The sequence below is a fragment of the Anser anser genome, assembly GCF_964211835.1.
Source record: "Anser anser genome assembly, chromosome: 7".
Taxonomy (NCBI): domain Eukaryota; kingdom Metazoa; phylum Chordata; class Aves; order Anseriformes; family Anatidae; genus Anser; species Anser anser.
Window position 1 is genome coordinate 34,838,124 of NC_139727.1, and position 72,089 is coordinate 34,910,212.

Here is a 72,089-nt window from a genome sequence, read left to right on the forward strand (position 1 = left end):
TGAGACAGAAATGAAATAAAAAAAAAAAAGATACAAAATAAAAAAAATTGTCAGAAGCACATTAAAAAAAAAAAAAAGCTGTTCTGTTTAATGTTCTTGCCATGAGAAAATCTGCTGGTGGAGTTAATGAGAGATTATCTTGGGCAGAGGGCAGGGGGAGGGGGAAATGTTACGGGAAATGCTTATCTTTTCCAAATCTTTCTTGAGGGCAGTGTTAAAAAAAGGTTGATGTGATTGAAGCATAATGTCGTTACTTGCCAGGGGAAATGCAGGATGTTAAGAGGGTGATTAACCTGCCTTCACGGTGTGAGCATGTTGGCCCTAAATTTCTCTCATATTAACTTTTTAATCTTCTGAAGTTCTCCTGTGCAAACGCACAGGTAAACTCAAAAGGTCAGTTCTGCAGTCAGAGTGCGAGACGGGAGCCGAGAGCTGCAGCTACAGCCAGAGCTCCTCTGGATGCTTTGCGAATCTGAGGAGGGTCAGCTCCAAGGGTTTAGTTTAGATCCGTGCTTAGCTAAAGGTAATTGAGGGCAAATTATGACCCCTTCAATCAGAGTAATACAGAGCAATACTGCTTTTGTCAGTGTTTCTAGGGCTTGCACAGAATTTCTTAATGTTACTAGTAGAATTTGATCTGAACCATTGATTTCTCTGTGCACTTATAAACCAAGCTCTGTGTGTATATGATTTTTATACTACAGGACAGATCCACTGTCTAGCAGCTATTTTTCATCAGCCTCCCCCAGCCTGGCAACTAACACTTTTCTGTGATTTACAAAAAAATGTTCTCACTGTCAGCTCTCGGGAGTTCCTATTCTGGCTGCCTGGTATGCAGCAGAGCATGACCAGGTGCTGTGCCTTCACCCCATTAAGGGAAGACCTCTCCCAGGAGATTCGGGGAGAGTCCAGCAGCAGGGGCAGGAGCAAGGCTTCCCAGAACATACAAAGCTCCAGCAGGAAGCCCCAGAGGCAAATATAAGCGTGCCAGCTCATGTCTCCTAACACTGTAAGAACAGGCTGTTCCAGAGCAGGCATCATGACAGCCCAAACCTTGTTGACACCTTGGTGCCTGTTGGAACACCGATGAACAGCATCATTACTCTTAAATTCGTTAATAAGCTCGCTCAGTCTCAGGTGACTCTCCAGAGATGCAAGTTTCTTCACTTGCAGGAAAACTGCGTTCGTACCTTCTCCCAGTGCTGGTAGAAAAGAGTCTTGTGTTAAAATTATATATCAAATTACAGCTCTAAAAATGTTAGAAAGATAAATTTATAAAGTCAAGTGCTCCAGAGCTGAGAAATAACAGTGTTAAAGTTTCCTGATTGCTCACATATAATTTTTCCTACAGGTTGTACCGTGCTCATGTTGAGAGCTGAAATTATACCTCTTGCTTTCTCCCCATCCCCTCCCAATTACCTCGAGGAGTCAAGCTTTAAAGACTCTCATTTTTTAGAGACTTGTCTAGGCCCTCAACTGTCTTGCAGTGACACATTTTATACTTATCAAATAATTATCTTAGAGCAGCCGAGTAGATGAACTGGCCTTGCTACATCAGCAGCTACCACAGCAGCACAGCAGCCACGCACGCTAGGCTTCCCAACCGATGAGTGACGCAGAGATGTTGCAATGAAAAGGAAAGGTGTGTGACACATAACCAAAGCCTGTACAACACTCTTGAGGCAGGTGAGTGAGATCCTGGGGCACTTCACGACCTATTTTCCAGCAAATCCCAACGCCACTGTAAATCTGATGGCAAGAGCCTCAGCTGCACGCCTCAGTCTGACTTCTCCTTGGTTGCTCTGCCTAACAGATCAGCATCTTCCCTCCCATCTAGAGTACAGAAGATAAAAGTCTTTCTGACATCTTACTCACTTTGTCATTGTGACTTTTCCAGCTTCTGTCAGTCTGTGTCTGTGTAATCTTCCCAGGACAGTTATCGGGAGTATGTGTGTGCTTGAACCTGAAAATTTGACTGGCCAGGGAAAAAGCATCTTTTTGGAAAGCAGAGGGTCTGGACCCTGACAGAATCTTGCAGAAGAGGACAGAAAACCTGAATTTCCTACAGCCTGGCCAGCTCTTTAATCACTAATATGCTCTTCGTCCTGCTCACTTCTTTCTCTGCCATCAAAAATAAATAAATAAATAAATAAAAGGTATCATTTCCATCTTTAAAAAGAACTCCATAAGTATCTTAATTACAGAAAAGAGTCTAGCTCAGTGTAGGCTACACGTTATTTTGTCCCAGTCAATCAAAATGACAGATTAAATACCTCAACACCATTCTTAGACTCACTTGCATCAATGAATAATCTGCAGTCTGTTGCAAAAAGCTTTTCCACATACACCACTAGGAAAATCTATAACCTTATGCAAAGTGTGTGGTGCCAATCAAATATTTTTAAAGTAAATCTAGAGAAACAGAAGTGGTGTAATTTACATGCTACAGTGAGCATATATGTTACTTGATTATCAAAACTTTTATTCCATTTGCTGTAACAAAGTTTCCAAAATTGGCGTGCACTCATGGGACCACCTTTTACAAGACTCATTCAGAGACATATCAACAGTTAGAGCCGATTAGGTACAGGAGAACATTGTAGAACATTCACAGTTCATATAACCTAGTATAACAACTGCCAAACTCTATAATACCTTGCTTTCAGAAGAACAATTCGCCCCTTTATACATCAAACAGCAATTTTCTTAACTGCGGCAATTTCGTATGTGATGATAAATTCTTGTGGAAATTAGCCCAATAGTTTCTCCAGAAAAGTAATGCTAAGAAACTCCCTAAGCTTATTGGTGCATCTTATTCAAAATTCATGTATGATTTAAATACTTAAATATACTTATATTTCTTTGAAAAATTGGATGCCTATGCTCCTGATGCTTGCACAGGTCTTCTTCTGCCTGGATTAGTCTCACTGCAGCTTGCACGATTTACCATGACTACTTATAATCAGTGGTTGAAAAATTGACAGGCAAGGTATTTTTCCCAAGAAAAGTACTTTGTAGGGCTTAAGGAATATATATATTGGTAATCGAATTTAGAAAGTGAATGCACATACATGTAAAGAAGGATCATTGTTAGCTGATGTGTAACAGATCTAGTCCATATTAATCTATACTGACTTGATGAAAATCCATGACTTCACTGAATTTTGGATTGAATCCTAACAATTGCAGATCTCAGCCAAATATAACATACTCTTACAATGGTGATTTTCAGATTGGCCCACTTAGGATAATATGCTTCATAAAAACCTAGGCTGTAAAACTCGTGAGTTCTTTCTAGCTTAAATCGCTCCAAGGAACTCGATTAATTGCAATTTGAACCCTGGTTTATATAAGCCTTTATGATATTTTGAAGTATCATAATAAATCCTCAATTTTTTAATTATTGTACATTAAGCACCCTAAGTCTCCCTTAGAAAAAAATGTAAGTCCAGCAAAACCAAATAATAAAGTCTATTTCAAAAGGAGATTTGTTCTTTCCTTTTTGTTTTGCTTTTCTTGTGTGAAAATATTGTGCCTTTTTGAACCATGAGTTTTACTTCAGTCCAGTGACTTGGGATTTCAAACATAAGTTACAAGTTATAGCCTAAGCCTGTATCAGTTTACTTTATGGGAGTCCAGAGTGGTTAAACAATGATAAATTCATGATAATATGTAAGGATTAAAAATATTTTCAGTTTAATGACCATCGATACTGTGGCCAAATTCTGCTCTTTTAAACCAAGATAAAATACTTTTAACTTATTTTCATTCAATATTATGAAAACCAAGATTTTGCTTATATGGAAATCAGAGCACAGTTCATGCCCTTCTCAAGCTTTGTTTATATCTTTTCCCCATCCAGCTTTTGTTGTGCTCAGTCTTCTGGTTTCAGTTTGAGCAACTGTTGGATTGGATTATTAACAATTTAGAAAGTTTGGAACCATTGGATTAGATGTTTTAAATTTAATATTTCTTGTTTTGTTTTTCATTTGTTCACTATGAATTGGTGTGACTAAGAGAAATAATTTTAAAATGTTAACATTTTCTTTAAATCAAAAATGACTGCATTTCAATAAATTTGCAATAATCTTTGTTAGTTCTAATCTTACCATAATCCGTTCAATTATTTAAAATCTAGAAATATCCAAGCCAGTGCAATTTATTTATTTATTTATTTTTAAAATTTTGAATAGTCAAGTGCTTAGTTAGAAGTCCTGGCAAAACATCTGTATTAGCTTGTCTTAAACAAGGTTTTGACAACACTAGCATCTTCTATTATATAAGAATATTTCATCTGCATCAGTTTATTCCACTGGTTCTGATTAGTAATTTGCTCATCCACAGCTGAAAAAAAAAAATCGAACAGGAACTGAAGAATGAAAAGGGGATTATTCTCTTTTTCCTATCTGTACATAACAATACAGTGTAAGAGGAAGAGATCTATCATCTCTGAAATTATGAAGGATAAGGATGAATGTAAGCAAATTGATTCAATTTTTAAATTAAATACAATATTCTCTTTGTTTAATAATTGAATTTAGATGAATTTATATTGTTTTCTTATATATATAGCCTACTTAGGGTAATTTATTTCAGTTGCATCAACAAGATTAATTCCTAGATTTTTTATCCGTTGGAATTATAGTTTCTACACAAATGATGATACAATCATTATTTAACATATAAAAAATGCAAATAGAAACATATATATGCAAAAAATTATACAAGTGCTTCAATAATATACACTAGATATGGTGTGCCCTACATATTAGCAAACTTCAGACAAATTATAGAACCCTTAAAGGCTTTCTGCCTGATAGTTATTATTTAGATTTTTTTTTTTTTTTTTTTTTTTACTATTTTGATTTAAATCAATTTGACCTCGTTCACAGGAACATTTTATTTCCCTGTGGCTTGTAATTCATGGTAGATATTTGTTGACCTTTAGGTAAAAATGATGAATTTCATAGAATTATCCTTTAAAAAATAATAATAATAAAAAACAACAAGAGTATTGGCTGAGCTTGGGCAAGCTTTTCCGTATTGCTGCCACAATAAAAACATTTGTGTGTAAAAGGTTTACCATTGGATCTCTTCCCTGCTTTATTGCATACCAGAATGTCATTGTCCAACTTGGTTCCTGAACTTTCTCCTTTACTCAGTGTTCACACTGATGTTATCTTTTTTCTGTTAACCCAAATGCCTTTACCCTCTATGACGTTTTGATAAATATACATTTAATGGTAACCTCACATAATTTTAAATTTCTTGAGGAGTATTTTATGTTATTCTAGATTACTGTCATTTTTATCTCTTTAATATCAGTAGATACCTTAATAGACTGAATAGTCCATGTTTTATTCTCCATCTAAATCTGTTTATAGGCCCTCTGTGATTTTTAATTTTTCTTCTTCATTATCAATGAGCACTTTATTTGATGATGAGAACTATTATTGATGTACCTAACTGTAGTTAGGTACAGTTTTATCCTTTTTACAAGCTGGCACTTTCTAACATGATCCTTGGAGAATATATAATCATAAAAAAATATAATATTAAAAAAAAAAAAGCTTATGGTTGTTCTTATTGCTTGAGTAGTAATTTTGTTGCAAACATATCTTGAATATTTTTGGTTTTATCAGAGTAAAAATGTAAATTTTAATATTACCTATCATACAGTTCATATTAGTTTGAATAAAGGGTTTCTCCTGGATTCCTAGAAGTCATATTCTCTTTTAATGTACGCATAGAGGCAATACTTATCTGCACACATCTCTGAGTAGTTTTGCAATGTCAATTTGAATTCATTATTATCAACTCATTTAGCCAACTAGAAGATGACCTAATCCCATGTCTATCACTCACAAATGTAGTCATGTTAGAATTAGTAAAACAGCATACAAGAATAAAAGATTGTAAATTCTTTTGTTTTGTTTTGGTTTTACATCTTAAAAGACACTACCCAGTTCAATTCTGCATTTTGAGATACAAAAACATGAAGGTTGGTTATATTCTTATGAGGAAGCTATTTAATTGACACACATTTCCTGGTAAGGGGATAAGACCAACTACAGGGGTTGACCCAATCTGAGGTCCCTTCCAACATGAATTATTCCATGATTCTAGGATAAAAATGTCCCTGTAGCACTTGGTGAAAAGAGATGTCCAAGATATATTAAAAATTATTTGACTAGGAATCTCTTTCCTGTTAGCATTTTGGTCAAGAAGAAACATTTCAGCCTTCTTGGCTGGACTTGGTATTGGCCATATTACACAGACTATTTCTTCTAGTATTGACATGATAAAGATGGATATTTAAATTAAACTTTTTCTCCTCTCTCAGGCTGTGCCACTATCTTTTTAGCAATAATTTTCTTTAGGTAAACACAGGAATATCTGAAAACATAAGTATGTTAAGAGCAACCAGTACAGCTTGGAGGCAAACATTACAATGCCTCACCAGATGGTCTCCTGACCCAGTGCGGACACTGACCACTGAGCAAGTAAGAGAGGCAAATGCTTTCAATATGGGAGATCCTGGAGGTGAAGGAGAAGCTACTGATGGGAGAAAGAGCTTGAAACAAGATTTCACCTGCCAGCCACAGGAAGGAGAACAGGTGCCTTGGGGGCTAAACAACATCAGAAGATAAGAGCTGGTCCTGGAGAGTGACAGAACTTAGGGTTTAGAATTCAGTTCCCAGCAGTGATTCAATATTTACAAATACTTTTATTTGCAGAAGATAATACAAGGCTGTTTGGCCCAGTAGAATTATTAAAGAACTAATTTGACAGTGAAGTCCCACGTAGTCTGCTAATTACACAAAGAGATGGCACAAGAACTTCATAACATGTGCATCAGCGCTGCCCAGTAGGAAGCATCCCTCTTTCAAAGACATTTCAACAATTATGGTAGTAAATTTGTCTGCTTTGAAACTCAATTTCTGGCTGCTTGAAAGAAAAACGCATTGCAAAAGCAACATGTGTTCTTTTCCTCATACAAGAAAATATTTATGATAATTTAACATTTGTTCAAATGGTGAAAACCCCTTTTAATTGCATAAATTTTCTGAAAAGCTTCCTAGCTACAATAGGTTTATGAGTCATTTATTAGAAAAGGTTGAAGTTTTTAAGAGAATCCAGCTGTAACTTGCCCTGAGCATTGTACAAATGCTTTAGTAACTGCTGATGACTTTTTTCATGTTTGCGTGATTGAAAAAAATACCCAGTAGTTTTGTTTATTAATGCAGAAACTTGCTTAAACATATTCAGAACTGTTTCTGGTTTTATTGAACATAATCTCTTTGTTTCTCTTATTAAGAATGCTTTAATATAAACAATCAAAATTATGAAACTGTATGCCTTGTTCACATGGAAGTTGAGAACATATAAAGGCAGGAACTCAACCACTCTGGCCTTTCTGGGAACTACTGTTTGGCACCACTGCATGCTTTCTAGTACTTTCCAATTACCTGAAGTAACAGATAAAGAAAAAAATAAGGATAAGGGAAAGTTAAATTCTTGGAAAAAAACACTTATTTTTTGCAACTTTGATGGCATTTGGTTTAAACACTAAGAATATAAAACCAGTAAAATCTGGTCCGCTTGAGATGGTCACTTCCTGTCTGTCAACTGGAATTTATTTCTAGATTCAGAGGTGTTGCCTAAATGTTCTACCTGTGAAATCAGTATAATATCACAAGGTGCCAAATCCCTCCAAAGTCTCATGCTAAGTCTGCTGCCTTCACCGAAGTGATGCCCTTACTACATGTTCGTGGAAGAAAAGTTTTCCTTTTGAGCTACTGATCTAAAAATGAGCACTTCTGCAAGCACTGCATTTTCCTTTGTCATGATTAAAGGAGAAAAAAAGAAAAAAACCTCATGAAATTCCTCTGATATTTCTACCTATGCAACCTCACAGATCCTAACCGAGAAAATGAGGCTGTAACTCAACACATGATTTTGCATAATTGGACCCATCTTAAATTACAGTCTTCTAGTATTACTAGCCCTGCAGTCTGACCTTGGTTTTAATTTTTAAAAGTTTACTTTGCTAAAATGTCTCTTTCTCAACTTCAGTGATATATTCAAAACAATGACTGAGTAAGCTAATAACTACAAAGTGGGCAAACAACAGAGCACTCATCAAACTTTTTTTTGTACTCTGATACCATTTTAAACACAAGGGATATTAGGAATGTGATTTAAATGTGCTTTGACATGGGAGATGATACTGGGGAAGATAAATGTTTTAAATCAAACTCTATTTAAGATAAGCATGGCATACAAAGTAGCTACTTGACTCTTGAATTTAAAAGCACAGTTATTCAGATACATACTTAAATATACACAAATATATCTGGAAAATATGTTCAATGAGCAATGGTATTAGTAAAGAAATGCAATGTGCTTGGGCAGTATGTTATTTACTATTGTTCTGCAACTAATTTCTACAGCTTTCCAAAGTGCACATTCTATACCAATTTGAAGCCGAATTGAAAATAGGGGTGCACCAGCATGTGAGAGCATTTCAACAGCTGATGAAATGGTTTATTCAGAACTGATGTGTAAATCAACATCTTCAGCTGGTTACCTGTGTGTCAGAGGAAGGACAGGTCTCAGAAAGAAACAGACTGATGCTGCTGCCATCTCTCAAAGATCCTGGGTTACAAACACATTTATTATGATTATGATTATTATTATTATTTTATGTAAGTTTACCATTAGACAACCCAAAATACTTCCTATGGACCAGGATTTATATTCATCTCTAAATTTTCCTGTGTTTCAATAAAGCTAATCGCTACTTTGAAAACAGGTGTAGTAAGAGTCTGCTTCCCTGGATCCAAGATCGTCATTAAAACCAATGCAAAGTGGGAATAACTGTTAATATTGGAATTTAGTGGCCTTCTGAGCTCATATTGACCTGGCATAATCCCAAAGTCTGACATTAATGTCAAAGTTTGAAGGAAAAAAAAAGAAAGGTTTATTGAGAATTCCACAACTTTCTACTTAGTAAGGGCCTATAGACAAAACAAAAACCCACTTCACAAGTGGTATGGTTGTGGTTTGGTCATGGTTGTTGGCAGGTATGCTGCCATCTTTCTTCACAGGCAGCAATAGACAGTGAAAACTCCAGGGCCACAACTAAAATAAACAGATTTTATACCTGAGGAAAGCAGTGGGTGTCAGTTTTCCAATGGTCTAAATAATTAATATCCAGCAGTTGAGAGACACAAGTTAATATAGAATCATAGAATCATAGAATATCCTGAGTTGGAAGGGACCCTTAAGGATCATCAAGTCCAACTCTTGATATATATATATCTTGATATATATATAATATACTGTGGTTTCAAAATGTACCATAGAAAAAGGATAACAATAATCCAAATGTCATGCTGAGATCAGCCATTGTACAGACTGTAAGATCTCCAAACAGCTTGCTCAAAGCTTTTCAGATTGGCTCAGCTGTCCAAGCACCACTCCTAGATCTACCCTGAGAAAAAGGCGATGCTCTTATGCCTAAGTCTCTTAAAGTGCATAGACTTCTAAAATACGTTAAAAGTATCACTTTGCATTTGGGGTTGCACTGAGTCTTTCAGCTGGCCGCTGATGTGCTAACAACTCTTCCCAAACCAGACTGATAGCTAACCTGTACGGGGATGAAATCAGGGAAGGGTGTTTCCCAGGACGTCAAGACCACATATCACAACAGGTGCTCCTGACCAATGATTACCATTTCACTAAAAACATTTTGGTTGTAGAAAGAGCTCTACTATCCTAACGTGTCTCCTCCTCACACCCTGTTCCTGTGTCGGTCTTTGAACAGAGCAATGACTCCATTGGATTTTTGTCAGATTAAAATCCACAATTTGTCTTCTGAAGCTTCTGAATAAAGCAATGAGAGATTTAATATTTATGTATCTGCTAATTGTCCTTTGGTTAAACAGAGAGATATATAAATAAAAACAGGGACTTGCGATTCAAGTAATGTATTTTGGGAGAAGATTTGTGTACTTTTTCCAGGTAATAGAAAAATCTCAGAAATCTGTTACTATTTGTGTTCACAGCATCTAGCACACTCTTGAAGTGTAATGCTCAGTGTTGCTAGCCAGTTATTGCCTCCTGTAAACAGTCGTTTATTGCATCTCATGCCTACCACGGGAAAACTCAGGAAGCTCATTCCTCACGTTCTATATTCTGAGTGAGATGCTGTTCCTGTCTAAGGCTACCTTATATATTAGCATATCATCAATCTTCTTTAATACAGTGGCTATCTAAAAACTGTCTTACTTCCTCTCCTAAAATTAGCATTTCACTTTTTTACCTAAATGCATAACTCCCAGTTGCTATAATCCATCATTGTTGAAAGGTTTTTTTCCTACGTCTTTGTTTCTGAGCACCTTATAATCCTGGGACCTTGAAAGATACTGTATTTGTGAGAGGGGCTTGGGTTAGGTTTTTCACAGAAGTCTTTTCTCCAAAGCTAGCTTTTTTATTAACACATATATTCGACTGCAAAGTACAGCCAGATACTCAGTTACATCAGTTGTAGTTTGTAACACTGCATGCTTCTCAGATGGATACATGGAAAGGAAAAAGATGGTCTCTTTATTCAGATGAACAGGTTAATACTACTGAATTTAAGCTGAATGTTCACATATTTTTAACCTTTTCATCTCCCAACCTGGTGAATTTTCAGACAAGTTAATGTCCCACGTGACATTATCAAGAGCTACTTTATATGTTGAAGTGTCTTAGCTAAAGAGCATTAAACTATTTGTGTGTACTAAGCCTAAACAGGACCTGCCTATCCCATCCTGATGGATATGCATTTGGAAACCCATCTGCTTATTTGCTTCCCTTCACTTAAGACAAGGTAGTTGCAAATCTTCACCTGTATTCAAGAAATTTGTTCCCACCTTGGCTATTCACTATCTTTTGTTCTATTTAGACCGTGGTTTTCAGTCATCCTTCCAAGGCTCAAGATAATTTTCAAATGAGCCCTTTATAAATTTGCTTTGATCCCAGTTTTGGCAGGCAGCTCCTGTCACATATTTTGATTGTTACTTTACATAGAGGTCCCCATACAACCCAGCCAAAGAGCGAAGAAGAGGAACGGCCTCCAAATATGGCGAGAGCGGAGCTCCTTTCTGGAGCGGTTTAGCACATCAGCACGCATAAGAATGAAGAGAACTGGAACAAGTTTTAAATAATGCTCTAAATAGAATGTGGTGAAACGTTCAGAACTTAAAACTACTACAGAAAATTGTGAAACAGATAGGATAACTAAGTCCCCATTAGTAAATATAATCATGTGCAACTCTAGCAAATAAAGGATGCTTCAACTCTCTGAAATTATGCCCAATGAAACAAAGGTTAAGCATAAGTCTTTAACATAATATTTGGTTTATAAAGAGCTAGAAAAAATTATACCATCAAACATGAAGGAAGAGGGTTTGGTTTTTTTTTAATTATTTTTTTTTCTCCCAAGCTATTATACTGGACACTTATAATTGCTTGCCAGAAAAAACAGTTTTCAGTATCCACCAACTGAATCTTAATTCAGATCACATCATTCTTTTGCTTTTAATTAGGATTATTTTATTTCTCCCCACTGCTGTTGGCTGCTCCTTTCATTTAGTCTCTCAACTTAAAATTCATGCTACTTCTCTGTATTCTGTGTGTGGATTATGATGAGGCCAATTACAAGAAGGTCTCAAACTGCAGTAACATTAATCAAGTGAACTTGATTAATACATGCATTAATACATGTATTGTAGCCAACAATAACTATTTCACATTGTTAAAGGCCAGATTATTTATACAAGTCTTTAAATAGGAAAATATAAGGAATGTCTTATTCTGGAAATACATAAGCATGGCATTCACATACTTCATGCTCACACAAAAGTCAAGACCACATCTCTCATTGTGTTAATATATTTTTTTCCATAATAGCAATACCTAGCACCTGTTGTAATGCGACTCCTATTCTCTTGTCTTCCATTTTATAAACAAAGGAAAGCAAATTTGATGCTAGCCTCTTTGATAAAGGAGTGCTTTGGGCTATATGCCCAAAAGTAGTTGCACTGCAGTTTAACCCAAAGGTTTGTACAATTTATTTATTTATTTAATTTAGGAAAATCTCAGTTCTCCCAGAGCTCATTATTAACTTCTACAGTACACAAAAGAGTATATCAGATACTTTGGCTACGTAAATTTTGGAAAGTAATAATTTGTGATCTCACAATGTTACTTTACAAATTAAATATCTAACTGTGGTAGCTTTCGAATCCTAAAATATGGGAGCTGATATCTATAAAGGAATCAAAACTATAAACTGCATAAACACTTTGAATTGCTTTTTGTTATACAATTGTAATGATTTAGTTTAGAAGAGCATGTAAAAATTCCTTAAAAATAGTGCATTGAAGAATGTTTATTGAAATGAAATTCTATGCACAAGGCAAGTCTTTTTTTGTTGTTGTTGTTAAAGTGACATTTTGCATCTTGTGATTGTGTTCCTTAAAAATAAGTACTAAGTAATCTACAATTAGCAAAATATAAGCATGTTTAAGCTATGAATTGTAAGTTAATGAAATAAGCTACTTTAATGAGAAAAACTTATTACTAGGAAATAGAAATACTTACAGCTTGAGAGTCAGCAGCTGTTTTTAAAGGACGCCATTAAGCTGCTGTTATTTGGACAAAGCTCTAGCCTCGAAGAGGCAGATTTTCTTAACGCATTGTACAAGTCCTTGGCAAATTGCAAAATCAATTCATTAAATTTAAATGGAGACTCTTGGTGTTTTCTGTAAAGATGTCCCAGGGAGTCAGTTTTCAAGGAATCCCTAATGTAAGCAGCAAGTTGTCAGAGAAGGGGACATTCATCACCTAAGAAGGCCCCAAATTAATCATTTAAAGAGGCGCTATGACACATTTTGGCGTTGTACTTGTCAAACTCCACGAGGCCCTGAGCCAGTCACCCACTTCAAGCACCAGTAGAGGCATTCTGGCCAGCCATGCGCTGCAGGCCCCAAATTTCATCAGACATTTATTTATACTTATATAAGCATTGTACAATGTCTTAAAATGCCATACGGTTTTCAATGTACTACGTGTGGTAGCCTTCCATCACATTATTCACTATGTAGAACAGACAAGAGAGTAACAGCTTCCTTTAACAGCTAGTCTCACTCCTCTCTCTCATAAAATGGCACTAGTACAAAATAATCAAACATTTCATTTATTAATGTGGAATGAGAGATTTGATTTTCATCATGCCTTGTAACTTTACTAACACGCTTGGTGTTATACAAAAGGACAACATTTCACAAGTGAGCTGCAGCCGGAGTTTGCACAACACCCCCTTAACAACAGATTAAACAACTTAAATACGAAAATGAAATCCTGATTTTTACCCTGTATGGTTCCATAAAGAACTGACTCCAAATAACTTTAGGATATATGTAACTGAAGAGAGACAAATTGTCCATAATAGTCCTTCTAGTTTACATCTAAGTATTTTGATAGATTTTTAACTGCTAAACTATTTTTAAAGTGTCCTCGAAAAACCTGTATCAGGGAGTTGAAATATTAAATAGTGAAAACTCAAAGACCAACTTCATGCTGGGGAAACTGAAAGCTTCCTAAGGAAGTTGGGCTTTTACCTTCTCAACAGAATTACAGTTGGTATTGACTAACAAACATCATGCCTCTGAGGCAAGGAAATTACACGGGCTCTATTTTCAAATGGGCACAGGAGCTGAGAATGAAGTTACCATCTGTGAATCACAGATGAAACTGGTTTTTAATATGCAGCATGGTGCTTTCAAAAAGCCCCCACCCTCTTCCTCTTCTGCCCTCATTCCTAGTCTGCTCACCCACTAGGAAAGCTGCAGTCAGTGAGACATGGGGTTAAACAGGTGATGCAGATCTGCAGAACAAACTATGTGTAAGTACACATACGTCTCAAAATTTGGCCATGATTTCCTACAACCATGACATTTCATGGATAACTGAAAAAGAAAACCCCTTTAGAAGCCTCCTATCAAGTCCCCAAAGCGGTTCAGTGTAGGACCTGGTCATGCAGCTAGTTAACTGCAAGGAAAGGAAGCACATCCAAATGAATTTCAAGCCTCTTCATGTGACTGAATGAACTACTCATAAAATTCTTCTCCTCTGAGCCAGGACTACCCTTTTTATCTCCTTAGAAGCCAAGGAACTACAAATGTGCAGGGATAGACTTTGCTGTCTTGCTGCCTCTAGGAAGAAGAAAAGAAGACATACAGAAGCATCTTTTGCTGAGAACAGCGTGTTGAAATGCTCTCAGGAGCACTGAAAAAGTATCTGTGGGGCAAGGAGACGTCAATTTTCTGCCAGTCTGGCTGGGTTCTACTCAGTCAAGCAGAATAACAAAATCTGCAGTTTGTCCTCATGCTAAATGCAACTCTGAACTGCAGGGCCAAAGACCTAGCAATGCTCACACAACCAGAGAATCAGAGGAACGGTGCATTTGAAAGAACTGCAGCTGTCATATAAAAAAGACATACATTTTAGCACATTAACAACGTGCCCCTTCCCCCCCCAGTTGGAAGATTTGGACACTACTGAAGGGATCTCCTACAACAGCTACCCTGCATTTACCTTGCATGTAAGAACTGTCCTTAAGGAACTAGCCCTCCCTGTGACTTGTGAGTTTAAAATCTTGGTCCTAACAAACACGTATTTAAGTAGGGCTTAGAAGTTACATGCTTTGCATAACACAGATTAATATCACAATTCAAGGAATACCGTGGTAGTGCATCATGGTGCTTTATTAGTGTTAGACATGCATTATTTTTTTTTTTAATGGACAGAAATTAAAATATTAAGATAACATTTAAATCAAATTAAAGGAGCGGAAGTTGCATTAATGAAACAAAAATAAAGTTTTTCATGCATTCTAAGTTTATAGTTCTCACATGTGCATATAGTTGTGATTCTGTACCATTATTAAATTTAGACAAAGTACCATTGATTGCACAAGACAAAGATCAACCTTCAAGTTATAAGTAATGCTCATATCTTTTATCAACTTCCTGTATAACCTGGATCTTCAGCTTTTTATAGCACATTGTAATAATACAAGACATCTGGAAGCTTCTAAGATGAATAGGAATGGCTCTATCACTTGTAATATACAGTGGCTTCTTCGATGTATAAATTGTGAAAGATAAAGCAAATGCCCACTATGCTTTAGAAGACCATGACTTTTTCAACAGAAACAAATCTTAAAATCCTTCATAAACAGATTAAAGTGCTACCTATTGCATATCATATACTTCCAGTGCCTGTATCTAGATTTAGAAGTTATAAATCCCTGAAAATAGGGTTTCATTCTCAAAGTGCTGACAGACCCTTAAATCTAGCATCATGAATACAGCAGCACTATAATCCTTCACCACAGACTTCAAAGAGAGGAAGTTAGTCAACATGCTTTAAATATCGCCATTTGAAAATCATACAGCTAACGCCTCTATTGTATCTACAACAGTAATGGATACGTAAACAGCAAAAAAGCAGGAGCTTACTTTACATAATTGATACAATAATTTTTCTTTAAAGCTGGAAGTGTAAATAAACCTCCAGTGCAGCAGTAAACATATTAAGACAACAGTTCTGTTTGTTTTAAGATGCTTCTAAGAAAGGGCATCCTGTACAGAAAGAACTGCACACTAGTACCTAAGGAGCATGAGTTTCATTAGGTCCCCACATCATGAAACCTTTCTAAATGCAAGGCAACATTTTCACAGCTGGAAAATTACAAATAGTTCTTGATACACAGCCAACAGCAATAAATGTAGTTATGTATAATCTAAGGAGAATGCTACATTCATTAGTAGGTGGAAAACCAAGCTAAACATAAAATACAGCAGCAAGAGGTAACATACATAAATACTAAACATCCTTCTTGAAGAGCAGAAAGTTTTGTTACTTGCAAAATTAAAATATGGCCTTTGTATTTGTTCTTTAAGTAAAGTACATCGCTATGAGCAGAGCTGTTTTGAAGGAGAATTTCCAAGTACATTGTGTGCATGGATGAACTTTTATGCTAATTTTTGGCAGATCGAAATAATGTAGAGATATCCAAAATTTTCATCCCTACAAGTGTAAAGGGCAAGAAAAACTAATTGTAAGTGGCGAATTATTAAATGATCAGCAAGAAAATTTACAATTTTATCATACAGGAGAAAATTTTTTTTTCTTCAACATATACATTACTCAGTATGAAGTATTTTCATTTGAAAGCTGCATTGTTCATCAAACACAGGTGGGGTGAAGATGCTTTTCAAAAATAATCTCAAAACATAGAAAAATATTAAAATTTGCTTTCTAAACAGAAAATTACATGTGTGCAATCCTTCCGGAATTGCTCCAAAGTAGCTTATATCTTTAGTCATAAAAACTCCATAAAATATTTTCAGAGTTGTAAATGTCCCATTCTGCCTCTTTTGGTATCTTTACCTTTTCCTAAATTGCATTTGTCGTTCTCCTCTCTTTCTTGACTAACAAAAGGTGCTTTTATTCACTTATAGATCAGATAAAGGCCTGATAGCACATTCAAAGCCTCACTAGATTTCTTCACTAATGCACAAAAATTGATCTTTTCGCTACCTTTAATCTGCTTATCATTCCTGGTATGCAAATATGTCAAATGATGTGCTTTTAGTCAATTATGCAGTTTGATATTCTACATTTACATTCTAAAAGAAGTGATTTCAGAGGTGCTAAATATAGTAGAGTTTCATTTTAATAATTATAAGTTGGCTTGCAAGTGAAAAGTCATTGGAGCATATTCTCTGGTTAGTTTACTTGTTAAACCCCATCAATGTGTATGGTTTAATCATCACGGATAGTACAGATCGTCTCATAGCGTACCAGTTAGTTTTAATATGTCTTGAATTCAGAACAACTGCACAACAATTCCCCATTTACAATATGAGAGAACCACTTGCCTCAGCCAAACATTCAAAAATGTTCAAGAACTTTTATGGAAATACTGAGTAACTGAAATACATCTTGGTGTAATTAGGAAATTAAAATCTAATTGAGTGCAAAATCTAACTTCCAACAGTAAACGTACCATAACTTAGTACATAACCTTTGGCACTTCGAATATATTACAACAAATCTATAGTCATTTAGACCTTGAGTGGGTCAAAAGAACATTCATATGGTTTACGAGGTACAGAACTTGATAAATCCTTCAGTTGTCAAACGAGAAATTACTTGAAGTTGGCCTCTTTCTTTGTCCCAAATGTCTAAATGCACTACAACTGGTAGGGCTTGACTGGAATTGCTGAGGCTCCATGCAAGCAAAATGACCTACCCTAGTGGATCCCAACGTAGGGCTGAGAATACTCAAACTGCATTAATGTTAGCACTGGGGGATAGGAGGCAGTTCCTAAAAATGGAAGAAAATGAAAAGAACAAAGACGAAAAAAAAAGGAAAAAAAAAAAAGGAAAAAAAAAGGAAAAAAAAAAGGAAAAAAAAGGGAAGAAAATGAAATCTGGGAACAATTGTACCACAGAATTTTTTGTCTAAGAAGAATAATTCTGTGCTGTCATAGAAAACTAACATTGTCAAAAGCATTAAGAGAGAGAGCAGAACTTTTTCAGCTTTTCCAGATGACAGTTAATCTAGATATTACCAATCTTTGCAGATTTAAAAATGAAAATATAGATCTTTTATATCTGAAAAAAAAACAAAAAACAGCTATTACTTGATGATACAAGAAAACAGATCAGGTGTAGAAAGAGGAATAAAAGACAGTCATTCCTTCCAAATCCGAATCTAAAATGTTCCCTGTATTTTTTTAATACCTTGTTCCTGTTTCACAGCAAGAGACTGAGATGCTTATAAAGGAAATTAAAATTAAAATCTACTTATGTTAATATTGTGAGGATTCTTCTCCTACAGTATTTTCCCATTATAAGTTCATCACGATATTTTGCCAATTTATTGAATAACAGATATCCTTTTCATATGTCATCTTACAAACAATTATTAAATGATCAGGAAGACTTTCATTACATTCTTCTTTCATTTGCCTCAATGAAAACTGACTTTTAAAAGTACTTACAAGTAATACAGATCTTTTTTTTCTTCTTTTTTTCCAAATGATAACCCTTTCTTAGTACTCTAGACGTGTTTCAGCAACACAGCCTAATTCTAAAGGCATATACTTTGTTGCCTTAAGTTTAAAAACCCGAAGAGACATATATCATGTAAAACTCAACCTTAAATTGAGTTGGTTATATACTTGCAGAATTATCATGTCTATTTAAGTCAGTCTGTTCATTTCTCCTATATTTTTACTGCAGTAGACTGACTGAACAAAGTATTCTTATCTTATTCCATACTTTTCTCCCATCCTATTTCTGACTCTATTAACACTGCTCAAAGTACTTTAACATATAAAAAGGCATGCAATAACTTCATACAAAAAGATCCTCAAAATAATCCTGTCATGAGCTCACTACCAAAGTTCAATCATTATACACAAAATTCAGCATTTAAGTGTAAAATAACTGATTCCAGCATGTGCCATTAGTGAAATGGCATGATATTTTTTACATTGTCATACAAAAAGCACACTGTATACAGTACAGCATTTACTCTGCAAAGATTGTGCATCACTGTTTTCTTCTAGCATGTGTAGAACGAACTGCATTCCATTGCAACAAGTCACATTTCGATTTAGTAAAGCATACTACACTGGCTTGAAAACAGTGGTTTTGATGGCATGCTGTAATATCAGAATTGATATATTTGCATAAAACCAATAATCGGTCGAGAAAACATTCAAAACAGCACAGGCTATTCCAGCTGAAACTGCCACACAGTGAACACTAAGCCATCATATAAAACTGCATGGACATATTTCATGTGCATTATTTACTCTACTGTAAGTATGGTGTAGCTAAAGGTATTTTCAAGAAAAAAAAATGTATGTAGCTAATCCAACAAAACATTACTTTTGGCAGACCCTGCTAGTGTTTGGAATTTAAAAAAACAATAAAATAAAACAAACAAAAACATGCCATAGTTCTGTCTCCCAGTTTCTGGAATATCTTAGGACAAAAGGAATGAAAAGAAGTCAAAATGTTGAAGTGTTATTTCCTTCCACTAACGTATTCAGCAGAAAGTACCATCAAGGGTCACTATCTTAGCTTTTGGAAAATTTGCCAGCTTTTCGAGAAGGTTCATATGGCACTCTGAGAATGCTAGGTGTTTCTTCCATTACTCGTACAAGAAGATTATCAATGTAATCCTCCAGTTCACGAATATGGGTGTCCTTCTTCTTAAGTTGCTCTTTATGTTTTACCAGCTCCTGCAAAACCTCTTCATAGGTAAGGTTACGGTATCCTGCAGTGGCATCAAAAGGATTTACATCCTACAGAAAAGTTAAAAACAAAACAAAATAAAAACAAACAAAAACAGATTTTATTAAACAGCTCATTGATCTGAACAAATTGTTGCGTTTTCATGTATTTCCCACATACATGTCCTAACAGAAGCCACTTTTCTTCTACAATATACCTCCATTTGCTCTAGAGCTTTTCCCTCCAATAACCGCACTGGAGCAAACAGCTGGAGACATGTTGCTCAGTTTGAAATGTTTCCCCCCACTATCATGTCAGCAAAAAATGTTGTTCTCAGAAAGACGTATCCATGGCTTGTGAACATCTGAGCAGTAACGCCAAGAAAGGTTAGCAGGTCCATTTTGGAAACCAACTACATGGTAACATTAATAATAATAGAAAAAGAGAAAGAGCCCTGAGAATTCAAGCCCAACCATAATGTTCTTGAGTTCTTGCCTTTTGAGAATATTATAGCAAAACATTTACTTAGCTTTAAATGACATCAGCCCTCATCTGTCTTTCATATTCTATTTTTAGTCATCAGTGGCTTGCCAGACCTTGGCCTCTGAATCATACATTACAACTTCCAATTCTAAATCTCAGGTGAAGTTAAAAGGCTGCATCTCATTTGCACCAGAGCACTTAAGGCAGAAATGTGTACTGCTAAAAGATCTGTCTTGCTTCCTTCAAAGCAGGAGGGGCACAGAATTAAACAGCAAAGGAAACAGAGGTGTTTCAGTAATGACGTCTGCTGACTCAGTAAATACAGGTACTAGCAGAGATGGACAAATTAGTCCCTGCAACAAAGGGCAACACGCGATCCAAAACACTGCACACTCGAGTGTCTTGTTCTGTGTTAAGAAGAAATCGCTGTGACCTTAAGGAACCAGATTAGGAAACATTTGTAAATGGATAAATGAGAAAGAGATTCTGAGAGTCAGTTCATAAAGGTATTAGAACGATGAGATGTGAAAAACAGTAAGTTTTCTCTGATTCAGAAACTGAAAAAAATCAAAGATAGGGAACCTCTAAGTACAATCATCTAACCTCTCAAATCCTGAACTACCAGGGCAGCAGATGAACACAAGATAGCTTTTGTTTACAGTAGAAACTCCTCATTAAAAATGATAAAGCATGCACAGCTAGGTAGCACAGCACATAATCAAGTGTTCAGACACAAGTGTTCTGCTTCGTTCCTTTTCTTCCCATACAGCTCCATATTTACACATTGGCATATGTCAAATCATTAAAACATGCAGGTGGTCAAAGTTTCCAAATAAACCTAATTAGAAGTGATGGTGTACTGCAAATAGGTTGAAGTACGACAGATCAATCAGCCTCTCTACATCAATTATATTCTAATAGCAGCTCCTGAAATTACGTGCTTTTAAAGATTTCTCACTACATTTGAGATATTTAATGTCACGTTTATGTACTTGTATTTAGTATCTTAAACTTACGTTATCAAGTTGCAGCGTTTTACAGGATCAATAATTCCCAGGTTATAAAAATGTCTACCTTGATGAAATTTATATATTGGTTAGTAACTGTTTCCAACAAGTATAGAAGAGAAAATAGCTTCACTTTGTGGTTGTTAGATTTTTAACACATTTTCTTCCACAAGAAGGAAGCTAAATCTTATCTTTACAGAATTATTTTTTTAAAAAACATTGAAAAATACATTAAGACTTCGATGTCTAAAATATAGGGTTTGCTTCATTTTCTGATTTGGCAAAGGAACTGGAATAAAGATGCAATTATGTTTTTAATTATTATATAAAGTTTACTGGAAAACTGTGTGTAATACATATGCTTTAAAGATGTGTTGCCATACACATGCTCTACACAGATCTTTTGAGTGAATAACTTATCACGTTAAATATACAAGAAAATTCTAAAATGCCTTTAGTACTTAGAAATAAATATTGTTAAAACTAGGAAGATTTTAGATGTTCAGTTTGAACAATTTAGTAACACAAATATATAAGGAGCAACTATATCCTTACAAAAACAGCTACTAGAAATTTAATTCAAAATATTAGTCTTCTAATAAAGTACTTTTAAAAAAGATTTTAAATAACAGGCTATGCAAAGAAGGATTGCCTCAGCTACAAATTCCTACTGGGGCGCAAACGGACATCCAGAGGAGATGGAGGAAGTGGAGTCAGATAAAACAAAGGCCTGGCAATCTCTGATCATCTCTTTATTGTTTTAATGAGGAATTCTGCTCTGGGAATATCATCTAAGCTACTTTCACATCTTTTGTCCTACTTACTTCATCTTCCTTTCAGTTCTTAATTAGGCCTTAAAGAGCTCACACTGCCCTTTCAACTGGCTACTGCTCCCATTCAAGCACTGCTTTCAGAGACAGGTGTTGGCACCAGAGTAGAAGACATACAAACATAATTACTAAATGTGATGCACAAGGAAGAAATATAATAACTTGGTGAGGGCTATTATTGCAGAACCTAATAATAAATTACTTCAAACACCTTAGAAAGCAATCTTGAACATTTTAAAAAAAATCAAATGGTTTCATTCAAAACTATGGTTGAGATATAGCTTCTTCTCTCCTAATTTGTATTTTGTATTAGATGAGCACCACCTCATAATCCTGCAACTGACATTTAGGATAGCTGCTATTCCAAAAGAAAAATCATCAAGGATTTCTTTTACCACCTTTAAATCCTTTAAATAAAACAATTCACATATTATTTCTTAAAAGAATTATAACGATGCTTTTACCAGCAATAAATTACATGATTTGCAGTAGTACATTTGCAAGCACACAGAAACTGTAATTATGGTTACTTTACAGACAATAGCTGCAAAGTTAAATCAATTTTTTTGATGTTGTGTTTTGTCAGAGATTAAGTAACCGCCTGGTAGCATTCAGTTTACTATCTGATCAAAGGCAGCATTCATATACTCTGACATCTCCCACCAGTTACTTACATTATGAAAACTTGGGTGTTTATAATAACATCAAATATTATTACAAGTCATTTCCATAAAGCAGCGAAAAACAAACAGTACAAAGTCATATTTCCTTGTGAAATTTGTTTTCTATATATTTTAAAGATTGAAAACAAACCCACGTTTAAAGATTTGATCTATTCGCAGAACAAATTCTAGTAAGACCATATTTTCTTGCAAAGAAAGACATTGTACAGTAAATCCATGGATTTTGTTTCGTCTTTTCTTTCTTAGTACACATTTTTAGATACCTTTAGAGTCAAAAGAGTATTTTGAATAACAACTTCTAGTACATCTATTTTTAGTGTTTTCTGCGAGGCTGTTTATTTATTATTTGTGCTATTAATCCTGCCACATATCAGTTCATTTCTTCCATTTGGATTGGCCACTTACAAATGGTCCTCAGGTCTCAGACTTTAGTGATAGGAAACACCTGCTAGGCCAGCTAATGCCTTGCTGCCTAATACAGGGTTACTCACCTGACTACTCTTCTCTAGAGCTCTCTGAAATACCCCGGTGTTGTTTTTTTTCACTGTGTGTGTAAAAATCTAATTATCCCTTTCTTCTCTATATCGTAACACCAGAAGTTATCCAAATATTTTGCACATTTCCAAGTTTATTTTAGGCCTCTAATTTTCCAATTAGATTCTCTGGAAACATCAATCAAAGGCAAGGAGAAAACAAACAAACAAACAAACAAAACATAAGCATTTCCTTATAAGAGGTTCACTAAGAATAATAGCTCATATTGTGCTGGGCACCAATTAGTCGGTATTTGCTGATGGTTTTCCATAACACTTCATAACTCACCATTGTTTTCCTGAGGTCCTCATTGCCAGAAGGATTCATATTAAAACTGTGGGGAAAACAAAGAAACAACTATTAAAGGTCCGTTTATCTGAACAAAACTTCTACCAGAAACTACTAGTAAACTAGGTGTATTAAGTGTACAAAGTATTTATGATGATTTATTTACCTGATTTGTGAAACTTATTATAATTAGGACAGTATTCAAAGTTAATGGAAAATTTTGTTCACAATTTTTCCTTTCCTTCTGGTCATAAAATTAGAGTAAGCAATGCTAAGATATTACAGATTGAGCTTCATTAGCTCTTTGATTATTTCAAGACTTACCTCAAGCTTCTAAGCAAAAAAAAAAGAGATACTTTAAATGAAATATTCTGGAAACAGGTCCCTGGGATGAGGTTGTTTAAAAAAAAAAAAACGACTAATGTGTGTTGCCAGTTTTCACTGCAGCTGTCAGAGGAGAAAGGCCCTTCAGAAATTCCACTGAGGTCACCAGGTTAAGTTAGAGCTGAAAAGCTATCTTGTATTAATAATATTTACTTTACATATAAAATTGAGTAAATAAACTATTATCTTGTAAACGTAGAGATTATCTCACACATCCAGAAGGCAAAGCTATTTCACAATTTTGTTGTGTTGAGATGCTTTTCTTCCTCCTTTTTTCTTCCTCAACTACAAAAGGGCAGTAGATATTGATAAAATCAGCCATTGTCAAAGTGTCAGACCCAAGAATCAGTCCACTGTTCACACGGGTTGATGTAATTATTTGCAAATGTCTTCAAAAATCAATGCTTGCTATAGCAAGTTTCAAGAGAAACTAAGTCTTAGAGAAACCGTGCTCAGAATTTGGATAGAAGTCAGAATTTGGACATGACTCACTGATAATATTTACTTGGTAGCATCATAGTAGGCATCATTCCTTCACATCACAAAGCCTACCATTTAGTCAGGTTGTACGTATTGTCTGTCAAGGGTAATGTCTGTTGACAGCTTCTAGAAAACAGATCTCTATAGTTGGCTGCATTGAACTGGTAACAAGCTACTACGAATGCTACAAAAGCTTTTATAGACTTCAGATCGTAATGAGTTCATTTCTTTCCTATTTTTTTTACACTAGAGAACCTCAATGGCCTAATACTAATGATTAGTTCTACAGTCAACAAGCTGGTACATGAATACAAATAAATTAGTAATAAAATACTGCAATCTTAGTCTCTGGTTAAAAAAGTAAGCCCAAAAGTTACACAAGTAATTGTACACCTTTTTTATAATTTTAAATGTAGCTTAAAGGAAGGAATTTTGTGTCCATCACTCTTTGTGATCTGAATTTGGAAGCCATGTGTTTCATCGCGTAAAAGTGGAAGAGACACAATACATAATAAAACATCAGTTAGTGTACTTTTTTGTTTCAAAAGTAGTCTTTTGCTCATAGAGAAGCCCAGTGAACCATCTGCCAGACTGAGGATATTAGATGAAGATTGGATTACATGACCAGTCACAACCAGAAATAAAAAGGTGTCTGAAGAATCAAGTTCTGGCTAATTCCCATTGTACCTGTTTGTAACAGTGATCTGAAGCATTCTGCTGGAGTTTGCTGGAGAACGGTTTTGAATGAGGGGCCGCTTTCATCGGGTATTGTCTAACCAGCGAAAGGCAGGAACCCTCCCTCACGGCCTGCCTTTTAGTTGCACACTGATGTGTCAAACCCATGATGAACTTGTTTCATTCATGGCTGCCTTTTGTGATCCAAGCACAAAAAAAAAATGAGTTAACTGAACTGGATCGAATTAGCTTGGTGAAAACCAAGAATGTCTCTATTTAACGAAGTGTGGCGTTAATTTGGGCTATCTTTCTTTTGGGCCTGTTTCCTCATGTTAGACAAGATATAGAATAATGCGGCCCGACTGCTCAACTGAGCGACTTTCTGAAAGGTTAAAACAGCAAGATCTTTTACTGCACTGAATGACTTTATGGTTTCTGCGAAATAACTTCTGGGACTCTCTTTCATAGCAGCAGCTTAAAAGAAAAGGGGCGGTCCTGACCAGGAAAAGTTACATATGAAAATTAGAAATATAAATCACTGCCAATATGGACTAATTTTTTTCAACTAAAAACGTCTCTCGTTTCTCTAACATTGCAATTACAAAAGAGTACATCCGCCTATTTCACGTGAAGTAATTTGAATACCCCTGCAGAAAAAAATGAAAAACTATTAAATGCAATATTCACCAATAAAACCCAAATCCCATGAATACTCATATTTTAGAGAGATATTTGGAAATATACTGCTTCTCAGTGGAGCAGGAAGAAACAGGTGCTGAGATTGCGTCTAACATTTTCAAGTCAGATTGTCTAACTAACTGACTTGGGAGCTCCGTGGCCTCGCTGAGCCTCACTGGGTTTCCTGCCAGCTCTTCCAGCCCGAGGTGAACGTGAGCAGTTGCAGACTCTCCCAGCTGCACCCATAATTCACTGTACAAGAACCTTTTAATACCTTGAAAGAGCATACTGTAAAATTATGAATGCATACAGCCGGGGGAGTTACAGATATTGTGCACTGAAATTAACAAGAGCATTTAGTTTTGCATTTAAATTTCATCACAATAATACACAACCCTTCAGTTATCATCCTACTTGATCGCTTGATAGCTCATAACAGATTACAGAAAACACACCTCTAGGACTACAGCCCAAGAATTGCACAATGATCATAACCATCCTTCAAGCAACTCTTTTCTCAACTCTGTAAGAGCATTCCAAAAGTATTGATCTAAGCAATAATATGAAATCGTGTCATTTTTTACTACGTTACCATCTCAGCACATAGGCAAGTTATAGTCCTGTCTCTCTTTTTTTTTCCCCCAGGGCTTGATAGATTTGCAGGGAACTTTTGCTATGGAAAAGTTTGGGAAAAAAAAAAGTTTTTAGATTGCAGTTCACTGTAAACAGAGACTGTAAAATAATGGCATGCTGACTATAATTACTTTCTCAATTATGTCCAAGCTAAACCTGCTCAGTTTATAAGTAAAAAGATGTTTCTTTCCTAACAAATGGATTTTCTGCCAACTCCCCTAAGAACTGAAGTCAGACTGGGTTTCTCTGGCTCATGCATCATCAACATTAGCACTGTGTGTACCTCCCAGGTGTTACATCTGATTCTGATGCCTGCTTATTGCATGTACCTTCCAACCTACACAAACTGGCCTGACTGCTCCTTGCTCCTGTTTCCTTCATCATCTCAAGGAATCTTCTACCTCTTCTGCTCATCCAGACAGGCTGAGAAGCCTCCCTCTCCGTGTCAGGGTCACATTGCAGGTCCCACAGCAATTGGTATCAGGAGGTCCATAGATCTTCTCTTACAGCTAATAAACTTTCACTGTCTGATCACCTTCAAGAAATGTAGGAACTAGTAAAAGAAGGCAAATCACATTGGCAGGACTGAGGAAGAAGGCACAGATTCAAGATCAGCTGCAGTAAGATCGAGAAGGTGACTGACCAAGCACGCCACCCAGCTTCCACATCCCCTCTAGCCACCAGCGGTACAATAGTCTCATTCAATCTAGCACAGAAATTCATCATGCCCCCATTTCACTCATCTGGGAATTCAATTATTTGCCTTAGGAGTTACTTTATATCAGATATTTTCACCACATTAAATCATATCCATTATTTTATTACAACCTTGTCTTTATATGTTTACTGAACAGTAAAGCTTGCTAGAATTTCTGTGTTTTATTAGCTTAGATTTCAGTTTAGGTACGTGAGATGAGAATCCTGCCCTATTGCCATGTTGCTGGGGGGAGAAAAAAGATGAGAAATAAATATGGTATAAAATGATAATGGTGACAGACATACGTAAGTCTGATTCTAAGTTTTGGATGACTACATCATAATCATAACAAGCATATTATTTTGTACTTTCTTGCTATTTTCCTTAAATGCATTTTGTTAGAATCACATGAAACTCTCATGCTTCTTTCCTAACACCTCCCCTTTATGAGGCAGTTTCATAGTTACATTCCTGGCTGATTATTTGCAGTTTAGGTAGGAACTTCAGTGGAAACATTCCAGGAACGGTGTGAAGGAGGCACTCCTCCAGCACTACCAAGGTGAAGCACCGCAAGAAGAGGAGCCGCCCACTGCTGAGCCTTCCCTGAGCTCTGTGCTGGTATAGCACTGTCTGGGTTATCTATTGTTAACATTAAATGTACCTCGAGTTGAAGATTTATCACAAGCTCAAGTTTATAATTGGAGTTTTTAATTTTGTCTTCTGAAGTTTAATGGTAGTTAAAAATTCAAACATTAGGACTAGTGGCTGCTTAAATATTTAGCTTCTAAATGCCTAGAAATTAAAACCATGCTTATTTTTTTTCCCTATAACTGATTTAACCATTTTAGTGCCTAAACCATTTACTCCAACAACATAATGAATGGGAATCAGGCTCCTAAATTATGCTTTATGGAAATCATATTTTCCTAAGGAGCAAAAGCTTTTTACTTATCTTTTGTTAATCATATTAGTTATATGATCACTGCTTTGTATACTATTAGAAATTAAAACTAGGATACTTACATTAATATTTAATACTCAAAGTATTGAAGTATTATATATGAAAGTATTTCATATATTGTAAAATATCCATTGTATCAATGTGTTCAGTGTGAGCTTTCAGTTTTGTTTAATTCAGAACATCTCTGTACAGGTAATTAGCAAAACTCTACCATGGTCATTTTCCGTTAGTCTAAAAATTATTCTTCTTCCTATTTACTTGGTCTTTGTCCTGTTGCTTATTTTTCTTTGGATTATCACAACACGCATACCAGCAACTTGAAATGCTAAGATACAGTTTAAGTTATTACCAATGTACTAGAAAAAAAACAAAAGACATGAATAAAATCAGATACAGTTAATGAAATTCAGAAACTGAGTTTTCCATAGATTATTAGCCTGCTGTGTCTGGCAATGCAGACATCACTTTAGACTCTGAAAAGGAATGACTGTCACGTCTGGCAGTTAAGCAAGCATATTGCCATTTCTTTCCCAATCAGATTCTGGGGAACATCACTTAAGACACTTTGCTATATAAATTGTCCTGCTGTCGAGCCATGCTCCGAAGCCTTCTGGAGTTTGTGTAACCCCAGGAGGACACACAAAGAGCATCAGTTTTTGTTGCGATCGCTCCATTTTCTTAATATTGCTACGACGACTCATGCCAAGAGTTAACTGGACCAAAAATCACAAACTTTGAATGCAAGACGCATTTTTATTGCAAACCATTTGTTCCCAATCTACATATTCTTTACACAGACTCCTTTGGAAATGACCTGTTCATGAGCGGACTGCTGCACTCTGCGGAGCCCTTCTGATAGCGGAAGGCTCCATGAAGATAACGGAGATACAGACTCAGAGTGCAGTCCTTGATAACGGTCCTGAACAAAATGCACTTCAAGGAAGCAACCTTTCCTCTGGTATTTCTCTTTATATACATATATATATCAATCAAATATAGAGCAGTAAAAACACTACAATGCAACTATACAGTAGCACAGAAGCTTTCAATTATAAAACTTGAATTTAACAAAAAATAATTGCTACATACTCTTGTAAGGGAGAGTTATACTAAATTTATTATGGCTAGCTATGCTAAAGAACCTGAGACAGAAGTGAAGCACAGCCTACAGTGTTTGACTTTCCTCAATGACTGCACCAAATAAACTGTTTGTAAAGACTAACAGCAACTCAAGATATGACAACCCTTAAACAACACAGCCTCAGCACTTTGAAAATTGCATTGTTTTGCCTGAAATGACACATTTTTGAAAGTGTTTTGTTGGTGGTGTTTTTGATGCTTTAAATAAAGGATACAAGAGCACAACTACATTACGCAGTCATTCACGTATCTGTAAGAAAACTAAGAAGCAGATATAAAAGTGCTAAGGTGGATCCCTAATTTATGCATATGTATAAACATCTTCATTTGGAAAACAGACATGAATCGGGATCCACAACAGGCTGTGGCTGGTTTTGAGGCATCCAACACTGCTGGAGACAGATGGAGGGAACTGGAGGCATGCAGAGCTGCACTTGTGAGCTCTATCTGATGGGTAGCCTTCTCCTTCCAAAAATGTTGATATCTATCAATTGGTATCTATCAATAATGGACCTTGTATTTGCCCAGAGCTGGACACATTATTCATGTAAATTCACTCATTAGTCAGGTCTTACAAGCTATCTAAACCCAAATTGATCTTAAGCAGTGTACTCAACCAAATATTAATGCAAGTTTTGGAAACAAACAACAGTTTAATATAAAAAAGTTAATAGTTTTAAGCGTTTAAATGTTTCTGCTTTTATTAGGCAGCTGTGCTATGGCTAAAAAACTCATGAATTTTTATCCACAAGAGACCACTAAAGATCCTCTGTAATAAAGGTTGTGCCAGCACCTCTATTAGGAGACCCTACTTATATGGATCTGTAGTCAACCAAAAAAAATCACCAATAACCCTGAAGTAAAACTTTGCACTGAAAATTTGAGAATGATTTTTGAATGCTTTTATTAATAAAGAAACTGGATATAACTGTTCAATATTATTTTAAAGCAAACAGAACAGGCAGTGCATTCCCCCTTGGGACACGTGATATGCATCAAAGCCTTTCAAAAAAGATTTCACATGGCCTAATGTGCACCAACAGTTAATGAAAGCTTAAAAAAATTGTCATTCTGCAGGAAGAACTTTTAAAACAGTGTTCGTAAACCTGACAACTAATAAGAAGTCATTGCTGGTAAACAGTCTGTAGCAGAGTAATACTAAGTACTAATATTTCTAATTGTAGAAATAGTGGGTAGTCTCTCTCCAGGAATCAATTGCTCCAACCCATCCTAGTAATGTCACAAATAATGTGATCGTTGATTTGTGGCAGCTTTAGGAAAGATTTCATTATTCTCTCATCACATGGTGTGATCTTTCTAAATCAGATACTAACCGTCTTAGCAGGACAAACCAAGACTCCCTGCATGACTTCTCTTGGTTTCGTAGATTCTTGTTACCTCTCATATACCTGTCATGTATTTGTTTTGTTGTTTGAAGGATGTGCTACTGACAGCTTTGCCATCCTGAATTAACAAATATTAACAGTCTAGAAAATAATTAATGCACTGCCATAACCTATCAAAATTCTACCTAGCAATGATCACACAACTAGAAATACGTGTAGTCAAACTTCAATAGAGAACTGAAAAAACTTTCAAGAAGAGCAATGCAGTTGTGTGCTGTTCTTAAAACATGACATGCTAACACCAGCAGATGAAACAAAATTCTGAAAATAGTGCAGTTTACCTGATTTCATTTTTGAATAAGCGAGAAGTGCATGCTAAAATGTCTGAACAGACCTTATTGCTCTAGCAAGCACAGCTATAAACTCATTAAAGATCAAATTTTCTAAACAGGGCACAGGAAAAAAAAAAGTGAGATGTATTGTGCACTGGAAAAGGGTGACATGCTTTGTAAGGGACTACACGGACATTACAACCATTTGCTCTGATCGGGTAGTTTCTGGGTTCCATTTCCATGGAGCTGTGTCCAGTAACCATGCCCATCACACATAAGGGGCAAAGCTGAAACCATTTAGCAGTCATATAACGTTGATGTTCAAGTTATTGCACTAATAACTTATCTTCACTGTGGTTGGAGCTAACATATTTTACTTGAGAAGTGCAGTTGACTGGTACCAGGCACCTGCTCTACTAACCCGGCTCAATAAGCTGACCTAGAAAGCCAGAGTAACATGCGATTTTGCAATAGCCTCTCTAATTAGTTGACAACCACACATAATATTAATATTTCCTAAAATTTAACATCAGCTGTTCCTTAGGCTCCAACTCACCAATAGCTGATGTTAATATCAGTGTTATTCATACTTTCTACTACGTAAGATATGAGTTATGCTTCTTTCTCCACCACTATTCCACCTCCCACAGTTTTTAGAATATAGCACATTTACTGCTTGAACTTCAGATAAAGCATAAGCAGTATGCAGCATAAGCTTCATCTTATTTTGTCGAAGTTTAACAACATTTAGGTTATGGAAGTGCTATTTTATAAATTGTTTGCATTTAATGCATCTCTATATGTGTATACATATATGTATATATATGTACACTTATATCGTATTCCAGACGTAGAGAACCATATACATATATCACACACAAACACATATTTTACATATAAATATACATACACACACTACATATAATGTTTCTTAGAAGGTTCACAGCTATCAACCCAGTTTCTGAGATCCGGAATTTGATCAGACTAGTAACAACCTGTCAGCTTTAAATATTGGACTATTTGTTTCCCTGTGTCCATTGCCTAAGATCTTGTTAATTACCTAAACTCTCTTTCTGTAGGTCTTGTTAATTACCCGTCTCCTGTCTCAGAGGACCTTGTTAATAACTTGTACAATCTCTCTAAAAAGGTCCTAATAACACATTAAAATTAAAGATGCTTTTCTCTTAGCACTTGTCAAGTGGTGTAAATTGAGAAATTTTCACATCATTTTATTAGCCTACTGTAGTGCATTTTCCTAAACACAAACAATTTCAGAGAAATGATGCATAAGCTTTGGTCACTGCACAATAAAAAACCTTTGTTTTCAGGGATTACTGTCAATTTCTTTAACTGTGTTCAATACAAAATCCACGTGGCTACTGACTGCAAATTAACCTCTTGAGAGCCACAACAACAGAAGTAATTGTTAAGAATGAATGCATTTAAAGATAATAATAGGCACACCCTTCAAAACAGTGGATGAAGAAATACGAAGACAAATCTATTATTGGTAAATGCTAACTAAAAATACTAGAACATGTTGCGTGCTTCATCGGCTACATAAGTGGTTTGGAACTAATGAATTTTGTAGTATTTACAAAAGGCATTTCTTCTTTCACGAGGAGACTGCAGCATTTTGAAATTGTCAGGAAAACAGCTCATAAATATCTACATCATACTTGCACCAGACAATAAAAAAAATAAATGTGACACTACAAAACCTAACAAATACTAATGGATCCACACAGCATTTGGAAGAGGTAACAAAGCCCCACTTAACAGATAATGCAGAAAGAAGTCATTTTCCCAAAACCACAGAAAAAGCCTTTGCCAGAGCTCAGATTAATAGAAAGTATGGGTCCTTATTTTGTGATTTCCTGGCAACTCATTTTCTACAAGAAAAAAAAAAAAGGCAGATTTTATTTTGCTTTTTCAAAATACTTCTTAATCCTTCTTGAAATAACAATAAACAATAGTAATAACAATAAATTTTAACTTCAAATAATCCTGGTACACTTTTTGCTTTTAGGTAAAAAAAAATGTATGTGTGTATATATATATATATATATATATATATATCTCCTGCAACTGTTGTCGAACCAACCACATCTACATTTTCTGTATCAGCAGCTAAGACACACATGGAAAATGTATTTATCTTCATTCTTTTAATTAGTAAATAACAGGAGTTACTGACAGAGTATGAATACAGCCAGCTAGCACTACATAACTGGTTGGGGTAAGCTCTGCTCAGCAACTCCCCCAGCCCCTAGCCAGCACTGCTGTTATGAGCTGCTGTTCCACAGATCATTGTTGCTTAGTCAAGACTACCAAATCAAATTAATTAGGATGGACTTGAGGCCTGACCCCATTACCTTTAAAGACCTAGGATTAGGCCCATGGAGTATCTGTCACCCTTTTTCAGACCTGAAACAATGAAGGAATAGAGCGAGTGCACTGACTCTCTAAGCCTGTTCACTTCTGCATGAAGCCAAAATCATCTCATGCTCCCTTTTACATGGAAAAGAGTTTGAAGATGCTCCAAACACCTTGAGGGAAGCAATACAGAGTATATTATTATGAACTAAACCCTTTTTTTTTTTTAAAATCAATTAAAATCACTGGCCAAGGAACATTAACCATATACACTGTGAAGTGTGGATATGACACTTGACTCAGGTAATATTTGGGTCATAACAATCATAATCTCTGTTACAGACAAAGTGGTCTTTGCCTTGAGATATCAAATTCTGACCTGGAGAAGCTATCAGAGCAGACACGCAGCCCGTTCTGCCAGCTATGCACTGAGGACACTATTTCAGCTCTTTGCTCAAGGTACACGATTACCGAACCTGATAACATCAGAAGTTAAATAATTTTCCCCTACTCGTTCCAAAGTGTGCGTTTTACATTTTGTATCTAAGCAGGACAAACATTTTTCTGTTATGTCTGCTAAAGAAGATACTCAAGTAACAAACTGGAAGCCAGGTTCTGCACACTTTCACATCATGGGACAAGTCACTGACTTCACGAGTAACGACGTAAGACTAGCAGTCTGCTTCGTTATACACTAATGCAAGCTGGAAGAACTAACTGAGAATGATAGCAGAAAGCAGATGATATCAAAACATCCTTCAAATATTCCTTGAGCCACCCACAACTTTGGCAACCACCACATCAGCATGACATGTAACTGTAACAGTCAATTTCTAGGTTATATTTTTCTGCCCAAAGCTGTGATGGCGAATCTAGAACTTCAGCACTGTCAGTAATAGAGCAAGCCAAACGTTTAAGCACAAATACATGACCCCGAGTGCCACTGCCAGTCTCTTGTAGATCCACTGGATTCTAACCTAAAATTTGTCACTTTGCTCGTAAGAGGTTAATAGGCAAGGCAAAGCCAAATGTCAGTTGCTCTTAAAGCAGTTAAGCAAACTGATAAAGATAATAATTAAAATAGCAAATACACCTGAAACAAACAAGTGGCAGTAGGAGCCTCTCATGATGATGATTAAAAAGGTAAACTTATTATTTTTTATAAAAGTGATGGCTGATGTAATGTTTGCTATTACAAAGACACTTGCTATAACGTTAACACGTAGATTATGTTATAGATCACAGCTATCAAGGGAGGCAAGAATGTGAAAAAAAGACAAAAGGATCAGGGAGAGATGAATCATTGAATCTAAATGAAAACAAAAGAGAAAGTAAGAGTATAAAGAGGCACAGATGTATAGAGGTATCCCAAAAATGAGACCCTCTTCAGTGTAAGGTAAACATATAGTGACAGTTCCTAAAGACTGGATTACACTCGTGAGGTTGTACAACCCCCTGAGATCTTGTTAACTAGGTGACAGAGGAGAAAGAAAAAAAAAAACAAAACCTCCTGTGGTCCTGTGGCTGACTGAGGTATAAATATATTTGCAAAGGTTTTTAGTTTATCTATTTATGCACGTTTCAGTCCAAGGTTGGTTGGTTTGCTTGGTGGTTTGTGGGTTTTTTTTGGGGGGTGGGGGAAGGCGTATTGTGAGTGTGCGGCTTTGTTCAGTGTTCCTTTGTTTTCTTTTCTTCTGGTTTGCACCAGCTCCATCCTGGTCCCATGGCTGTAACGCACATCTTCCCGTGAGTTTCATCAGGCAGGAACCCATGAACACTCCATCATTCAAAGCAACGCACAGCTAGGTGGGGATAAATGGGAGATCCAAGTGCGAAGCAAACTCCTCATCCACACCAGAACACTGATTTTGGATACAGCTTACTAAACAGATACTGCCTGCCTTACTTGCAAAGATGGTATCCATCCAAAAGAGATTCATAGTGTGCTGAGTAAACAAAAAACAACTCAAAATCTAAGTTGCCTGTGTATGCTTTCTGCATACCGAGTTTGTTACTCAACCTCAATTATTTCGTGCCCATAGATTTATACAGTTCTTTCTTCACAGTATTACTAATTCTAAAAATTAAAAATGGATTCTATTCAACAAATCCTCCCCAGATAAAAGGTAAACTTAAACTGTAAACTTATTAAATATGCACATTTTATATTAGTTTCTACTTCAAAAGAAAATCGTTGTACAAGATACATATGAAAGAAAGTGAACTTATTGTAAAAGATTCTCATAGACCATAATAGTGGTGCACACAAAAACTGAGAGCTTCTAACAAATTATTGCATGATAGATATTATTTCATAGTAGTTCTCTTATCAATAAGGTCAGAATGTTTACTATTTTTGGCTTTTTGAAAATAACAAAATAAACTTTTGATAAGACAAATAGATATGTTTACATAAAAGTCAAGAACTAGTAAAAGAGTCTCACACAAAAAGGGGGAATAAATGACTAGAGTCCTTCTGAAGGGGCACTGTGATGAGCTTTTTAATTACAAAACAAAGAAAAACAGTCCATCATGATTACTGTTTAAGATTTATATTTATCAAGATCTGTTACATTCAAGAACTTCAGAAGATTTCACTACTTATATCTAGCATCTGCCTGAATAGAAATTTTCATTAAAAAAAATAAATGCTATGTAATTTTAATTGTTATTTAAATTACTTCTCCTTAAAGGAGCTTATTTAAATGAAAGTTTAACTTCTGACAAACCAAGCTACATCCTAACCTTACTCTAATCTTCATTAAATAAATAATAATCTAAGACTCTGGCTGTAAACCTGTTATTTAAGTCAGTTGCACTGACTTGTCTTGTAGGAAGCACGAAGAAGATAACTCATTGAAGTCCGTATGAGCTTCTCGCAACTGAATCTTTTCTATAGTTGTTCCATTTCAGTTTATCTAATTCACATCCAAGATTAGTTTTGTTGAGAAAAATGATTATAAGTTTAAAACAGGAGTGCATACATTCAAACCTATGAATAAAATTGAGTTGGGATACAGTAAGACTGATCTGTTCTAAAATCTTAAATAACAAGTTAATGAGGAACAAGTCAATTATTTAACTGCTTAAACATATATATTGGATTCAGCATAGGCACTGTGTATGTATGTATGCATACACATATATGTATATATAAGACTATCTTCCTCATTGGTAAACAAAAGCCAGAAGGGAAATGAAATTTTGGATACAACTTTTTTTTTTTTTTTTTAATTTAAGGAAAACAAGTAAACTGTTGATAAGCAAACAAAGATTAGAACGGATTATTTAAATCAAAGTTTCTTATCACCCCCTGTAACTCAATTCACTTTGCTTAGCATATAAACTGCTGTCTTGTATAAGGCCTTGAATACACATGAACTCAGGAAAGCTACAGTGAGCCAAATGATTTCAAGCATGATAGTGCCCACGCAGATGCTCCCATTTACAAACAGAATGGTCTTCATTTCTTGAGGTTTCGCACAGACTTTAAACCCTTTTTTTCCCAAGTGGTAAAAAGTAGAGCATTTGTTATCATTACTCAAATTTTCTTCACCACGTATTTATTCTGTTTCACGTTTCCCTTATACTTAAACCTTTCCCTAGACTTAAAGCATTGTAATAGTTAGTGATGAAAAGCATTGTAATAGTTAGTGATGAATGTTCAATGAAAGCAGAAGACTCTCAGGAAGAACCCATTCTGAAGCACGAGCAAGGTTTTCCACAAATGCAAGTACCCAAGAACAGTCAGAGTTCATATTAGCAATATAAATATAACTTCTAAATGAAATAAAACTGTATTAGAAGTTGCTAACTTTTACTTAGGAACAGATAAGCAATGATATAAATGTATATAAAGCACAAAGATTGTGTTTCTCAACACTTCGCATTTTCATTTATATAACATATTCAATATACCAGATCAAAGTACAGTAGAAACCTACCTTGAAGATGGCAACATGCTTGTAGGCTTGAAGTTTGTCACAAACGGATTAGTCGACTCAAAATCAAAACTCTCCTGATGAGTTTCCCCAAATGCACCGGGTGATTTCAAGTCCGTAGAACTCTCTGATCCCCCATTGCTAAATTTATCTGACCTCCTGCTGTCTTTTTTCCCCGTCACTCTTTCAAAAAGACTTACTTTCTCTTTTTTCTCTTTTTTACTTTCTTTTTTTATTTCAACAGGTTTGGAAAACAGACTTATGTTTTGATCCCATGCTGCTGGGCTTTCTTCAAATGGATTCTTCTGTCTTGGCAGCGTAGCAAATTTCTGGGGTAACGAAGCACTCACATTGGTAAATGGGTCGTTTTGTGCTTCAAGTGCAGTTTCATCAACTGTGCTGTCAAGCTGGTTCATTTTAGAAGTATCGACACTTAATGTCCTTCTATGTGGAGACTTTATACTCCCTGCAAACAATCTGTTATTAGTATATTATCAATGAGATAGCACAGAACACCTTATGACATGCAGAGTATCCATTTTAACTTAGGTCTTGGGTTCCAATTGAGTCTTAGTTCAAAACATGCTTGAATAACTAATCTATTTTTAAAAATGAACAGCTGTGGCCTCGACTTGGTGGTTCAGAAACGTTTAAGGAAGCAATAGATACTACAGCATTTTATTTTCTGTGTGTGAATTTATTTTTCTGTGTGAAAATTAGGTTGTACAAACAATACAGCTGTGGCTAGCGTGGCATTCCAGAAAACAGCAGTAGTCTATTGCATAATAACTTTGCACAATGCAAAGTACTTTCAGTTCTTCGTATAAATCAGGTTTAAAACTTTGGTGATAGTTTTTAAACTTTTTAAAGACACTTTTATTTTTCAGAAGACATTATTTTCCCTAGAGTTCTTTCTTGAATGCAATGTTTCATTACAACATACTCTTAAATGAGGACATAAGATGAAAAATGATAAATTATCATACATTATGGTTTATAAGTTATTCCTTATGCTCAGAAACAGCATTTATAAGTTACCACCAACTAACAGAAGTGAAAAAAATATATATATTATTAACTTTTTAGCCTTGAAATAGCTTCATAAACTAAAGAAACAGACTTTTGAATGTCCTAGTAGCAGCGACTTGTGATTATAATTGCCAAGATTAAGTAGCATGAGTTTTACTTACCGCCTTCATCAACCGAACCAAAAGATTCTAGCTGACGCCTGAAGAGATGAGAGTAGCCAACTGTGCCGGATTTTAGTTTTTCTGAGGAGACATGTGATCCTGTTAAATCTGACATTGAATGCGCTGAAGATAACCGTTGAGGTCCCAAAAGGAAAGGTTTTTTTGGTTTTGATTTCATTTGTACTTCACCACTACATATCTCTATGTTTGCATCTGGTATGTGGGTGCTTGGAATGATTGCAGAGGATGTATCTGAAAACGTCCCATCATTTTTTCGACCCTTCATTTTGTCTTTTAGTTTAGCAAAAGGGGATTTGGTTTTGTCCTTCATTGACAAATCAAACATACTTGCTGTCATGTTATTCCTCATAAACTGAATATTGACCTTTATTTCTCCTCTGTCTTTAGTTCTTTTTCCTTGTCTGGACTCTAGGTGAAACCACCTTAAAGGAGAAAAAGAACAAGTTAAGCTGTGTTTTCCAGAGGCTAGTCATTGAATTCTAGTTAGTTGGTTAATGTCTGGCTAGTATAATTAAAAATAGGAAAACCAAATTCCATACCAAAAATCAAAATATTCCTGTATTGAAAAGCTTTTTAGTCCATATTTGTTTTTGAAAGAAGAAGCATTTAATAACTAAAGAGGCATGAAGCTCTTTGCACTATTCACTTGCTGCAAAAACCAAAGTCAACTCAGTGGAAGCTTACTAAACTTCACCAAAGCCAATGGGCTCACATCTGCTTACAGATAATTTGTACCTCATTAATTATAGATACAAACAAATTTTATTGTACTATTAAAGGATCAGTGCTATTTTTCAAGTAGCCCTTATTTACCTGAGATGCATTAGACAAATGTTTACTATGTGCCAAGGATTTGATTCATTAACCTATTCTCGTTTGATTTTGCCTCAGTTTATGTGCTAGCAAACGTTCTTCCTCTCTGTCCCTTCCTTCTAACCACTGGTAACAATTCATGTCAACTGCACTACCAAGAAAATATCTGAGACCTTGGAATGATTTACAATCATCATTTTGGTTTTGCAACTGCAACCCCTGCTGACAGCGACAGCATCTCCACAAGCAGCAGTGGCAGAACAGCGAGCACGTAGGGTTGGGTATCTAACACTTGCCCCATCTTTTGCAGGTCACCAACAGGATTAACTTTAGGACTATTTCCACAGGCTTTGGAACCATGTCTCAAACCTCCACTCAAGGCTTTTTCTAAGTATTGAGACTTTTTCTAAGTATTAAAGTGCTCAATGGCTTATTTGGTTGGTACCGTGAAGGAAAAGCAATATACCACTTCTCAACCTCCCTCAAAAGTTGGGGAGGAGAGAACAAATCCCCTAAAGGACAAGCTCTTCTACCTGTAGAGATGATGCTAAACCTTAAGTCCCGAAAAAGTGCACAAATCCCTCACAATTTATGGAATTACTAATTTCAAAATATATGAATACAATATATGTATTTTAGCTCTGTGCTTACACAAGTTAGACCAGTAAAAAAAACAGCTAAACACTGGAGTAGCAGCATCCCAACAGTTACTGTAAGATGGTTCCGTGTAGTAACGCATTGCCAGGAGCAACGCACGCATCCCAGCACAACCGTACATCATCATGACCAAGTAACATTTGAACCGGAGACTAAGAAATGAAATTGCCTATCAACGCAGATGCAAAATTGATTATGCAGTTATACATACATTATTCAATACTGCCAAACACACAAAACAAGGTCAGAGAAGGAGAAAAATAGCCCTCAATTTCCTTTCAGATTTCATAAATGTTTTTAAAGGTGACAGCTGAAATCAAGTTTTCAGGGAGAGATACTATTTTTTGAGTTGAGAAAATACTTTCAAAAGTGACCTTCCAAAGAAACAATGAAAAGGTAAAGAGTATTATGGACTTTATTGTTGCCTTGTGACATCCAAAATGTTTTATATACCACAGTAAAACAGAATAATTAAGAAATATCAGACACTGTCCTGACACTCTGTCCTGACACTGGACAACATGAACCCAGACCAGCAGGTCCAGGAGTTCAAAAAGGACAATTAATGAAGGATGATTAAACTTGCTTCCTAAAAGTTTTCCTTCTGCTGTGAGATAACTTCGCTTATGTATTTTAAATGAAAAGCAAAAACTGAAATATGTTAAGCGTCTGAAAAAGATGGATGGTTTTTCCTTTTAGTTAATAAAATTTCACTTCTTGGTAACTGATTCCAGAAACTCTTTAATTCATCTACAGTCTCTAAAGAAAACATACACAGCAGAAACAAGAGTGACTGACTCTTTTTTATGATGCATAACATCACAAAAACTGGAAGACAAGATAGGCTGCTTCCTTTAAAACTCTTCTTTAAAAGAAATTATGTTCATACGTTCTTTTTTTAAAAAAGAGCAATTAAAATATGTGTAACAATCAAGCAAAGCCTTTGCTTATAGATCTCTACAGATTTTGTCTGTGTGAAAAATACAACAAGAAAAAAAAAAAGAGAAAGCCCTGTCCATGATTGCTTACATAGTAGACAAATATATATATAAGGCTTATGACTTTTTGACATTCAAATTTATTAGCTCACCTAGACGGTAAAGAAACATTTTCCCTTTCCCTCCCCTCTTATCTCTCAAACAATATTGTATCTCCGATAAGATTCACGAATTTTCATGTTTCTAGTTAGAAATAACTGAAACTTTAAACACGTATGACACATGCTAACTTGTTTTAGAACAGTATCAAGACACAAATTCTTCAGCTTTTGGTGTGCTGAAGAAAGACTTTTCATTTAAAACTTAATTCAACCCAATTATTTACATTCTTATCATGAATTAACAACTACCCCGTGTCGCTATCAGCACCCCCCCACTAATGGTATACCTACGCATACTGTTTTGACATTCACCAGGTCTGAAGGAGAGAATTTCGGTACACAGCTCATACATCGACATCTGTGGATTGTACGTTTGTTTTCAAAGCAGACTTTGAAGAACTTTACACCAAAACTAAGTTCAGCTGGGAAAACAAAGAAACTCTCCTTACCCTAGTGAGACAGAGATGCACGAGGGACTGGACCTTGTACCTGGTGGGACCAGGCTCAACGCTATTTCTGATTCCAATAGAATTTAATCATAAACTTTTTACTCTAGCTAAATTCCTCTGGACTTCAGTGGAATTTCTATTTGAAGAATGATTGCTAGATCAGGTCTGTGTATAAAACACATACATTTAATTTTTATAGGCATTTCAAGGAGGGTTTTTTTTGTTACCTTGGAGAGTTTATCTTGATTAACTTACAATGAAGGTTCCATATGCTTCAGCTCATAACAGGACAATATGAGAAGCAGACTCGATGATTTTCTTCAAATTCAAAGGCAAATAATTATTTTTTTAAACAGATGAGAACAAATGCAAGCAATGCATTTGTGTGGAGCTGCACGTGAATAAGCGAGTCTGTAAATGTTTCTTATTAGAATCTGTTTCTACAACACATGGGCGTGAGCAACAAATAGAAAAACAGTGCTGTACATAATAGAAAAAAGAATTGGAAAATGAAGTCCACTGTTTTCAGATAACATTTTGATCTTAAAATACTAAATTCCACTATACCACTGCCAATTTTAAAAATTGTAATGTATTATAAAAGCCAATAAAACTTGCTATTTTAGTTTTGTTTACAGTACTTTTAGCCACAATAAATGCTCCATTTGTCAGGCTGCCATAAGCTTATTCTATAGAAAGCCTGAACAAAGTAGGAAAATAGCCAATAACATACACGAACAAAACAGGGTGGCTTTTATGAGAGCAGATGCCCTTTTATTTAATAACCAAATATTACATCCAGTCTTGCAGACAGTCTTTATTTAAACAGACCTTGTACAAAGTCTGGCAAATTTTCTCAACTTCAAAGGAAGCCCTACTGCCTCCTGAATCACATTCATACTTCTTGCTCTCACCTTCCAATGTTCTGTAGGACAACATCCTCCATACACCCTCTAATTTCTTCTTCTCCCCTATGGTTTCCATCAGAAGAACCATTGCTTCTTTTTCTCATATGGTTTTGAGTGTGCTAATGGGCTTTCCCTGTCTTGCACAGGTTTCTGATCATTTTTATTTTGTAAGTATTATATAAACTGTCAGTCTACACGCTGGCAATTTTTTGAACACATAAAGAGATCAGGATTCATGGCTGAATAGGAAAAATCCTGTTGCTCAGCCTGCCCTGAAAAGCAAAGCCCCAATCTGAAGAAATGTGGCAATTTTCTAACCATGACAAAATTACTTAATTTTGGCCACGCCTACAATTAGGGGTGGAAAAAGAAAGCTCCCTTATTTCTGGGAGAGACGCTAACAATCTTCTTCATATTATTAAAGAAAATTGTATGGTATGAGTGGCAATGAATCCTGCACCTTAGGAAAGGCAGACAGGAAGAGTAAAGGAGAAAAGTAAAGTAAGTTACTATTAATAAGTTACAAAAAATCTAGTCTGCTTAATTCCACCCAAATAACTAGTGATCTACAAATATTTGTATTTTCAACACAATTTCTTCAACTTTTCTTTTATTCCCCTTTTGCTGATTTCATTTTCCTTCCATGTACTCGGTTTTCCAACTCACTCTTGCTTACCTCTACTACTCCCGTTATTCTTCATCCTACATCCAACAAATGTTTTGAAAACAGTATCTTATTCCTCCCCTACTAACAGCAGGAAGCTGATGTCATGGTGTCTTACCTTCAAACACTGCCATGGAATTTGACTGTTCCAAGACTTGGTCCTCCTCTTGTTTTAAGAAGTGTCACTCAAGCTATTCTGCTCAATACGTGACTAACAGTATAGGCATGAAAAATCACCATCTATTTTAATTATATACAACTTTATAAGCCTCCAAAACCACTGGGATACCTATCTACCAACTTCAACAGGCATTAGAAGTCTTCTAGCCAGCACATTCAACCTGCGTGTGAAAGAGAGGATCTTCTGACTCAGTTTCCTTGCCAGTGCTGAAGATGGGAGCAAAAAAAAGGAATTTTCCCCCTCATTTCACTGCTTCGCAAATATGGCATTCTGCTTTCACTCCATAAATACCTACTGAGTTGATCTAATATCCCTTTGCTGTAATTTTTAGTTTGAATCAAAGATTTTTGCAAAACCCTGATTTTAATTGTGAAATTACTGAATTAATTCTGTTTCTAACCTTGACTTCACGGCTAAAAGCAGTAGCCTGACCTGGTAAGTGACTTCACTCTGCTACGCAGTTATGAGGAGGTCAGTAGGTACTTATCAAACTACCCCTAAAAACACCACCAAAATCCCAGTGACAGAACATGCCCACCAGCCGTCATGGGAAGGAACTACTTCATGTTAGATTACATTTGTCTGAGTTAGATACACTGAAGAAATTTACTCCACCAAATCTCAGTAACATAAATGTCCTCAGCTAATGGCTAAAAAGCAGCATCCAAAGCCCAGACTTGTCTAGCACATTCATTAGCAGCAAACACACTTAAAAAAATGCAGAAGGTATTTTTTCCCAGTAAGTCACTCGGATACTCAAGAGTTTTACTTAAAAGGTGGAAAAGTAGGAAAATTAAGGCAAGGGACTGAGCCCAGCCTCCATAGCGCATGAGGGGAAATGAAGAAGAAAATGGATTATTTATTAAGATAAGTGATGACATTCACAAAGATGAATACTATTACTTTCTGGAAGCCAACCGAAATGAGATATACAAAGTAGAGTTTAAAAATAAATATTACAGACTGACATTGTAACACCACAAAACATATGGGAGCTGACACATATTACAATACCCGTACAAAGGGGTTAGCTAACATCAGCTGGAATCAAAGTAATTAAACCGGTCTTCGTTTACACTATTTATTGTTTTGGCTGAAGACTGTGTGTGAAAACTTTAATTTCAGAAACAAAATAAGTGAAGGTATGAGGATTAAGGCGAGTTATTTCACTTGTGTGTGTGGAAGCATGCGTGTGTGCACAGAAACTGGAGCGCAGAAGTATTGCAGTCCAGATGGCACTCAGGCTCTGAGTCAGAATTATGACTTATTCGGGATATACGCTCACAGTTGTTGTCGAAACCTAAATGCTGGGAATATTGCTAGCTGATTTTAAAATATTGCTATGTTGAAGCTACAGCTGGGCTCCACTTTTTGCTTTTCCCCATAAGCAGCTTTTTCTTCTGTTTGTTCCCCACTACTAACTTTCCTCCTTTTTGTTTTGTTTGTTTGTTTCCTGAGTGCTACCACAAAAGCAACAGAACAAATCCATATAGATCCTCCACACTGCTTATTCTTTTTGTACCTTTAAGAAATTTTGTAATTACCACTCTTCCCACTTTTGACTAGAGCAGAATGAGTTTTTCTCTCTTGCTTTAACCACAACATTTTGATAATTTATGTTACAGCCTGCCATTTCCACTAAAATTTAAGACTGTAAAATGAGCCAGAATGCATTGTTCTGGTTTGAAATAAACGTAAGGCTCAAAATTAGTAAATAATATTTATTATGTTTTGTATAATTATTTATAAAAGTGTTCCTTGACGAGCACTGAGCCCCCCCACAATCATGCTTTCTGTTTATTCACAGTTGTTTGCTGACTCGATCCAAGCTGCACTGGAAGCCTGCCTCCTGCTCACGCTGCTGCAGATGAGAGAGGACAGGGCAGAGGCAAGCGAAGGGGGAACCTCTCCGTATAAAAGAGGGCGGCTGATGAGAAAGAATTCACATTAATTTGGAGGAAGTCACAACATTTTCCTCTGTTTCAGGAAGCTCAGCAGTTATAAGGAGAAGCACGTACGTTAATGTGAAGTGGTATTGATCGAGGTCAATCTTCAATTTTTGTGATTCGCTTCATGAGAAGTTGTTTGTGACTCTTTTATATGGCCAACGTACACAGCGGACAAACATCTTAGATAACGCCAAGACTCCTTTACTGTACTCTGCTCAGATAAACATTTTTGTCAATACTGCTGCAATTTGACGGTGCGGAGAGGAGGCTGAGGTATTACAGAAACCAGGGAGAAGGGGAAATAAGTCACATACCAAAAATGTCTCCTCCAAAAAAAAAAAAATCTTTAAGAAATAACAACTCTACTACGGCCTGCCCCCTCTAGATTTACCCTTCCAGAGAAGTGTTGCACCTTAAATCAGCTGAAGGTATAATAAAATTAGCTCTCCAGGAAAGCTAATAAAGGAATGGACAATAAATAATGTGGAATTAGAGGACAACAAGGAGCAAATGAATGCTGATGAAATAAGTAATATCATGGTGAAAGCTAATGAAAATTCTTTTTTTCTGTTGTTGTGCTCATTTAGCACACAGGAGGGGAAAAAAAAAACACACTAAGCAGTCATTAAGAAAGCTACTGAAAAATACTGCAGTAAATTAAGATATGTCAGTAAATGGGTATTTTTTACTCCATAGTAATTCAAAAATGTGTTTTGATGTTACGCATTGTCAGATCACCAGCAGTATTAAGGCAACTATGAATTATAACTGAATTGAAATAATTACAAAAATATACATACACTTTAAAACAACACAGTCACCCGTCGTCATTTAAATTTAACTGTGAGAGCGGAAGAGGTGTATTTGTTCTAGAATAGCAGGCCAAAAAAAAAAAAAGGCAATGTATTTACCAGTATGAATAAAAAGGAAAATTGCCATGGGATTTTACTGCAAAAAAAATTAAACTATGGTAGAAATCTACGATCAGAAGAATTATGCTCAATATACCTCCAATGAAGCCGTATCTCCCAAGTTTCTCAAACAGTTAAATAAACTCACTAAAAACTCCTGACATCTGGAGCCTAGTTTTCAAGCCTGGAGAAATGAACAGAAAGAGTAAAAAGAGCCTGCCCATTTCTAATTACAGCAGAGTCGCCAGAGAGACAAATTTACAAAGCTACCACGATGCAATGGGCACTTTTTTTTTTTCACAAAGGCAGAAAGAAAATGAACTAGGATCCTGCAGATGCTTTGGCTGAGGTCTCTGGAAGAAACCTAGCAGATGACCATCTGAGCCGCATCTGGATCTAACTGTTCCAGGAATTTTCACTTTTAAGAAATTGAAAAATCATCGGTTTTAGGAAGAAAAAGGACATTGCATGATGGTGTATACAGAACTTTCACTATCAAATTATACTAAATCGTTGCTTTGTTTCATTAAACCCTTTGCCAGAGCAAGTTTCTTAGAACACCAGACACGCAAATCTTATCGTGAGGCCTCTGCCTAAAAACTTCACTGCAGAAAGTATTTTTCTTAAGGTGTCACAAGCAACAAACAAAAAGCGTTATACATAAAAAAAAGGATTATTTTTCTCTAGCATGTTTTTCAAGCTGCAGTGAATTTGTAAGGGTATTTCTTCCAAATTATCAAATATTAAATAAATTTTTTAAAAAATACAAAGAGCTGAATGTCACACACCCCGTACTCTTCCTAGGAATTCAAAATCAGCTGGTAGCCTTCACTTCTCATACCTCCTTACTAAGAAAGCACTAGGGAATTGCTGACAGGGTTCAGCATTGTGTAGAATATTAAATATCTTTTTTGCAATACCCTGGTGACTCTTGAGTCTGTCTCTTACAGCACCATATGTACAGCTGTGTTGGAAAGAGGAAGCTATTAAATATATTAAAAAGTAGAAATATTACCAATAGACACTTCATCAAATAACTGGATCTCATTCATCCCCAAACAAAGCAAGAAATGTTAAGGTTACATCAACATAAGAAAATAACTCTGGATTTAATAACACCACAAGCCTGTTGAACATATTTGAAAGTAAAAACATTGCTTAATAAAACAGATTAGTGTTTCTGAAACAATGAATATAGCTTTCAACCATCAAATGCTTCGGTAATAAAGACATTGGACTCAGTCTTGAAAGGTACTGGGTATCTCACTTCCCATACCACAGTCACAGCTAGATGGTCTTCAGGTCCAAATATATCACCCTTACTTTACTGCCAACTTAGGACTAGGAATATTTTGTATCAAAAAGGATTTAATAAAAGGAAAAAAAAAGCATTTTTTTGAGATCACATTTGTGAGTATTTTCTTGAAAGTTTGCCTCCCTCTCACACACACTTTCAAATATTGCATCTACATCTCCAGCTAACGCTTATGGGAAACAGCAACAGCAGACATGCGTTCACGAAGGCATAAAAGGAGACAACCACAATAACTTTTCAAAAACATCTAAATGCTTAAGGACCACGTTATTTTTTTTTTCCAAAACGATTTTCCAAGGGACACATTTTTCTTGGTTTCTAAGCATATAAAGACCACAATAGGAAAGTGGATTTTCGATGGCTCCTACCTCGTAAGAGTTTAAATCAGCAGTCAGAGAGCACGTGCTGCCAAAACTCCAAGCAACCATCTAGCCGCGCTTTTACACGCGAGACTTTTACAAGTAGGGCTGTTAGGCTCTAGAAGCCTAACACCCATCAGCTTCTAATAAGATCTGCAATCTTAAATGCTCAAGTAACTCCTGAAAACAGGACTTAGGCTGTTTGTAAAAGTTTCCCAACGGTCCCCTGTCTGGTGAAGCATAGCTCGCAGGCAGCGCGGAGCGCTCTCGGGAGCCCTCGCGTTTTCAGTGGTGGTCTGGGGAAGCATCGCTGCACATTTACGTAGCAGGAGTTCTTCTCTCACACTTCAGAGAAAGAAATGAAAGAGCAACGAACACATATGAAACCAGGCTAAGCACAACTTCATGTAAAAAGTACTGGCAGGATCTGAATATTTATTGAACTGACAAGGACTATGTTAATTTCGCCAGTTACAAATTCTTGAGATAATTTTTTAACACTCCAACACTATTTTTACTAAAATTAATGCAGAAGTGTCTGGATCCCCAAAGGGAAATAGGTTTTCTTATTCACAGTAATACATGAATAATTTACATATTTTCCTACAGTTCGTGAATACATATTTTTATCTAGTTTGACAAAGTTTTCACATTTAGTAGCACTTTTACGTCATTCATTCACCTTTTTCTTGCAGAGCAGCTAGGTGTTTAACCTAAAGCAGTTGTCTACTGACTTCCAAGATAATTATGGCTGATGATTAAAAGAATATTTAAGATCTATGTCTGAAGAGCACTGAAACTTTTTGAACCAAGTGTAAACAGAAATTAAGACCCTAGGGCTAGAGGCATTAACATGTATTGCAAAAAGATAACTGTACCGCTACTGGTTTGCCCTATCTTTTTAAGATAAGCAATTAAAAGGTGTATTACTTTGCACTACAGACCCACAAGAGATTCTTTATGGACATGTTGTTCCCTGTTATATGGTTAGGGAACATACTGTTTTGTTAAAAATTCAGTTAAAATAAAAAAAAAAAAAACACAACACAAAGCAAAGACAGCTTTGACCTGTCTTTGGTGCTCCTTCAACCTCAACCACCACTCCACATAAGCAGAACCAGGTTTTGAGATGGTTTTCAGGCTCTGATCAACAAGATCTGGCTAGTGTTGCTGCATTGACTGCCGCCTCCAACTGTCTGCTCCGACTCTGCTGGAGGTTGACGCCTCCACAGCACAGTCAGCAAAAGATAAACGATGCCAGAGTCTTAGTCACTGATGCAAAGTCCACCATCTCACCATAAACCACCACCTCTAGCAGAAGAAATACCTCTAACAGTAAAAATGCCTAACATTGGTTTTACCAGCTGAGGTTTGGGCACAGGTTCCTTTCTACTCTACTGATGAGAGATGAAGGAAGAAAGACATCTGGGGCAGGAACTTCTTAACTGCTGCAGAACATCTTTGACCACTCACAGCTTGCTTAGAGGTCTCTCCATGCTGTTCTTGTACACCTTCTGTGGGACAAATCTAGCTAAACCAGACATAAATAATATAGTCACAAGCATGCTAGCAGTACCCTTACACCTATACAGTTATTCCCATACCCTTTGGAGGATAAATCACACTGGCACCAGACATCTTTGTGCAACCATTCCCCCCCCAGAGATGCTAACAATTTTACTAGTTTAGCTAAAAAACAGACTCACAAGAACAAGTTAGATACATTTACTGCTCAGTCTAATAAATTGCTGTGATGCTTTTTTTTTTTAATTATATTTTTATTTTTTGCATTCTAGTGACTGAATTTGCTGGCAAACAACATTTTTACTTGAAAAGTATTCTGTAGGTAATGATGGAGGCTACTACAATGGCAGAAATTTCTCTTCTGTCTTCTCTGTAGAGGCCTGCTTGCAGGATCGTGGCCTAAGACTAATCAGGATCAGAAAACTACCACACTGCTGTGGGAAGCCTTCATTAAGTCACAGTTCATTGACCACTAAAACATAAATATAAAATATTTAAAGACACTTGGTTGCAGCGATTGAAGAAAAACATTTTTAGAGGGAATGACACCAGGCTTCAACAGAGCCTGAGTCTCATACATGGTTCAAACAGGTACAAGCTGAATGGGGATACTGCCTTTAGCAGAACAAAAAAAGAAATCATTAGAAAAACAGACTGTAATGAGCTCATGTTGCACACAATAATCTGTCACAAAGTGTTAATGTTATTGACAGCCCTGCCCTGCGCTGGGTGACCACTATGATTTCAGTTAACTTCTCTTTGGAAGAGGTCAGTCCCCAGTGACATAACTGTATATGCCTGGGGCTTTCAACACACCAGAGAAGAAAGAAATGCCCTAATTTCATTTCAAAATTCCTTAATCACAAGGCTATTTCCCATCCCCCCTCCAAAGTGCATGCATACAAGGAATACAAGTTATAACGAGAAAACAAACAAAACCAAACAACTGTCACTTACTCTGTTTTCCTCCTTTGCTTGTCCTCAAATATATCGTTCAGACTGATTGCCACCTGGCCCAAAAACTTGTCCAGCCCCACCAGCGACCTGTGCATGACAATCAGGTACAGGATGTATCTTTCTGGGTTCTCCTGCATGAGTAATCCGGGCAGCTCGAAAGAGGCCTCCTCTTTCCATACTGGATCCAGGGTCTTCTCGGCTACCGAGGTGGAGTACTTCTCCTTGCCCAGCTGTATGATAGTGTAAGCGTCGTTGGTGCCACCTTTGCCTTTGGGCTTCAGACCTTTGGCTTGAAGAACCGTGACTTGCACGTGAGTTGGGAACCACTTCTGGGCTTGCTCTGCCAGCATCATCTTTGAAGCAGCAATACCCGAGTCCAGGGCACTTACAGCGGGGACACCTGTCAGCCTCAGGGCGCTCTTCCCCCGGCACTTCTGCCTACGGCTGCCACTGACCGGCCCCCGGCAGCCCTACCGGCGGCTCCATCCTACGCCCTACCGGCTCCCGCTCTCCCTATTCCCGTCCCCTCGGCCCGCCGACACCTCTCCCTCCCGTCCACGGCCCCCAGCTTCTCCCGGGGCCGCCCGGCGCTGCCCGGGGCCCGGCTCCCCGCCCGCCCGCTCCCGGCCGGCCCCGCCGCCCGCAGGGCATCCCCCGGCCCCGGGCCCAGCCGCGGCGCGGAGCCCCCGCAGGCCTCCCCCGGCCCCTTACGGTCTCGGTGCTGCCTGAGGGCGGCGGGCAGAGCCGCGGGGCCGGGCCGGCGCTGCCCCGCCGCCGCCTCAGCCTCTCGCCGCGCTCCCCCCGGCCTGACGGGCCTGGCGGGCCGGCTCCGCCGCTTCCGCCTTCCCCATGCTGCCGGCGGCGGCGGCGGCGGCGGTCAGAGGGCAGAGGGCAGGGTTCGCCCCCTCCCAGCCGCCGCCACCGCCACAGCCGGGCGGTGCCTCCCCTTCTCCTTCTCCTTCCCCGCCGGCCGTGGCCGGGCTGAGAGGAGAGGGGGGCCGGGCCCGGTGCCGCCCGGGCGCCCGGCTGTGGGGCCGGGGGCAGTTCACCCGCATCAGCCCGGGGAAGGCTCCTCACGGGGGTCCGAGGAGGAACGGGCTCACAGGCCGGCCCCAGCCCGGCTTGTCCTGCTGCAGGCTGCTTGGGGAAATCCTGGAACTTTTGGCTTCTTAATTTTTTTCCTACCCCACCCTGACAAGTGTATTTAACTTAAGTGAGGAAGCAAAGATAGCTGGCAGACGTTTTGAGGGCACAGTTTTGTTGATGTTGCACACCTGGAGTCAACGGGTGTTTCTGCACATGCACCTGTAAGCAGAGTCACAGGCATTAACTTCACTTCTGCAAAAAACAGAAGCCCCCGCCCACAATATTGGTTGCCAGGGTCTGTATGGTCTGTATCCCACCCATGTAAACCACAGCAAGCAGAGATATCAGCAGCCCAGTCAGATAATACTTCATCCACCACCCCTCACTCACGAGTCCCCAGCCTGTGGCCCATGGGTTAGTGAGCAACAAAAGCTTGGGAGACCTTCTCCTGCTGCTCTGAGCTACAGGAAATTAAAAAGCTAAAACTGAAGGCCATTAGGGAGAGTAAAGTATGATGTTGCCCACAACACATAACGCTGAGCGAGTTATTGTCCAGGGTCAGAAAAGGTTGGGGATCGCTGGTCTGCACACAGTCATTAGTTTCCCTTTTCAAGCCGAGCCTAGGCTCATGTTATCTCTAACAGTTTAAATAACTACTTGGATGACCCTTAAGTTTTGACTGTGAACTGGATGTTTGTCTGCACGCTCTGATAATTAATACGGTACTGGCATGTAGTTCCTCTTCCTCATCATATCTGCTTTTTGTTCTTGTCGGAAGATAGTCCAGTTGGAAATGATAACTTCAGAACATTTCTTGGGATCATACTTAGACAAAAGCATGTAAATGAGTTAGCTAGGGTAGCGTTTCTTGAAGAGTATGAATGCTATAATTATCTGCCTTGGTTTGGTATTGGTGAGTGTTGTGGTTTAACCCAGCAGGCAGCTCAGCACCACACAGCCTCTCACTCACTCTCCCCAAGTGGGATGGGGAGAGAATCAGAAAGGCAAAAGTGCGGAACTCATGCGTTGAGGATAATGACAGTGTACTCAGGAAAGCAAAAGCTGTGCACAAGCAAAGCAAAACAAGGAATTCATTCACTACTTCCCATCAGCAGGCACATTCAGCCACTTCAAGGAAAGCAGACCTCATCACACATAATGGTTTCAAGGGAAGACAAACGTCATCGCTCCAAATGTCCCCCACTTCCTCCTCCTTTACCCCTGCTGTTATTGCTGAGCATGATGCCATAAGGTATGGGACATCCCTTTGGCCAGCCTGGGCCAGCTGTCCTGGCCGTGTCCCCTCTCAGCTCCTGGTGCACCCCCAGCCCAAGGCTGGCCGTGCAGAAAGTCCTTGCCTCTGTGTAAGCACTGCTGTGCAACAACTAAGCATCGGTGTGTTATCACCACTGTTTTCATCAAAAATCCAAAATACAACTTCATTTGAGCCTCTACAAAGAAAATTAACTCTATCCCAGAAAAAAAAAAAAAAAGACAATATCCACCCCTTATTCCATACCACTTAAGCCATGCTCAGGTCCCACACTTTCCTATAAATCCTCGTTAATCACGACTCTTCAATTAATACACTGATATTCCCTTAGTCTGTAGACCACCCCTGTGAAATGTCCATAAAATATCCAAGGAGTTTTTTTAGTCCATGACTTAGCTTTTATCTGTTATGGTAGTTGCTCAAGACAGGAGAAGCAGTATGTTGTGTGGAATTACTGGTCACCAAAGCCATCTCGGGTCAGGTCACTTGCTCCGCTGCTTGTGAGGCTCATCCTCCAACATTTCAAGTGGTTCCTGCTATAGGACTTCCCAGAACATGCAACTCAGAGTTACAATAATTTAAAGATTTATCCATCAAAATCTCCACCCTTGGTCCCTTCGGATCAGACTACAGGGTTTAAAATTGCAAAGAATTCTTCCCGTCGCCCCTGCTCCAGCCTGGACTTAGGCATTGGCCACAGTCCTTTAGAGGGGTACCTGCTCCAGCATGGCCTTTTCCATGAGGCACAGTCCCTTCAAAGGTCTACCTGCTTTGTAAGCACTGCTCAGCAACAACTAAAATATCAGTGTGTTATCAACATTATTTTTCTCCTAACTTAAAAACAACATACCAGCCACTATGAAGAAAATCAATTCTATCCAGCTGAAACCATGACGATGAGATACCATTGATCAAATTAAGGCTGCACATCAACTCTTTGGGATAAATCACCTTCACCCCTCACCTGGAAATTTCTTGCCCTCCTCTCCAGCTGCCAGTGTCCCTAAGATCCTTAGGTTTCTTTCCAAAACGTGTCACAATAAGTTGTTAACAAAGTTCCCAGGCTGAATTGCTGTGCTTGGGGATGGTGTAGCAGTATTTCAGACAAATGGCTGGGAGAGTGAGGAAGGATAATGATAAAAGTGTTCTGCAGGAGACTGAGGTCATGGGGAAAAAACACTGGGGAACCAGTAAAACATATGTAAATCACATTATTTTTTAAACGAATTTTACCACATACAACTTCTGTTTTAATGGAGTATTCTTCATTGCATCAAATCTAAACCAAGCATGATGCAATTATCAAATGAAAACAAGAAATGAATTTTAGGTAGGCAGAACGTATTTATTTAATCAGAAATTTAAGTCAGAAATCACGTCTTGCATGCTGTGCATAGAAAAAGTTTTATGAACTCTTACAGCGGGCAGGATTTGTGCTTTTTCCTTGAATTTTATTGGTATTCTATTATTTCATCTTATCGTGCCTTTCTAAATTGGGACTAGCTTGAATACATATGCTTGCAGCTGAACAGGGGAAGGTGAAGGAACTTTTGTAACTCGGCCTAAAATATACCAACACAATACACAGTCTGCTGTTCCTGATTTAAAAGTCAGTGACAGATTATTAGTCCTCTTCTCTTTGTCCATAACCTGGCATGTGAGAAGAACAGAGGGGAGCCTTTCTCCCTGTCATTGCTCTCCCTCTCTCTGTTCATCTGGCGGAGCAGGCAGTGGGGACCTCTCGGCTCACCCACTCCCGTGAATTAGAGTGAATTTTGTTCAAAGGTGCACCAGATATAATTTATTCCCTCTTATAGCCCTCCAGGGTCAAGCTGCAATCCAGCCTTTTGATTCCATCCTCTTTGGAATAGGGACATTGTCTTCTTGAATGTAACGTGCAATATAAATGACAAAACATCTCAGTTAAATAATGATATCTCCAGCAACACAGCATCCCCTGACACTATGTTAGAGCATTAATCCAGAAACGACTCAGATTCCCATTTACTAAACCACCGCCACCACTCAGTGGCTGCATGCACTGTAGGTTTTGCTCATCCCCGTCCATGGTTCAGCGAGTATCACACTAGAAAAATCCATTTTGTTTTCTGTGCACTGCTGTGGTGATGAGACTGTAATGTTCCTTCACTTTTGCTTTTCCTCCATATTGAGACCAAGCATTGTGGGTGCAGGACAAACAGTGCAGGAATATCAGTGGTCATTAAGATTAAATATGTTGCCTTAGCAGTACAGTGGGAATGCTAATGAGGATGACTAATCTTTGAGAAACCATTTTTTCTGCCTGAATTTGAAGCAGGCACTAACCAAGCAACAGTTCATGTGGGGAAGGATACCATGAAGCTGAGGGGTGATGGATAAATTCTCTTGTCACTGTCTCTTTGCTGATTAGAATAAGCAGACAAAAATAGATACAGGAGAAGGAAAGTCCTGGGACTCTGGAAGAGATAATTAAAACTCAAATGTCTCTTGGGTAAAGAGAGGCATTTTCCTTAGGCTGTGTTTTTGGCAAGATCTGCAATTCATGCTTGCTCGTGAAAAGCACTCATCTTTTTATGTGTCAAGGTCATCACGTTCCTTCTTCTAGTTAGCTCATGTCACTAAAATGCATCTTAGTCATAAAAAGCTGTTTATTTTGAGTGGTTTATTTAGGAAGGAATTACAAAGTGGACTGAACATGACAGAAGGGGCGTTGCCTCAAAAAGAGGAGGTGCAGGAGCAGCCAGGACAGGACAAATAGTGCAAATCAGAACCATAGAAGCCTTTCTGAGAGCAGAGGTTCTAGCTTTGATGACTTTTCTTCAGCAGCAAGAGGTCTGGCCTTGCTTTTCTCAGCTGTCTTCCTCCAGCCCTCCGTGGGTAGAGGGAGTTAGGGGAGAAGGACAAGGCAGAGAAGGACACAAGAGCTACCAGGCTTCCTGGAGGCCAAATCCTTTTTAACACGATGTAGCTCTCAAGGGAGATACTTTTGAATGCAAGCTCCAAGCGTAACATTTTAAGCTCAAAAATCTTTAAAAAAGAACTGGAAGAAAAGACATGATTGAATATCCTCACAATAAATGGACTTGGACAGAAAACAAGGTACAATGATGAGAGAGTTTAAAAAGCGATTATCACAGAACAACAGTGGATATCTACAGCGTATTTAACATGGAACCTTAATCCTCATGTGTGCCATCTATCTCTATTACACATTCTTCCAGGCATTTCTGGCCCAAAAGATCAGCTTTTTAAATTTTTATGTTTTTATTTTAAAAAAAAAAAAGGGTATTCCAAGAATTACGGTGGATTTTTGTCAGTTTCAGTAATTTGAAATTCCCTCTCCACTCTCATTACTGAGCCAATGGTACATCTGATTAAACATCAGTCTTGATATTCTGGCTGCCCTTGCACAAGAAAGGCAAGAAAATCTTTTAGCCTACTCTGCTCCGAGGCTGTTCGATCCTCTGCTTTTCATTTCCAGCTGCATACTTGCTAAAGAGGATCAGAGCAGTTTACAGTGGTAAACTGGAGCAGATAATCTGGTGATTTAATTTCTCCCCGACTTCTATTTATGAAGTAGGAAGCTTGGAAGCTTTTTGCCTTTTTTTTTTTTTTTTAAATGCTCTCTCTTCTTTGAGATTATTTGCTGAATGATTCTTTGTTGGCAGATCTTGGGTGATGTGTTTGTTTTGAACATTATGCAGTTGTGAGGTACAGGCTGGTTTTGTCTAGACATGCAGCAAGCTCCTGCTTTCAGCCTAGCCGACTAACTTTCAGTAGCTGTTGCAACTGTCCAGATTACACATTTACTGGAGAGACTATGCAAATTTTTGAGACCGAACACAGTTGTTTGTTAACTTTATCTTAGCTTTTGTTATTGTTTCAATTACTGACTTCTTCAGGAATTCAGTAGAATTAATTGATTGCAGAAATCAGATTGCTGGGCTCAAACCAACCACAGTGAATTGGAAAGTTTTTCTCATGCTACTGTTTCTGTCTGCTCTCTTGGTTTGAGAAAAAAAAATAAATTGTTAAGCTGAATGTATTTTGATTGAAATATTAAAAGCTAGGTGAACATATTCATTGTGTTTCTGGTCTGAACCCAAATGCTGCATCCCCAAGAACAGCGATTCTTGGTTTTCTTAGGCTGGATGAGCTAGGCAATGTCCCGCTTGGCATGGTCCCTTTTACTTTTCACCTTCCCTCTTATGGCCTGTGTCTCGTCAGATCTCATCCTCCAGCAGCCTTTGGCCTCAACAGTAGGCTGAATCTTCCTATAGCTCTCAACAGCCATACACACACTTTCTTGCTGGTTTGAAGCTCTCAGGTACTGCCACTGTCATTTCTTCTGTGCCTTTCTCCTCTGTCACCAGGTATGGGTTTTTCCTCCTCTTTGCTTAGGATGTAGCTTCGGTCTTCCCTGCCTCATTCTTCACTGGTACACGAAGGATGGCACAACAAATAGCAAAGGAAAAGCGTGCATAAAGAAAGGGTGAAGGATTAAAATAGGCAAATGCACATTGAATTGTCCTTTGTTTTAATTGAAATCTGGTACTTTTCAACCAGAAATCTGGAGTCACAGTTACACTAGAATATGTAAAATATCGGACTTCAAATAAACACCAGGTAATACTAAGAATGTTGGAACCATCATCTTTTTTGTTCATTTTTCGTTGAACTTCTTTCACAGCCTTTCAACACTGTCATCCATTGTGAAGTTCAAAGAGGCTTAAATGCTGTAAAACAATCATCAAATGCTATAATTAAACTTGCCAGTCATCCAGATTTGACCCAAACTGCCTGTGTCTCAAGATGTTAGTCAGGTGTCTGCGTTAGACTTCAGTTCAGTTTTATAAAACCATGGAGACACCTAGCTCTCAGCAGCTTTAGCATAAGCCATAGGCAGGCAAATCATTCTGTTTTTTCTGTCAAAGCATCCCAATTGTGCAAACTCCCCATGCACTTCTAACGTAAAATACCCACAGGATACCTCAGGCACACCAAAAGGCCATGGCCTTGCCCAAGACCTGGGAGGATTCACATTGCCTTCAGGCAGACCTCCACATGGGATGGCACCAGGCACATGCAGCCCCTGAGAGCTGGATCCAGATTTCTCTTTGGTTCTCCTAAAATGTAATGGAAACCTCCAAGTGAACCCTTAGGGAAGCACCCAATTTAAAAGAGACAGAAACACAAACTGAGGCTCAATCTAAAGAATTACATTAGAAATAGAAATTGCCTGTGTGATATCTATTTTCAGACCTAAATCTGCACATTCTTTTCTTGTTTGCAGTACATATCTAATGCTTGAGGGTTGCAAACAACTTCCATGCATTGGAACTGGACTTAAATAACATAAGGAGAGTCACGGATAATTTTGCCCTCTCTACAGAGAATAATCGTTTTTTTTTTGCACTTGACATGAACTAAGAAGTGTTAGCAGTATAAATAAATGACTTGAAAATTATGACCTTTCTGGTTTCCCATTGAATTAGAAAAGAAGAAGAAAAAAAAATAATAGATTTTTACCATTGTCCGAGTATGAGGTTTCTTTAGAAGTATTTTTTCTGGGTTTAAATATATCATACATTTATTCTCTCTTTATAGGTCTCCAAGGATCTCAGAGACCATTACCTCAGAAATTATCCCAAAGTTATCAACTCTCAAGGAAAACCTCAGCAAATACCATAAAATTACGTCCCCAAAAAAGTTTTTAATAACTGGACTTCTGCCCTTCTCAACTTCTTTCCCATTGTTTACAAGACCTAAACATTCAACATTAATAGGCTGCCACCTGAGACCAGGTAAAAGTAACTTATTTGCAGATACATTAAATTCCAACGTTGCTTTGTGTACTAAGCTTGCAGTTACAGCAAGACGGTGAAGTATCTACCCACCTTAAAGCAGAAACCGTGTGCTGCTTGAAAGAGTGAAAACAGCCTTTCTTCTTAAAGTTTGGTCTTCTTAACTAAAACACACCTAAACTTCCTCCTCATTCCCAAGACTTTTTCCCAGGCTTAGCTGCCCCCAAAGTTTCTTCCCAGAGATTTTCTCCTACCAGAGGCCTACCCCATGTCTCTTCTGTTGTTGAAGGGTCTAATGGAATCCACCTGCACCACTGAGTCAGCCGTGATTAATCTGCAGTTAACTGCAGGGTCTCAACACCTCCGATGTGTTGGTAACAGGAGAATCCTTATTCCCTGATGATACAAGGGGGGAAAATAGTAGTAATAATAATAAAATAAAAGTAAAATAAAATAACATAGCCATAGCATAAAATGTTTTAGGAAGGAAGGAAATTTTATGTATTTGTTAGACTTTAACTTGACATGAATCCTTTTCAAGTCCTGATAAACCAAGACATGGATTTTCTAACTCTTCACCCCATGTCACAGAGCTGGTATAAATCTCAGAATGATATTTGGCATTTTGGGAGAGTTTTTTTCGCTTGCTGTGTTGATGAATAGTTCAGATTTTATATCATCATTGACATCTAGCAATATAAATTTCAATTTGGCTTCAGCATGGTCTTAATATAAATATGTGATTAGAGAAGGAATCTGAATTAAATTGCTGTAGTTAAGTTTTATGTGCATTAAATGTATGTACTCCAAGCACTCTTCTCCAATGTTGCTTACAACCCTCTTTTCTTTGAAGCATGGTTTATTCTTAGAAAACTCAAGCTGCTCCTAAAATTCTGCTCCCAGTAAGAGACAAATTAGATAAAAACAACTTATTGAGAGAAGAGAGCTTACAGAGCTCATGCAAATAGACATGGAGTGCTGCTTGACAGCCTTCTATGCTATTTTTTTTTTTTGTAAGAATTATCCAATACCCAGACATACAACAGATAAAATTTGACTTTTCCAAGATATCTGTACTGCATCTTCCCAACACCAAAAGTTGGAAGGATTGCGAGGGCTATGGGAATACTGCAAATTTATTTTGGCACTGCCTAGTGCTTCAAGCATCCTGGAAATCAGCACTGGATAAGTTCTCATAGTCTAGATGTAAATTAGCCATATGCGCGTTAGTGGCGTTATTTACAGATTGAATTGTGCAACTATACTTAGGGCCTTAGATAAATTATTTGTACATTGGGTCCAATTTTTGCTGTCATTTACAGTAATATAAATTTAGGATCACTCCACTGAAGTCAGTGGGGTAATTATTTTGAACTTTCTCCAGTGTGACTGAGAGCAGAACTTAGCTTCTGATTAGTATTTGCAGCTCTGAAGCCTTCTCCCCTACACTAGAAGTCTCCTGAGTCTGCTCTGTCAGTTGTGTTCTCTATTGCGTTAGAGATGTGCTCAGTGATTTTACCTCTGTCTGAAAGCAGAGCCGTGCAGTCAGACTTAGTTCTTGTTGGAGTAAATAAAAATGAAAACAGTTACCCTGTGTTACAATCTCTTGCTGGATATATACCTTTGTCTTTTATGCTTCCTTCTTTGTTTCTAATACAGGAATTTCCATGAAAGTTTGTCATTGGAGCTATAACTGGTTGAGCCTCGCTAATGAAGTCATCATGAACAGCGTTAGAATCCAGGGGCCACCCTCTGAGCTTCTTCACCCACCACTTTGAATGGACCTTGTGTTAGCAAGTGATATGCTTCCTTACCTTTGCCTTAAGCTTTTCACTGTATCTTCATGGCTTAAGCCAGTGGTGCTCCCTTTTCCCATTTATATTTGACAGAACCTTCTATCTAACTGTGAAAATGTGGTGAATACAAGTAAAACTCCATCTGTTGGAAAAATATGAAATCAAAGATGAAGCACATCAGTCTCAATAGAAAAATAAGAACCATGCTAACACATCAGCAACTGTTCTCTAGAAACACTCTCACTGATGTTGGAGTAAATAGGATTGTCCATATAAGAACACAGATGTCTCATCATCCAGCAACATATGATGTTAAGGCATTCTAGTGTTGGATGCAACTTTGTAACTGTGGTTCAAAGCTCATGTAAGAGAAACACACTGGGATACTGGTTATATATTTTTCAACTCAGTATTTCTAATGAGAAGAAGATGTCTGAATGTATTTTATGTAGGTCATAATCATTCGAAAAAATGCATTAGCAGGCACAGGTCTCATAAGTGATTTTAAATCATCTCCATATTTTGTTTTCCTTCAGCTTCTCCTTTGTTTCTTTGCTTCTGCTCAAACTCATTTTTTCTCTAACCCATATTACTACAACAGCACGTTTACCTTCATTTGCAGTGCTAGAAAAGACTGTATAATTAAACGCTTCATTTTGGCCATCAGATGTTCCAGCTGACTCATTTATCTCATCTGGATTTTGTACAGTGTCCTGCCACTACCTGGGTCCTTACATTCCTAGGGAAAAGACCAAGAGGTCACAGAAAGTTTTAGATAAAGCATTAGTAATTGCACCTCTGTTGGATTTGAGTGGCATGATAATGCATAGAGCCTAACGTTACTGTGAAAATAATCCTTAAGCAACAAAACTTAAATATCTTCACAGCCAAGATACTACTTTCCAGGTTCATCCCTGAAATTGCTTAAATCACAGATTTGCTTCAACATTTAAGTATCTAGCATGTGCTCCCAAAGAAGACATTTTTCCAGACTTTTCTATCCAGTGGCAAGCCTGACAATTATGAGTCTGTGAGAGAAAAGAGATGGAAAGGTAGAAGGATTAGAGCAGTTGGGTGGTGCATGGCATCAGTGGAATTGAAAGAAGCAGATCACCTGGCTCCATTTTTATATTTTCTACAGAAATATAAGTTGAGGTAACAGATGACAAATGCAAAAATATTTAGATAATGCAGGCCCATGCATTTAAAAAAGATTTTACCAATAGCATGACTATTTTATAAGCCTCAAAATACTTTCAAAAATAATTTCACTTTTGAATTTTTGAATATGGTTTGGATAAGGTATGAGGAGAACAGGAACAGAATGATTACTGTTTACTTATTCTCAGTGTAAGCGTGTAACATCTCATCATAGATGAAACTTTAAGGAAGGATCCTCACAGATTAAACATTCTAAAAACAAAATGTCGGGTGATAAACTTTAAGTTATGCATGTGCTCTTCCTGTTGGACAGTCCATCACTTTGGAGAGTGTACTCAAGAGCTGAGGATGCCTACTGGGTCTGTTCCCCTTTGAGGGCAGTCCAGGCATGGAGGGCATCAGGAGGGAAAGTTCTTAGTGCTGTGGACCAAGTTAGGCACTGGTGACAGAGCTTCCCAGAGTGTCGGCCTTGTTGTGAAGAGGGGACCATTTGGGACGTAGGTTTCAATGTGGTTCATATACTGGCTTTGATTTTGCCAGCGAGTTCAACTGGGTAAGACTGGACTGACCCCCACACATCCTTGGTCATGGAGATCACCATGATTAACAAACCTTTCCTGGCCACAATGCCTCACCTGGAAATCCTGGGCCCAGCCCAGTTCATAGGTCAAGCACAGCGTTTCTCCTCACATCAAAGAGCTATCCAGCCTTGACCTAAAATCGTCTGTGATGAGGAACCCATGATCCTTTTGTAGAAATTTTCCTGATGAATAGTTAACCTCACTGTTAATCCTGTCTTCTTTATCTATAACCTGAATTTGTCTACGTTCAGCTTCTAGGCCTTGATGCACTTCTACATGCTAAGTTTCAGAGCCATTACAAATCTTCTCCACATGTAGATAGATATTAATATGTCATAATCAAGTCTCTTAACCTTTCTTTTGATAAAGTAAACAGATTAGGCTGCATACATCGATCCCTACAAGGCAGATATTCCAGATCTTGAAATCATTCTTTTCTGATCTATTTTCAATTTTCCATGCCTTCTTTGAAGTGTGAACACCAAGACTAGTCATGATATTCCAGTAGTTTTCCCACCAGCTCACACACAGCTGTACTTCTTGTGCCAGAATCCCCAGCCCAGTAATTCTGCTGCTAGCTTACGTTTAGGAAATTCAATCTAGGGCATTAAAACACTTGCTATATATTTTCTCTTCATAATTGGAAAGCAGTGAGAGATCAAGCAAAGGATCAAATTAGGGGAAAAAAAAAGTTTCCAATTCTCAAGCTAATTGTCCTGAAAAGTTTGGAGAAGATTGCTAGAAAGATACTCTCCCATAGAGCAATCGAGTGCTGAATGTAAGTCTGTTTATGCTTTGGACACATCTGTATGGCAGCAGCATAAAGAGTGTGGCATGCTGTTTAATATCTGTCAGGCTTCTTTTTTAAACCACTTAATAAGCATGTATGTAAATTCTACGCAATAAAAAAGTTCTAACAACTAGAACAAGAATAACCTTTTATGTGGTGGCTCCCACCCTTAATCCCAGCTTCTACATGCCAGTTCCTCCCCCCGCTTTCACATCCCCATCCCTTGACAGGTGCCAGAAGGTTTCAGAATTTCCTTGTGGCTTCACCATGGGAACTGCCATTTCACCAGGAACAAATTTGACCCGCTGAGCAATAAAGCTGAGGCAAAACATTTATGCTCTACCCAGAATGGGGGAATTGCTTGTCTTTCTGTTGGCACTCTCCTCCGGCGATTTTTTAGCCACTAAGACCTACATGTTCACTCAACCTCCCTCTACATTCACCTTGAGAAAGAAACAGAACTTTGAAAGTGTCATTTTCCCAGCAACAGCTGCTGCTTTTAGCATCCAACAGTCCTTAAATCCATAGAAGGCTAGTTTATACGGACAGGGAAGCATTAAATGCTAGGAAATGAGGGTCTTTAGGTAACTATTCCAGATCTGCTATATCTGCAGTTACAGCAATTGGTGGTGTAGGTGGTGTTCTTTTACTGGCTTTTAATGAGACACATTTATTACTGCCTTGCGATAAACCAAAGTAAAGCCATAAAAGTGACTTTCATTGAACATTTGTTTGAGTTCTGCCTGGGTCTTATAAAGCTCCATTTGTTCAAGACTTTAGTTTTTGTTTTACATGCCTGCCACCTTTTTTGTAACAGCTGTTATCTCCTTCAATAGCTGCATAAAATATGCTTACCTGCTGTGATACAACAAAAACTTGTTTCATGACTTGTGTGAGACAGAGTCTGCGTCCTTGCTCATGGTGGTAGAGCCTTCATAATCTAGTAAATCACTTGAGAAACCCACCTACTCCCTATGAACGGATAGAATGCGGGATTGAAACCACTTACTTATATTTATTGCAATTTCACAATAGCTGAAAAAATATCTGTGTAGGTTGATAACAACTGAAATTTTAAGAATAACAGCATCTAATCCAGCAGTCTTCATCCCAGGGAGTGAAGTCCCAATGGTTTCTGAGGGATCTGTGGTAGACCAGAACCTTCAGCCGAGCCTTCATGCTTTTCTAGGTCCAGCAGAGAATCCAAACTATTTAAGACTTATACATTTTCTTCATCTACAGAACTTGTATGCATTTCCCTAAACACGACTTCCAATATTGCAGCTAAACTCTGAAAATATTCTTCAAGAAATGGTTTTAACAATTCACCTTCATAATTTAATACCTATTAAAAACTAAAAATGAATTAGATTTGGAATTTCCTGGATTCTTGTGTTTGTCATGCAAATTTTCAGGGCTGTTCTTTTTATGATAATACGAAATAAAGTAGTTTCTTATAGTTACATTGTAAATCATTTGCTTTCTATTAGACGCAGCTGGTTTCGTTACAGTAATGATTTTGTATGGGTGCACACTGCAGTGCATATTAAAGGCAATGAGACATTCTTTTTCAGGGCTCACATGCAATTGATGTTTGTGCAAATATAACCAGATAATGACAAAACTGTAATTTATTATCATATATTAGTGAGTTTGTCTTTTTTCTCTTCTCTTCTCCCAAATGCACCTTCTCATAAGCTGCCCTCCCCCCCTGAAGAAATCCTTATTTTTCCTGTTTACAGAAATGACTCCCCACCCCTGCAGATGCAGATTACAGTTTTTCAGCTCACTAGAGATCCAGAATCAAAATCTAAACCAGCTGGTGTTTTCAGGCGGGTGTCTTACTTTAGCTTACTCAAAAGAACACAAGATGAACGGTAAGAATTAAATAAACCACAAATTATTTTGGGGACTGTCTGGTTTGTATTAGAAATAAACTTTTCACTGCTGGCTGTTGTTTCAAAAATATTGCCTCTATTTTTGATATTCATCCTTGGGATCTAACACAAACTATGTCTTACTAGTTTAATCCATTGTTAGGCCATGTTTAAATATCTTTTATTATAGTCATGTGCTATAAAATAGTTCTCACTGGAGTTTGCTGGCTCTGAGCCAGAGGGTAATACTGCTTCAAGTGGCACAACACAGTATTAAAAGACTTTTTTTCCTTTGGTGTTGGTACTTACCAATTTCACACCTTGAAAAGAGCCAAACTACATTAAAAATGTGATATATCTACTTTGAGTGCAGTGACTAGAAAATGATTATAGAGCAAAATGAGAGCAAAGAAAACATTTTAACTGTATCAACATTCTGTTCATTTTTTGTGTGTGATTAGCAATTTATGTAATTCCTTGCTGTAGAGCCTATCAATTATATCCAAATATTTTTTCAAGCTGCTGTTTTCAAAAGTACATTTGTTTTTAACTTGCTGCAGCAGGACCACTCACAGGACTATGATGAACACGACTTAGCTCATAGCTAACATTAAATTAGGTCACTTGTATTTAGAAAGATTTTTTCCTCTCCTGAAATGAATGGTGTAACATCTCCAATTCAGCTTCTGCAAGCAGTTTTTTTTTTTTTTTCCCTCATGCACAGCCACAGTCACAGAAACACTGCCAATAAAGTCAATGAAGAATGATGATAATGCTTAATAATGTGGACCTTCAACTCTGCAAGCATTTCATCAGGAGCAGATTCTTTCCCTGATGCATTTCAAAATATTCCCAGGTATGAACTAGGCTCCATTGGGATTGTCAAGGCTTAAGACAAAAAATTGCTACCATTACTTCATCACCGTGGTTTGCACCAGCACCTCCATTCTGGGATATTATGACATTCAGTTCTGTTGTTTCTATTATTCATGGGGAAAACATGCCCAGAAAGGAAGGAAAGAGATTGTTAGGAGCAGTTAACCTCTGCAGCTTCCAAGGAGAATGCTAACATTCACTATATGCCAAATGCAGACCTATTAGATTGAATAATGAGTAAGTATATCTGAGACTTTGTACGAGACAAGATGAAAACAGATTGGGCAGGCTTTTGTACCGTACTTTATTACCTAGTGAAATGTAATTTGATCCATTTGCAAGAGGAAGAACCAGAGATGCTTGTTTCAGAATTCAATTGTTCCAGAAAGATGTAAGTACCCCAGTGTCGTTATTTCTATATAGATTTTTATGAAACACATATCGTTAGATTTTTACAAGGCAGTAGGCTCTCTTAACAATGGCAGCAAGATGAGCACGGCAAATGTTAGGGGTCTGAGCACATTCCTCTGTCAAATCACAGGGGCAAGAATATACACTTGCAATAGAGCTTTGTAGAAATAAAACCAGGAGCAGACGTCCAGCTCAGTCAGGATGTGGTCAGTTTACTTCCCAGGGAGGTGACTCTGTGCTGTCACTTCATTCTCCCAGTCCCAGGGTGGGGATGTTTAATGAAGTGCCTTAACTGACAAAAACCTGGGCTAGGTTCACCACACAGCATCTTTAATGGTGGAAAGTCAGCTTTGTGTTTAAACTTGGCTATTGATTTTAAGGTGTGGTATTCTCTACTGTGATTTAAATTTGTGTTTTAGAGATTTCTATGTATTTGCTTTATTTCAAGAGTGAGAATAATTTTAAATTTTGATCCTGCATGCTTGAATTTGCAGTAGGCATGTTAGAGAAAGATTATGTTTGAATCTTTAAAAGGGAAGCACAGAATTCATTAGCATAACTTCCACTTTTTTTTTCCTTGAATCCCTCTTCAGTTGAAATAAACAGGGAAATAAAAGACAAGGAGATATGGTCAGAGAAAGGAAAAAAAAAAAAAGAGAAGAAGAAGAAAAAAAGATAAATAGCCCTTATATAAATCCCAGCAAAAATGCTGTTGAGAATAGACACTGTTGTATTATCTAAAATACCTGTTGAGCCAATATCAAATAAGCCACATACAGCTGGACACAAAAATCAGTTTGCTGCATATACCTCCAGGAGAGGAGAAGAAAAAACATCACTCTCCATTATCACCAAATTGGAAATATTTAACATGAAAAAATATACTATAAATAAATTAACCCTGGAAGTCAGACAGCAGCCCAGTCCCTTGCTGTAGAGGGAGGCTGTATGGGCAAGTGTACCTTTTAGTTTTATGGAGATACCATCAGAGTTTCTAGTGCTTTTCTTTTCAGGAAAGTATCACCAACATCAAAGATCTCAAGGCTGACTCCTTCACTTTCCTGTCCTCTTTGATTTTTCTTTTTTTTTTTTTCCCCAACATCATTGGCTTTTTTTTTTTTTTTCCTGTGCAGACTTGGGAGTAACTCCTGAAATGTCTGAAATCATATGAACTGACACACCCTTTTATCCTTTTGTTTCTTGTTCATTGGCGTGGTACATGTATCATCTCTTACAGTAACTCTTTCCAACACTTATCTCAGCATCTTTCTTCTCATTTTGCAACCAGCATGTCCTTCCTTCTAGAGGGCTTTCCCACTTCTCACTATTTCTGATTTTGTTAAGTTCTCCCTTGTTCCCAGAAGAAAAATCCCCATCCTAATGTCTTCGTCTTTTCTTGGACATGACTGTGTCCTGCAGTCCTTCAGTCAGCTGCCCCATTCCTTCTGGAAGAAGACCTCCTGCTGGTATCCAGTTCACTTTACTTTTGTGTCTGGAGGCAGACTTTGCTCCCTTTCCCCCATCCCTGTTACTCTGACAGTGGCCTCAGCAGCCTGGCTGTGAAAGTCGCACACCTGCTGTATCTCTGCTCACCTCAGCATGCACTGGCTTTTAGCTTGGTATATGCTGCCCCGGCAGAAGAGCATTCACATATTTTGCAGGACATTACAAGTGATACTGAGGTTTCCACATGCAGTGAGTGCAAACACCATCTGTCCCTGCAGTCCAGTCTCCAGACACTCTCTGGGGGTGGCAGCTGAAGTTCAGCATCCCTTCCTTCCCAGCTGTAGCCCTCAGAGATCGCAGATTTAATTTTAGTACCACAAATTGTGCCTTACAAAAGGTATTGTTAATCCTGTACATAACAGGGAAGGATGTCAGCTGCAAAATCCAGGTTGAGATCCAGAGCCAGGAGTGTCCAGAGCTTGGGATCTGATTCACACCCATTCCCAATGCACAGCATCTAGATGAAGAAAGAAGACATAAAAGCTCTTTGAAGTATGTCTGAACACAAGAAGAGATTCCAATCACTTAAACATGATCGAAAATCCCAAATGCAAAGCAACTGTAGTTCATTATACCTCATCATTTACTCACTTCCTTATTTTTCAGTCTGCTTTTAAACTCAGAAGCATCTGAAATCCATAAATTTTATGCCTTTATCCTCATTTAAACACTACTGTAGATGCCATTAAAATATCCATACATAGGAAATCTCAAGATACATTGCTATGTAATATACTTAAAGATTTATCATGGTGGAATACTATATAAAGACAGGGTAGCCTGAAAACCATCGTATAAAAGCCTGTAGTTATGTATAACGAAGAATCTTACCTTTGGTACAGTAGTAATGCACTTTTTATCTGTCTTGCACACATATGCTAGTTGCACATGCAAATTGAACAAATGTTGTCTTGAACCAGCAAATCTGTCCTAATATTTTGTAACTTTTTATGTAGAAGAAAGATGAGGATACACATCAACTGTCTTCACTTGAGAGTTATTTTACCTCAAGAAATGGAGTGTGCTGGTGAACTGACCTTCTGTTTCTGGGGTGTTTCTGAATGTGGTCTCTTTATCATATGACTGACTATTAACCTAAGGGAGATCAGGATTAGATCTCAGTCTGCTAACTTCTGTTGTTTAAGTAAAATAAATAAAATAAATAAATAAATAAATAAATAAATAAATAAATACATTCTGAGGGTCTCTTCCCCTGTGCTTCCTGAGTGTAAGTACTTCAGAGACAAAGAAAAGCTGATGTTATACCCTGGCTCCTGATCCTGAGACACTTGCTCAAGCTAAACTAACCCTTTGCTCACATGGATAGTTTGCACTTTACTGAGGGAGAGAGAATTCAGAGAAATAATTGTGGGATCTTTATTCAATAATCTGTCTTTTATATGGATAACAACACAGCTTGTAGTGCAAGTGATAAATAACAGCACAAGAAAACATAACAAATATTTGGAGATTCTATAATGTTTGACTCTGAAAAATCAGATTTTTTGCATGAATGTTCATGTCTGAACTAAAAGTAGGATTCTCTGTTGGGCCCAGTTGACCTGGTGAGGAAGCTCACAGACATCAGCTTTGTGCTTTCCCTTGGGTGAAGAGGCCTGCCCTGAGGAGTAACAGGCAGAGGCCATCTGAGCAGAGCACTGCAGAAGGCTCTTGGGAGTAGAGGAGATACCTGTGACATGGCCTGAGTTTTATCTGGACACAGATATATTCACAACTCACCTGCAGCAGTCACTATTAAGGGTCGGCCAAGCTCGCAGTTCAATGCCACAGTGAAAAAAACAACCCCACCCTGCCCAACCAGCATGAACACATCTGATAGACAGATGGACTGGAGAGTGTTCTGGAAGTTAGCTATTCGCAGCATGAGGATAAAAACAGCTTCCAGATGAAATCACAGGTGTTCCATCGAGTTCTTTTAAAAACACACCAAAATCTGAAAAACAAAGGTAGATCCTTAGCCCTGTCAAAATAAGGAAAAACATCTAGAGGCGTCATGACAGTAGAGACAGAAAAGAAAGGAACTGTAAAGTGAGTAAGACGAATGGGTTATTTAACGATTAGCCTGACTATCTGGGGTAGGGAGCATCTTCCTTTACTGCAGCCATGCTGGAAAGAAGTTGAATAACAGGGCTTAACTGACATCTTCTGAGGCGGAGCTGGAGGCTGGCTTAAAAATAGCTCTCTAGAAACTGCCCTAAGAAGCTGTTATTTAATGATATGTCTGGTTGTGGATAGATTTTCTCCTGACCACGAGCTCTGCCTGGTGGTACTGATTTGCTTTTACTGGTGGAACATGGCAAGGTGCCCTAGGCCAGAAGGGCTCCGCAGCTGGGGACAGATGAGGCAGGTCTGCAACGCAGTTAGCATGGCACAGCTTCAGATTTAGACAATTCATAAACTGCTAGCTCACATTCACATGTGGGAATGCAAATGTCCTGAGCAAATCTCAAGGTTTCCAGCGTAGCAGCAGACAGGCCCTCGTGAGCCACCTTCGACAAGAGCAAAATGAGGGGGCCTGGCTGTAACCATTCCTTCCCCTATCGCCTGCTTCTGATTTCCATTCCACCCACCACCTAAATTGTGTCTGGGAGGAATTGACAGTATCTTTAGAGGCGATTTAACAATTGTGGCCTGGTGGTACGAGCACAGAAAGATCCCCTTCCTGACCACTGGGCATCAATACCTACAGGAAGCAGCCGGGCCTACCATAGCGTGCCTTGTCCCATTGCTGTGCTTGGCCCTGCACAACCTGCAGAAACCCCGCTCGCTGACCCTGGGGCAGATCTTCACTGTAGATCAACAAGATTAATGGCACGAGTTGTTAGTTTCAAGACCCAGCTCTCCAAATAAAAGATATTTTTTAATTACTGTCCAACCCTATTAGGCACAGGGCTGGATAACATGTGTTTCCTCTTAGAGATGAGTTGCCCCAGCGGCGGTCCCGGAGCACATTTTGCATAACTCTTTCCCCCTCCCCTTGCCCTCCGTGGGCCCTACCTTTGTGCTGATGTGTTAATGTGTGGACACAGTGCTAATGGCTTGGGTATGCGTCATCTTAAAAAGCAGTTTTGACCTGCTTTTTTTTTGTTGGGCCTGTGTCACGTCCGTGGTGCTGGCTGCTTCCCGCAAGTGGGCAGGCAGTGCCAAGTGGTTTTTGGATCTTCACTCCTTACCACCTGGTCTGACTTCTCCTCCACGATAAATCTCTCTCCCTTACCCACCAAATACCAAGGCTGTTTTGGCCCAGGGGGTTGGTTTCTTATCTGGTCGGATCGTTATCATTTTTATCCATGTTTTTGTCTTTTGATAGGGTTTAGCCACTCAAGAGTTGTTAAAGGACGGGGTTTGCAGGCATCTGCAAAAGGTGCATATTGTTTTGGCATTTGTCTGAATGTATTTTAGGGCAATTTCCTTTCCCACGGTGTGTAATAATTACTCGGATTCAAGCAATAGTTTTCACTTGGATGGCAGTATTTGAAAAGGTCTCAGCCCAGCAAAGGGGGGCAGAGTGCTTTGTTCAGTGGGTTTTGTCCATCCAATAACCTGGGAAGAATCCTGCAGCCTTTACCTGTGCGAGTAACTCACAGCCCTGTGACTAGACTTAGCAGGATTACATGGATAATTACAGGATGTTCAAATGCAAGATAGTTGCAGGATCAGGCCCATCATTTTCAGTACGATGGCTGGAGCAGATGGTACATGCTGCAGTAGGGTTGCAGGATGAAATTTCCATTTGTAATTCTGACATGCTCCAGTTTTCTCTTACTTTCATTTGTCTGTCTCTGCTGCTGGTCAAACCAAAATGTTCCACCATTCAAATACCTAGCAACAACTATTTAATTTGACAATTTGTAGATGGTATTCCTGTATTACCCTTTAGGACCTTAATAATAGGTTTTTCTTTAGTGAAGCATTAAAACATTAAAGGCCATAAATTCCACAGTCACCTGTATCCATTTATTGCTAATTTATTATGGAACATATCATAAAACTTTGCTTGACATATAGGCCTCTTCATAACTATAAATCTTTTTTCAACTGTTTAGATAACTTATGCTTAAGTTCAAGGAAAGACCTCTACGAGCAAATATTTAAAACATCTATTTATTATGCAATAGTTACATATATGTACTACATGGAAAATACTGGGGAAAAAAAACCAACACCACTCTTTATTCAGATTACTTACCACTTCATACTTTTATAGGTATACAGCTATTATAAAAATAAAATAAAAACTCTGTGTCAAGTATCTACTTTATTAAAAGGTTTAAGAGGTCTAACTGAATAAAGCTGTTATTACAGTTAACATCAAACATATAAATGTTACTCTTCAGATATGATTTGTCTCTTGTAACCTGGAACCACTGAAAATATTGTAAATGTGCTTCATAAAAGTGAGCTCATCAGAGAGAAGACGAAAGTTTTCAGACTTTATAATTCCAAAACAAAGTACAGTCTGTAATACCGTGCTTCAGAACTTGATCTTGTTCTCATGAAGCCAGTTTTAAAATCCCAGTGATGCTGGATCAGATTCATATATAGAAATAATTTGGAGGTTTCATTTATTTTACCTCAAAATAATAGTTTTGGCTTTGATAATGTTTATGTTTGTTGTTTTTAAATTACTTTCTGTTGTTTTGTATGAGAAAGTGTTCTTTCTCTTAGTGTATAAATTCAAAAGTTTCTGGTATATACCAAATCAGCCTTCTACAGAATACTTTTTTTTTTCCTTTATAGTAGTAAAGTTTCCTTTACCTTGGCTGAAATTTAGGATGTGTTAGCATACATAGTAAAACGATTTTAACAACAATGCATGTGCAAATATTCAGCCAGCTTCTTTAGCAAGAAATTGATTTGTAGAAAAAATGTTTGGATGTTTCATTAAAAGACTGTTTTGCACTCCATGTTTCTAAGGTTTTTTTCTTTTTTTTTTTTTTCTGCAAATCAGTTTGCGTGCACATCAAAGGTCATTTTCATTTTTGAAACAAATTTCCATCTTAGTGCTGTCTTCATCACTTCAGTTTGGAAGGGGTTTGTATATGCTCTGTGGCCTCAGGATTTTCTTGTA

The 72,089-nt window shown here is 37.6% G+C and overlaps 1 protein-coding gene across 1 annotated transcript; it reads right to left on the minus strand.

Annotated features, from left to right (window-relative positions):
• Positions 1–14,801: 14,801 nt before the first annotated feature.
• On the minus strand, positions 14,802–50,430 carry RAB11FIP2 (RAB11 family interacting protein 2). Its single transcript, XM_083843630.1, has 5 exons — positions 49,837–50,430; positions 38,030–38,472; positions 36,843–37,305; positions 23,197–23,242; positions 14,802–19,442 (listed from the first exon to the last, which is right to left on the minus strand). The coding sequence occupies exons 1-5, from the start codon at positions 50,187–50,189 to the stop codon at positions 19,215–19,217; spliced, it is 1,533 nt and encodes a 510-aa protein (XP_083699756.1). The 5' UTR covers positions 50,190–50,430; the 3' UTR covers positions 14,802–19,214.
• Positions 50,431–72,089: the final 21,659 nt, after the last annotated feature.

Bases quoted from the DNA above. Each gene is read 5' to 3' on its own strand.
- RAB11FIP2 (XM_083843630.1), bottom strand. From the start codon at position 50,189: ATGATGCTGGCAGAGCAAGCCCAGAAGTGGTTCCCAACTCACGTGCAA. The intron at 38,473-49,836 runs GTAAGTGACAGT...TTCTCCTTTAAG, and splicing joins AAGCAAAGGAGGAAAACAGA to GTGGTTTCACCTAGAGTCCA. The intron at 23,243-36,842 runs GTAGGTTTCTAC...TTTTCCCCACAG, and splicing joins AGCATGTTGCCATCTTCAAG to TTTTAATATGAATCCTTCTG.